General features: G+C 38.0%; 3 protein-coding genes across 3 annotated transcripts; all 3 read right to left on the bottom strand.

Annotated features, from left to right (window-relative positions):
- Positions 1–23,764: 23,764 nt before the first annotated feature.
- Positions 23,765–24,316, bottom strand: LOC141618312 (uncharacterized). Its single transcript, XM_074435412.1, has one exon. The coding sequence runs from the start codon at positions 24,314–24,316 to the stop codon at positions 23,765–23,767; it is 552 nt and encodes a 183-aa protein (XP_074291513.1).
- A 6-nt stretch (positions 24,317–24,322) lies between these two features.
- LOC141618311 (uncharacterized) lies at positions 24,323–25,463 on the bottom strand. Its single transcript, XM_074435411.1, has 3 exons — positions 25,034–25,463; positions 24,721–24,905; positions 24,323–24,562 (listed from the first exon to the last, which is right to left on the bottom strand). The coding sequence occupies exons 1-3, from the start codon at positions 25,461–25,463 to the stop codon at positions 24,323–24,325; spliced, it is 855 nt and encodes a 284-aa protein (XP_074291512.1).
- Positions 25,464–33,304: 7,841 nt separating this feature from the next.
- Positions 33,305–40,238, bottom strand: LOC141623594 (putative pre-mRNA-splicing factor ATP-dependent RNA helicase DEAH4). The gene is given in 2 exon segments (XM_074439702.1): positions 33,305–34,927; positions 39,554–40,238. Coding segments are annotated over 2 exon segments (2,121 nt in total). The 5' UTR covers positions 40,224–40,238; the 3' UTR covers positions 33,305–33,476.
- Between the last annotated feature and the right edge of the window lie 25,118 nt (positions 40,239–65,356).

Raw genomic sequence — 65,356 nt, 5'->3', positions numbered from 1 at the left:
AGGAGCTCCTAACCAACTGTGAAAGAGTACCAATGCTCCTCTCAAAATTAAGCACCTTCAAAGAAAGAGCCTTTGTAGCCTCCAACGTGAGAGCTTGATCACCGGCCATCGCTTTCCCGTGCATCACCAAAGCACCACCCTGACTCGTAAGGAAAGTGAGACGATCACCGCGTGGGAACACTTCCCCACGTATAGCCTTCAGCTCCCTCTCAAAACCCGCTAATCTCTTGTCCACATCCTCCATCCACGAGTACACCCGACTAGCATCCAAACCCGAGTCTAAAGACCGAGATGGTCCAACCCGTGACAATGCCGTAGCTAAACTAGTCGAATGCTCCTCGAATTTCTCCATTAAACCACTCATAAATCCCTCCAACTTCGACTCAATAGCTCCTAAACCCGAATCCACCGGGACTTTCTCAACATCCCTTGCAAGTTGCAATTCGGGTCCATCAACAACAAGACCCATTAGCTTGATTAACTTGTCACACATACAATCTCTAGCACTAACACCGTAACTGTCAGGCCCGATCACTTGTTTAATTTCCAACATACGAGATATCCACATACCATACGACAAATCGATTGTGGTGCTCAACTTGTCCTTAGTAACCGCAAGACTAGTTTGAATGATACGGTGCAAGACAACACTACCCAAATTTACCTTTTGACCCTCCAACCAAGAATAAACTATTATCGCCTCATAACTCGACACCTTATCATGGCCCCCTCTTCTCGGCACCACTGTGTTCCACAAAAAATTTAAGAGGAACTTAATTTTAGCCGAGAGAGGTCGAACCACGATATTGACACCCTCCGTCATCTCCTCAAAATACTGCTTCACTAACAACTCCTTTTCACTTCCAACATTAGACCATTCAAGACTCGGATTTAATTCAATCCCTTCATTAGGAACCGAAAAAGCAGAGCAAAAATCCGAAACAGAGACGGTAACATCGACACCATTAACAACCGCATGCAACACACCTTTCTTGATTGACACACTAGCAAAGAACTGTACCACCTCAACCGGGTATATAGGACCCGAAAACTGACTTATGTGACTCCACTCTTGAAAATCAAGAAAATTAACAAAGAAAGCAAGAGCGGGTACACTAACCAACCAAGATTTCGGATAATACCGACCACCATGAATGGAATACCTCAAAACTCGATTAACTAAGATGCTTTCATCATGAGTAAGCCGAACACGATTCAACCCTTCCTTTGTCGCGGCTTTCGAAGTATCCCTAAGCAGAGTACGAGCAACACCATTCCGAACTATCACCTCGGGTTCCTCTACAATCGCTTCACCATCATCAACAACAACTTTATTTTTACCCTTGAAAAGACGGCGTCTTTTGCCTTCAGAAACCGATTCGTCTCGGCTACGAAACAGGGGCGAGTTTGGGTTTGGTTGTGGTGAAGGACAATTCATGGAATGAGGAGTATGTGGTGGCAAAGGTGATGTTTGGTGAGGAAAGGGACGGTTTTGGTGGTGACGGGTTGAGGATCGGGTATTTTTTGCATGAGATGTGTTCATGATGATGGTGATTGTTTGAAAAAGGGGATGATGGTGATTGTTGGAGTAAAAGAGAAGATGTGTAATGATGGTAAATATTTGGAAGAAGAAAAAGTGAGCAAGTGGGGATGGGTGGACGGGTCAAGCAAGGGTAGATATAGGTGTAGGTTTTAGGGTTAACAAGTGTAGGTGTAATATGGTAAGTATTGATTATCTGATGTATTAGCTTGGAAAATGTTATGTAGGTGGTGATAGTGTAAACTTAATTATCCTTTATTAATATATTTTCACATTTTCACCAAAAAAAAAAAAAAAAATATGGTAAGTGTTATTAATTAGGAATAGGAAAGTGATAAGTATGGAAATTTATGATGATAAGACATGAATTAGGAAGTTGATTTGATATAGGAAAGATATGAGCCGTGTACTTGTGAGCTTATTTGTGAGATTTTTTTTAATTTTTTTTTAATTTGGAAAGATAAAAGATATGGTGTGTTTGTTTATTGTGATAAGAATAAGTTTGTACATCAATTAAATTCTAAATAGCAAATAGAATCTTATGAAAAAATATTTCTATAAACGAAATTATTCATGCAACGCAATATACGGACACAGTCATACAATATTAACTTAACTAGTCAGTCATAAAAAGATTAAACACATATAGAAGCTTAGGTACCACTGATTAAACCAATTTCCAACCGTAAAGTCTCAAATCGTTCTCTAGCTAATGATTTTGTCAAAATGTCTGCCCATTGTTTTTCAGTACTACAAAATTCAAGTTTTATATTCCCCTTCTCAACATGGTCTCTAATAAAATGGTGTCTAATTTCAATATGTTTGGTACGTGAATGTTGTGCGGGATTTTTAGAGATTATTATCGCACTAGTATTATCACATAGAATAGGAATACATCCTACATCAATACCATAATCACGTAATTGTTGTTTAAGCCATAAAAGTTGAGTACATACCAGTCCTGCGGCAATATATTCGGCTTCAACGGTTGAGAGAGCAACTGAATTTTGTTTCTTCGAACCCCACGTAATGATACATGGTCCGATAAAGGTGGCGACACCCGACGTGCTTTTCCTGTCTAGAGAACATCCTGCGTAGTCGGCATCGGAATAACCGACTAGATCAAAATTGCACTCCATTGGATACCATAGGAATAAGTTGGCCGTTCCAATCAAGTAACGTAAAATTCGTTTTACGGCCATCATATGCGATTCTTTGGGAGACGATTGATATCTCGCACAAACGCATACGCTAAACATAATATCAGGTCTACTTGCGGTCAAATATAACAGTGACCCAATCATCCCACGGTAAGTAGTTTCATCAACTGATTTACCGTTTTCGTCCAATGTCAACTTCTTGTTCTCGACCATTGGAGTAGGCATAGCGTGTGAATTTTCCATCCCGAATTTCCGAATCAACTCTTTGATGTATTTCTGTTAATGGATCTTAATGCCTTCATCTGTCCTGCATTCTCATCTGCACCTAGGAAGAATTTCAATTCTCCCATCATACTCATCTCGAACTCGGAAGTCATCAACTCAGAAAAGTATTTACATAGGCGTCGGTTGGTCGATCCAAAGATAATATCATCGACGTATATTTGAACAACCAAAAGGTCAGAACCCTCAGTTTTTAGAAATAGGGTTTTGTCGACGGATCCTCTACTAAATCCACCGCATGTATGAAAACTTAGATAATCTGTCGTACCAAGCCCTAGGAGCTTGCTTCAATCCGTATAGGGCTTTATCCAATTTGAACACGTGATCCTCAAATTTGATATTCTTAAAACCAGGAGGCTGTTTAACGAAGACTTCCTCTTGTAGATAACCGTTCAAGAATGCCGTCTTGACATCCATCTGGAAGAGCTTCATTCCCTTGTGTGCGGCGAATGCTATCAGAAGTCTAATAGCTTCAAGACGAGCAACAACAAAGCGAAAGTCTCGTCATAATCTATTCCTTCTTGCTGATTATATCCTTGAACCACCAATCTAGCTTTGTTTCGACAATGACTCGGCATCATCTAATTTGTTCCCGAAGACCCACCGAGTTCCAATGACTGTTCGATCTTTTGGTCTAGGAACTAAATGCCAAACCTTGTTTCTTTCAAATGTTGTAGCTCTTCTTGCATAGCTACAATCCAATCGATTCAAAGAAGAGCTTCATTGATGTTCTTTGGTTCGATTATGGACAGAAAAGAGTAGAAGGAACAGAAGTTGTTTAAGGAACGTCTTGTTTGAACACCCTTCTTAATATTTCCAAGAATATTATCCATGGGGTGTGAATTCTTGTATTTCCACTTCGTTGAAGTGCTTGGTTCTCCATCGTTATTTGAGCTTGTCCCGACTTCATTTTGTTCGGAATTAGAGGAAGTTCCCCCTGAATCCAATTCGGGTGTTGTGTTTGAGTCGATTATAACCTCGGACTCTACACCTTGATTTGGATTCAATGTTACAGTAACATCATCTATAACATTGGTTTGGGAGTTCTTATTTTGAGTCGATGTTATAGTATCATCAACTATAACTTTGTCCTTCTCCTTTTTGTCTTTTGAGGAACGATCAAGTTCATCGTTTATTCCCTCAATCTCATTATCCTCTAATTCCAAATCCGGGGGATCGTCTCTTGAAAGACGAAAGTCGGGTTCATCCAAGTCTTCTTCCTCATCCTGTAAAGGCTTATCGAACACGTTATCTTCATCAAAGATAACGTGGACACTTTCTTCAATACAGAGAGTTCTCTTATTGAACACTTTGTAAGCCTTGCTATGATCTGAGTATCCTATAAAAATCGCCTCATCACTCCTAGGGTCGAATTTACTTAAACGGTTTTTACCGTTATTATGTACAAAACATTTACTCCCAAAACAAAGAAGATGGGAGATATTAGGTTTTCGACCTCTAAGGAGTTCATAGGGGTTTTCTTAAGGATAGGTCGGATCATAGCACGATTATGGATGTAGCAAGTAGTACTAATGGCTTCAGCCCAAAAGTTACGAGGTAAACCGCTACACAAGAGCATTGTACGTGCCATATCTTCTAAGGTTCTATTCATACGTTCAACAACACCGTTTTGTTGCGGAGTTCTTGGTGCGAAAAAGTTATGCCCTACACCATTAACTCTACAATATTCTATAAAGGTTTGATTATCAAATTCGGTGCCATGATCCGTACTAATAGATACTAGATTAGTCTTATATTTATTTTGAACACGTTTCATAAGACAATCAAATTCATCAAAAGTTTCGTCTTTTGAATGAAGAAAGATAGGCCATACATACCTTGAGTAGTCATCTACAAGAACAAAGACGTACCTGGATCCTCCTCTGCTCCTTACCTTCATAGGTCCACATAAATCCATGTGTACCAGTTCCAAGGCTTGATTTGTGCTTACTACTCTTTTAGGTTTGAACGATGATCTTACTTGTTTGCACCTTGCACACGTGTCACACATCTTTTCTTGGTCGAACTTGATTTTAGGCAACCCTTCAACCAAGTCCCACTTCTTGAGTTTGTTCAAGGTCAGTGAGCTAATGTGACCAAAACGTTTATGCCATAAACAAGGATCATCAAGTGTAACTTTCATGCACGAAAAAGAGTTAGTAGGCACAGCATTTAAGTCTACCATATAAACATTCCTTTTTCGGTGGCCTTCAAGAATAACGTTGCTAGTACCTTCAATAATAATGCGACAACTGTCAGTATGAAAAACTACTTTGTTACCTTTGTCGCATAGTTGAGATATGCTTAGCAAATTGTGTTTAAGGCCATCTACGAGATAAACGTCACTTATTGCGTGAGACTTAGAGATTCCGATTTTGCCAACGCCGATTACTTTTCCCTTTTTGTTGTCCCCGAACGTCACTTTTCCTCCGTTGAAAGGCTTGAGTGAAAGAAACAATTTCTTATCTCCGGTCATGTGTCTTGAGCATCCACCGTCAAGATACCATTGATTGTTTTTCTTTCACTTCTTCCCCGCATAAGGGATTAGATACGATTTTAGGTACCCAAGCTAAGTTGGGTCCCTTATGATTAGTTACTCTAAACACTAAATCCTTTCGAACCTAAACACGTCTAATGATCGTTTTTCTAACTTTAGGTTTGTTTGGCTTGGAAGGAGTTCTAGGGTTAGGATTTTCTCTAGGTCTCGGAACTTCTCTAGGTCTCTCTTGACTAGTTGCCTTGTGAATAGGTTTACTGGGTTGAGATCTACAAGGGCTTTGTGAGGTGCTAGGTTTCTTAGAGTAGTCAAAGGCCATGTCATAGAACCAACGAAATTTATTGTTCCTTTCTTCGTTAGGTTCGTTAGTGGGGTTTCCTTATCCTCGACAACCGTGTCGGCGGCTTTTAGCATGTTCGGCATTCTTTCGTAAATCTTGAGCCTTTTTGACACAATTGATTTGGATATGACCCGTATGACCACAGTAATTGCAAATCAAGTACTCAGGAAGATCAATATACTTCCTTTTTCTAAAGTCAAAATCCGAAGGTGTTGATTTGCATTTAGAGTGATCTCTACGGCTATAGCACTCATGTCCTAACCCCATCTTCATATTATTGTCAGATTGTTCGGTTAGGAAGTTTAGGACTTTTGTGCTACCTTCCCACTTGTCATGGACTTTTCTAGCGTGTAGAAGTAGGTCTTTTAGGGTTTTGATTTCCTCTTGACATTTCGTGTGATCTACATCATTGTCCTTTTTAAAGTTGTCACGAAAGTCTTGGAATCGTTTGTTAAGAATGAACACAACATCAGTGTGGTGTTTCTTAACGTTGATCATATCGGTCTTAGATTCTTTCAATTGCTTTGAAAGAGAGTCTATCTCTTTCTTTTGATCTAAGATCACTTCTTCATTAGATGTGACCTTAGTTTCCAAAAGTTCTTTGACTTTTCTAAGTTCTAAAGTTATAGCTTCATTAGCTATAACTTTGGCTTGAAGATGCTTGATATTAAGCTTTAGGTCCGAAGTTATAGCTTCATTAGCTATAACCTTGGACTCTAATTCCTTCTTTTCACCTTAGTAGAATCTAATGTTGTAGCTTTCTCAAATTTTGTAACCTTTGATTTCAACTTCTTAGCTTTAGTCTTGAGAGTGTGATTCTCTTCCGCAATTTTGAGAATCTGTTCCTTTAGATCTTTCAATTCCAGATCCTGTTCGTGACACTTATCAAGAGATTGTTCAAAGAATTCAATTAAAGCACTTTTAGACAATTTCCTAACACGTTTCTTAAGGTCAAGGTAACTTACCTCTTCATCATCGTCTTCGTCTGATTCTCCAAGAAAGCAATAGTTTGAGTGAGAATTTGTGCTTTCATCGTCACTGTCGGAGATTAGGTCAAGACTAACACTGCTGAGACAAAGGTTTGCTACTTCGTCGTCTTCAGATTCCTCGTCATCTTCTGAGTCAAGGTCTCCCCAACACGAAGCCATCATAACTTGCTTGAATTCTCTCTTTGTCTTCTCACGTTTCGTCTTGTCCTTTATCTTCTCCCATGTTGGACAATCTTTGATCATATGACCAGATTCTCCACACTTGAAGCAGCCTCTATTTGCGAAGGACGCCTTTGAGTCATTAACCTTTTTGTTGAATGACTTGTTGTTATTGTTGTTATAGGATGATTTTGCTTGTTTATTTCGAAAAATCTTATTTTTAAAACGTCGTGCAAACAAGACAGTTTCATCCTCTAGGTCAGAGTCTACTTCTTCGCTCTTTAAAGCCATACTCTTATTGCGACTTGGTTCAGCGTCGTCTTTGTTAAGAGTAATTTCATGGGCCATGAGAGCACCAATGAGTTCTTGATAGGAGAGGGTTTCAAGATCTCGTGATTCCTCCATTGCAGTGACCTTAGCACGCCACTTCTTAGTAAAGCTCCTAAGAACCTTTCTAGCAATGTCCTCAGTACTGAATTTCCTACCTAGATTTTTCAGTTCGTTTATGATGCTTGAAAACCTTACAGACATGCTATCTAAGGACTCATTGGGCTCCATAATGAATAGCTCATACTTTTGCATAAGCAAGTCAATTCGGTGCTTCCTAACAATGGAAGTACCTTCATAAGCTAATTCGAGCCCGTCCCATATCTCCTTGGCCGTGGAACATGAAGAGAATCGATCAAACTCAGTAGAGGTCATTCCGTTTTGCAGAAGACTTATTGCTTTGGAGTTTTTCTCGGCCTTCTTGTAGTCGGCCTCGACATAGTCCTCTTCTTTCTTTTCATAGGTAGTGCCTTCCTCGGATGCCACAAGAATTTTGTGTGGACCGTTTTGAATAATCCTCCAGCACTCCCAATCGTGTCCTTTCACATAGTGAGTCATCATGTTTTTCCACAATCCGTAATTCTTCCCATCAAAGACGGGACACTTGAGATATTTGGAATCCATTTATCACGTGATAGGCAGCGGAATATAAAACAGTAAGATAAATGAAAAATAAGATAGATCAGCCTCTTTGCGGTTAGGCAATCAAGAGCACGAGGCTCTGATACCAATTGAAGAGTCTATTGATTCAAAATACTCAAGAGGGGGGGGGGTGAATTGAGGATTTAAAACTTTTTAAAGCTTTTTCGATTGTGCGTATGTAATTGTTTATTTAAAGTTTATTGATTAAACTTTAACTAATCAACTAACGATTGTAAGCAAAGTAAACGAAAGAACGAAACAAGAAGAGACACACGGATTTTTGAAGTGGTTCAGTTTCACAAGTCGAAACCTACGTCCACTATTCTCGATTAATAAATTTAGTACCTTTCTACGGATTACAAATTTACTAACCCAACTCGTACAACTAACTCTAGCTGTAACTCAAAGAGTACCGTTAAATACTCGAGTGACTAACTTACGCTAATAAGAAAGCACTAATGATTCTAATAAAGGTTCATGTTAATGAACAAGTTAAGAAATCAACTAAGCACTATTATCTTATAACGATAACTGAAGAACAAGTATGCGAGTTTTGTAATACACGACCTTCCAAAATTGCAAATCGGTTTTCGTTAAAAACACACGGTTTGCTCTTTAAAATATGAAAACAATTTTTATGCTTAAGGTCTCTATTTTAGATGTTGTAAATAGCAAAGTATTTATAGGCAAAGAAGATGTAGGCTACACGGTTTCTACAAGAACCCTAATAGCCGAAATAATAAAATATAATTACAAATTATATCTTCTTATTATCTCTTTCCAAAAAGCCATAAAAGATAATAAAGAATATTCTAAAAGATAGAATATAATCTTTCCAAATATTATCTTTACTATAAATTCTAAGATTTATGATAAGATTTCCTAAAACAAGAATATCTTTTACCATAAACAAATATATTAAGTAAGATATAAGATATGTAAAGATTTTATAAAGGAATAAAATCTTTACCTAATATCTCTTAGGCAACACGCATAACACGGCTCATAAGCTCGTGAATCATGCAAACCCTAATCTTAATATATAATTAGAATTTAGGTTTTAGGAGAGACTATATGGAAACCCTAACTGATAGTAAAGTCCAACTCATAAGTTGATCCAATAACCATCAATTAACGCCAACCATAAAATCGGACTCCTCACTAAACCGGGCTTTATAAAATAAATACTTCCATTAAAACACTTAAAGTAAACTTTAAACAATGATAAAACAATTTTCGAAACATTTATAAGTCGTGTATAGAAACTCAGCATTTCAATGTTATAGTAGAAGAGCTATAACATTGAGCTCTTTTACTAGTAATGTTATAGCTGCAAAGCTATAACTTTACTAATTAAGAAACTCATTCTTTGATTACCATTACGGGATAATCACCTATACTATTCTAATCTTCAAGGAGATCTTCGAGTATAGGCTACATCATCATCCAAGCTTGATTATTCTTTAGACAAACTTCGTCTTCACATAATACTTGAATGAATCTTTGAATTGTTTGATCTTGAACAAAGGCTTGAACTTCTCATGTAATCGTCACAATCCTCTTTGTTGCTCGTAATAGGTTAATGCTAAAACACTTAACAAACGTTTATACGCAACAAGTATATAAAATGTAAAACACCTTGACATCATCAAAACACAAACATATAAGCTATATGGTCCAACAGGGGCAAAGAGTCCAAACTTGCACACACAAAAGATCATACACACCCTAGCATATGAAAGGCTACGCAAGAGCATATTCAGCTGACAATCCAACAATATCTCCAATATTAATAATAATCCAATTTCCAGCTAACCAACAGTAGCATAATCCACGAGAACAGGCTAAAATGGCAAAGAGGCAACAAGACTCAAGCATAAGGCATCCAAAGCATCCAACAACCAACATGTGAAATGATAATTACAAATATCAAGGCATAACATAAAACATCCAATAACAACCAATCTCACCTCAAAGACAAACCCTCGACCCGAGTCCCGCGATGGGTCATTGGTCAAATCGAGGCTGACCGGTTTAAACTTAGTTTGACCAAACTCATTCGGTCAAACTGGCCCAGCTCAGAGTCTTGGCCCATTTTGGCCCAAATCACAACATTCATTACAATATCATTCTCATGCAATATTCCAATTTCTATCATGTGAACACTATCAACATAAAGAAAACATTCCAACTTACAAAATAACTAATTCCACAAAATTCTCGCATAATAAAATAGCATAAATAACCGTCTCACACAAGGGTAAACTTTTCTATAAATTTTTAATCGATAAAACGACGCCATTTACTCATACGGACTCCGAATTGAGTGATTCAAGTGGCTAAACCACCTAATTTTTCGATGCCGTTCAATCTGTCATATTTTTGGAAACATTGGAAACCGTCTCGGTCCGGTACTGACGCGTTCCAGCCAAAACACGGACTTGTCACAACACATAATTTCTCATCCAAATTTGTTCCAAACAATAATATACAAATGGCTAAGATAAATTAAACATAAGCATACTCATCTTACTCCATTCATTCATTTATCAACAAGATCGTCTCAAACAACAACAAACAACAACAAACGACAACAAACAATAACAAACAACAAATACAACTACTAATGTGACATTAATTCGTCGAGTGACTCGGAATAGTTACCTTAAGCTAGAAAAAGAGAACAATAACACTTGAGAAAGAGCCCTAGAAACCGAAATCACTCATCGTCTTTTACAATATATGAGTCCCCTAACTCATCTTCAAAATCTTCACCTATACAAACAATAAAAACATGTTAATTAGCCTTAACTCGAAACCCTAGAAAAATGTGTCTTAAACAAAATTGGGGGAAATGAAAATAGAGTTTACTATTAGATGGGGAATGAAGAGAGGATTCCGAATATATGATTTTTATGCGATTTGGTGGAGAAATGAAGAAGTTATGGTGGATTTAGGGTTTGGTAAGGATGATTTTTGAGATGAATTTGGTGTTTGGAAGAAGGAAGTGATAGAATGAGAATTGAGGAAATGAAAGATGAAGAGGAGACAAGAGAAGGGGAGGTGGCTGGTCCAACAAATGGCATGGGGAGGTTGGGTCAATTGTTTATGTTTTGGGGTTTGATTCGACGGTAATTAGGAATATTCGTCGAACGCGATTTCCGAGAATATTGAAGTTCTTAAACACGATTTTACTAAAATATTAAGTACTCATATGCCCAATATCCAAACTCGTTTACCCAACGACCGTAAGAAATGGGAAAATCCCAATATTACGACTTTTATCAGAAATCTATTTTATCAAAGTAAAAGGTTTAAATATAGTTTAAATTACTTTTAAACATTTCTAAACTATCAAAAGTGATTATATTATTTCAAACTAAAATAAAATTATATTTTATCAAATTATTATTATTTCAAATAAATTAATATTAAATTAAAATGGATTAAAATATTACTTTTAAAATATAATAAAGGTCTTCAAATTTACGGGGTGTTACAATCATCCCTCCTTTTAAGAAGTTTCGTCCCCGAAACTTAGAAGAAGGAACATTGTATATATGTAGGTCTATCTCTTTAAAATCAAGTAAACAAAATCTTCAAAATATGAACGTATGAAATATAAGTGTCTTTTCAATGGAACGAAATATCCTCATCGGCCGTTCAAGAACATCAACATTCCAAATCAAAGACATAAAAATATATATTTTTACACCAACAAATGAGAAAACCAATTATCGGACGTCTCCAATAACGAGCTTTACCACTCATTGACGTTAAAACCAGTGGAAAACATTAAAACATTTTCGAAAATCTTTAGTTCGAAACTCTTCAATAAGGATAATGACTCCACTAATCATGACTAAACTCTAACTACGGCTCTTATACAACTAAGCAATGACTACTAACGCGAAGAATATTCCAGGGAAGGAGAGGAACACTTGAAAGGATAGCTAAAACTCACAAGGATTAGATAAAGGAACGGAAAGTACCTCACGAGAAGAGCTCGGGATATTTAGCTAACATAGAAGATTCAGGCTCCCAAGTTTCTTCTTCGACATTTCCACAATGCCAAAGGATACGAACTAGGGGCACCACTTTGTTTCTAAGTTGCTTGTTTGCCTTTTCGAGGATTCGGATCGGCCTTTCTTCCAAAGCCAAGTTAGGTTCCAAATCTGGGATTTCTTCTTGAATAACATGGCTCGGATCACTAATGTACTTCCTCAACTGAGATACATGGAAGACATTATGAACCTTGCTCAAATTCGGGGGCAACTCTAAACGGTAAGCAACGGGACCAATCTTCTCAAGCACACGGAAAGGTCCAATGTATTTGGGACTCAGTTTTCCTTTCACACCAAAACGTTTCACCCCGTTCATAGGTGACACCTTAAGGAATACTCGATCATCAACCTCAAAGGCAAGTGGTCGACGACGGGCATCGGCATACGATTTCTGTCAGTCTTGAGTGGCTTTCATACGCTCTCGAATGATCTGAACCTGATTGATGGTCTCAGTCACCAAATCGGGTCCCAACACATGAGCATCTTGGACTTGATCCCAACAGACAAGACTACGGCACTTCCTACCGTACAAAGCTTCATAAGGTGACATCTTGATAGAGGTATGATAGCTATTGTTGTAGGAGAATTTAACAAGAGGTAAGCACTTCTCCCAAGAAGTGTGGAAGTCTAAAGCACAAGCACGGAGGAGGTCCTCTAAAGTCTGGATAGTCCTCTCAGTCTGTCCATCTGTAGCGGCATGGAAAGCGGTACTCATCAGTAGCTTACTACCCATGGCTTCTTGCAAAGCAGTCCAGAAACGGGAATATAATCTCGGGTCACGATCTGAAACTATATCATTAGGCACTCCATGGTAGCGTACTATCTCCTTCACGTAGGCACCAGCTAGGACATCTAATCTCCATGTCTCCTTGATAGGTATAAACCTAGCACATTTGGTCAATCGATCTACAACCACCCAAACCGCATCTTTTCCGCTAGCAGTCTTAGGTAAAGCCATCACAAAGTCCATGGAGATGGACTCCCATTTCCAAAGGGGAACATCCAAAGGTTGTAGCAAACCCCCGGGTTTCTGATGCTCAATCTTTACTTTCTGACAGGTAAGACACTTGCTAACATATTCTAGGACATCAATCTTCATCCTAGGCCACCAAAACTGTAATCTCAAGTCTTTATACATCTTGTCACCACCAGGATGAATAGAATAAGGAGAAAGGTGAGCTTCATCAAGGATCTTCTTCTCAACTCTGCTACCCTCGGAACATACATTCTACCACGGTAACGAAGGTATCCATCATTATCCACCACACAATCCTTAGCTTGCCCAAGTTGGATTTTTGCTTGAATGGACTTGAAAGTAGCATCCTCAGGTAGGCACGTGCGGATCTCACGGTAAAAGTCGGGTTCTGCACTCAAGGCACTAAGATAGTCAAAGCCCTTCCCTACAAGGCTTATCCCTAACTTTTGAAATTCCGTGGTGAGTTCATCAGGTAACACACGGATACTGCTCAAACAGTGACTAGTCTTCCTACTCAAAGCATCGGCCACCACATTTGCTTTCCCTTCATGATAAATCAACTCGGCATCATAATCATTCACCAACTCTAGCCATCTTCTTTGCCTCATATTCAATTCTTTCTGGGTAAAGATACACCTCAAACTCTTATGATCGGTATAAATGCGGCAATGAACTCCAATAAGGTAATGCCTCCATATCTTCAAGGCATGTACCACGTCGGCTAATTCAAGATCATGAGCAAGATGAAGCGAGGAAAGGAGGTATGAACGGTAACGCTTATGGTCAAAGAAGAAAGGAAATTAGACAACAAGGAAACGCCAGGTACTCAAATATCAAACAACAACATCAACCTAAGCGGTTCCGAAAACTTCTTAGCAACAAAACTTATAACCACATCACTCCCAAGGATTTCCTCAAAACGCTCATGTTACTTCATCCTAATCTATTCCCCAAAACAGGTACTCCACTATAAGTGTGATTTCACCACTCCAAATCCTCAAACATCCACAAACAACTTCCACAAGATCAAGGTCAAAGTTCCAACAAAGCTATACTCATATCCAACTAGTGTCAACCATGGGTTTCTCAAATAGTAAAATCCTCAATCAAAGATCCGAATACCAAGCTATAAATTCCCAGAAAGGGTTCCTCAAATATTCCACCATTTAATTCCATCCATTTAAAGTCAAGTACCAAGCACTAGTATTCCAAGACATGTCTCAGTACACTTCCCAAGGCTCTCAAATCCCAAACCTAAACAACAAAGCCAAGTTCTATAGCCTTAGTAACAAACGCAAATCACACTTGACAGCACAAAACTCACCAATCAAGAATACTCACTTTATCAAGGATCTAGGTCTAAGAATCATTAAGTATGTCTCATCACACTACCTAGGTCTTTCTAACATTACAACCTCTCAAAACCAGGGTTATGGGTTAACCACAAACAATCTCCTCAAAAGTCAAATTCTCCAACCAAGGCCAACATTCCTCAAAAGAAAGAGTACTATAAAAAGGCGTTAAGGGAAGATAAGCAAGGAACAAAACACAAGTTGGGAGGGTACAAGAGTCACTCCTAAGGAAAGAAAAGAGAGTTTAGAAGAAGAAGCAAGCATTAAGAAGTAAAGAGTAAGGCAAGGTACACAAAGATGGAGGGATAACTTCGAGGAAGAAGGAGCATTCTTCACAAGTTGAACAAATCTCCAATGTCCGACGATATGCACCAAATCTTGATCACGACACGGGTAAGCTCACAGTCATTGATCCAAGGGTACAAAAATGATTGACAATCAACAAACATGTTAGAACTTAACAAAGAGCAAACACACTACAAACTACCACCTTAGGTCCTTAAGTCTACCCATCATACCCATCTCTCAAGTTTATTATTTTAAGGTCAAGTTATTTATATTGGGGTGCACAAACTTGCGTCGGGAGCAAATATGCTCTGATACCAAATGTGACACCCTCTTTCATTGCGGAAAAGTGAACACGTAATTCTAGAATAAAACTGCATGGATATGTTTGTAATAGGTTCATTTGGGTAAAAACCTGTAATTTTTAAAACCTGAACCTGTTATAAAGATATCCAAATTGAAAGGTGTCAAAACATACAAGGTCTAAATAAAAGTTTCAAAACATAACCATCGCTAAAGTCGCGAATAGCAAAGTTATACAACCAAATGTAAAGAGGGAGACATATGTCCCTAAAATGTATGTGACATAAAAACTCGTATAAGAGTCTCTATAAATAAAACAAAATCTAAGTAAGTCCCAAGGTTACTTTGCTCGCTAGCTCATCCATGAACCTCATATAAGCATCACCATACCTGTCGATCACATTTTATACAAATACGAAAGCCACAGTCAGTGGGGAGTAACTCCGAGTTCTCCCAGCCACGAAATGTCATAATTAATATAACATGTAAACATAAAAATATGAATATGAATAACATATAGCCTTAGCATATAGAGGCTAGACAATCGTGCTTATCATGTGAACAACAATATAACAACACATAGTCCTAGGATGTGAATACTACACCGACTCATACTACACTATCATGTGAATCACATAACATCCGGGAATCCAAACTCTATCAACCATAACCGGCTTGCATCTCACCTTCTATAATTCATAAAATCATCAAACAAGAAAGGACAATATATCTAGAGACATGCATAAGTTCTTAGTACAGTCAATAGTCACTCTGTAACTCGATTCTATACCACGAGCTAAGGTAAACACCCTAGTCCTAAACCTGCGCAGACCTAGCGACATGCGGAAAACTACCGCATCCAAGACCCATGATAACACCACATGAGTACCCCTAAGGAGTCCACCAAAGGGTTGGCTAGTACTTAAGCTGACCACATACTTTTAAGAGTACGTCAGGAAGTCATGCCCTAATTTGGATATAAACCCACCAAGCTAAGACACAAAGGCTATTAAGCGGTGAACATACACTCGTCAAAGACTATAATGACCTATCTATGATGAAGGCCGAAATACTTACCTAGGACCTAGTCCCAGCTTGAATACTTTAGCCCACACCACACAAGACAAATAGGACACCCAATTAACCATAAGAGGGGCAAAGAGTCCAAACTTGCACACACAAAAGATTATACACACCCTAGCATATGAAAGGCTACACAAGAGCATATTCAGCTGACAATCCAACAATATCTCCAATATCAATAATCCAAATTCCAGCTAACCAACAGTACCATAATCCATGAGAACAAGCTAAAATGGCAAAGAGGCAACAAGACTCAAGCATAAGGCATCCAAAGCATCCAACAACTAACATGTGAAATGATAATTACAAATATCAAGGCATAACATAAAACATCCAATAACAACCAATCTCACCTCAAAAACAAACCGTCGACCCGAGTCCCACGACGGGTCATTGGTCAAATCGAGGCTGACCAGTTTAAACCTAGTTTGACCAAACTTATTCGGTCAAACTGGCCCAGCTCAGAGTCTTGGCCCATTTTGGCCCAAATCACAACATTCATTACAATATCATTCTCATGCAATATTCCAATTTCTATCATGTGAACACTATCAACATAAAGAAAACATTCCAACTTACAAAATAACTAATTCCACAAAATTCTCGCATAATAAAATAGCATAAATAACCGTCTCACACAAGGGTAAACTTTTCTATAAATTTTTAATCGATAAAACGACGCCATTTACTCATACGGACTCCGAATTGAGTGAATCAAGTGGCTAAACCACCTAATTTTTCGATGCCGTTCAATCTGTCATATTTTTGGAAACATTGGAAACCGTCTCGGTCCGGTACTGACGCGTTCCAACCAAAACACGGACTTGTCACAACACATAATTTCTCATCCAAATTTGTTCCAAACAATAATATACAAATGGGTAACATAAATTAAACATAAGCATACTCATCTTACTCCATTCATTCATTTATCAACAAGATCATCTCAAACAACAACAAACAACAACAAACGACAACAAACAACAACAAACAACAAATACAACTACTAATGTGACATTAATTCGTCGAGTGACTCGGAATAGTTACCTTAAGCTAGAAAAAGAGAACAATAACACTTGAGAAAGAGCCCTAGAAACCGAAATCACTCATCATCTTCTACAATATATGAGTCCCTTAACTCATCTTCAAAATCTTCACCTATACAAACAATAAAAACATGTTAATTAGCCTTAACTCGAAACCCTAGAAAAATGTGTCTTAAACAAAATTGGGGGAAATGAAAATAGAGTTTACTATTAGATGGGGAATGAAGAGAGGATTCCGAATATATGATTTTTATGCGATTTGGTGGAGAAATGAAGAAGTTATGGTGGATTTAGGGTTTGGTAAGGATGATTTTTGAGATGAATTTGGTGTTTGGAAGAAGGAAGTGATAGATTGAGAATTGAGGAAATGAAAGATGAAGGGGAGACAAGAGAAGGGGAGGTGGCTGGTCCAACAAATGGCATGGGGAGGTTGGGTCAATTGTTTACGTTTTGGGGTTTGCTTCGACGGTAATTAGGAATATTCGTCGAACGCGATTTCCGAGAATATTCAAGTTCTTAAACACGATTTTACTAAAAGATTAAGTACTCATATGCCCAATATCCAAACTCGTTTACCCAACGACCGTAAGAAATGGGAAAATCCCAATATTACGACTTTTATCAGAAATCTATTTTATCAAAGTAAAAGGTTTAAATATAGTTTAAATTACTTTTAAACATTTTTAAACTATCAAAAGTGATTATATTATTTCAAACTAAAATAAAATTATATTTTATCAAATTATTATTATTTCAAATAAATTAATATTAAATTAAAATGGATTAAAATATTACTTTTAAAATATAATAAAGGTCTTCAAATTTTCGGGGTGTTATAAAATCTCCTCAGTTCAGCTTCACGAACAAGAAGCGACCTCATAATACGCTACATTTATCATCTCAAGATTATGATTGTTTGTTACATGGCACAAGTTTGAGATTTTACCACCCAAGGTCCATGTCTTTTCTGAGGGTTCGTACCCTCATCTCTAAAACCATCCAGACGGGAACTCCCCATGACGAACTTCATGGGACAGCAGAAGTTCCCACCTCTTCTCCTACACCGGAGAACTCTTTACACATTGGTAATATTGCATCTGAAAGTGTTGTGTTAGTTAAGGAGGAGGCTGACATAAAGGTTGATAAGAAGACGCGGCTTAATTCAGACTACCCCTATCCTACTAAGATCTCATCGGACCAGTTTGAGTTTGCTGCGGTTAGACATCTTTCACTTGCCAGAGCGAGACCTTTTGTACATCGATACCACACTAAAGACTCCAAGGATTGTGCTTCGGCCACGTCAAAGAAAAGAACTATGTTTTCAGCTTATTTTTGCAGGTACACCCGCACTTCTGTTGCTGTTATGAGGAGAAAGCGGAATTATGTCCACCTTATTGAGTTTGACGATCATTACCATCCACCGTTCAAGAAAATTCGCCTAGACTCTTCGATTAGAATTACTTGTACTTTTTCTTTGGTTACTTGGTTGTCAAGTAGTCTTGGGGCTGCTTATACCCCTTCGTTTGTATTCTGAAGTAAACTATGTAGCCTCTACTAGTTTTTATTTATAAAGTTTATCGTTGTCAAAAAAAAAAAAAACAGATTAGTTATGTGTAGAGCTGGCCATCAACACAGGCTGACTTGGCCTGATCCAATCCGCCCAAGGCCCAGCTCGATCCGCCCATGACCCGAGGGAGTATTTGGGTGAGACACCCGAAAATGAATTAGATAAATAAATAACCAGGACCGAGGGAGTCTTTTTTTTTGGTAGAAATTTAAGTAATATTAATATCAACCAACAAATACAACATAACCTCGCATATTGCTATAAGCACAAAAGACTCCTAATTAACTCAATGTGCTTATCCAACATTTCCTTACTAATTGTATTTCTCACACGAGTACTAGAGGTAGCAATCGGGTCACTCGGGTCGGTTACGGGGCAGGTCAAAGTGGGTCTGGTCATATCGGGTTCGGGTTGTGTCGGGTCAATTTGTTCTTCACTACGGTTCGGTTCGAGTCAGGTCGCTATCGGGTCGGGTCAACAGTAAACTTGGTTCGGGTCGGGTAGAGTTATGTCGGGTCATTATATGGGTCAGGTCATGTCGGGTCATAGTATTTAATCGGGTCGAGATCGGTTCGGTTCGGGTTTTTATGGGTCGGGTCGTGTCGGGTCAAAGTATTTAATTGGGTTAAGTTCAGTTCATTTCGGGTTTTTTGTGAGTTAGGTTAAAAAAACTTTAATCGGGTCGAGTTCGGCTTAATTCGGTTTGGTCGTCTGTCGCCGTGTCGGGTCAATTATTAAGTGGAGTCGGCACGCCTGATTAGTTGTGAGTCTGATCGGTATGACTTTTGATTTTGAGAGCTAGGCCGGTGTGTTAGTCTTTGTAAGACTTAAATTTATACAAATAGCTTATTTGACTTAAGGTGAACGATTTTGACAAATCCTGTATAGTGATAATATAACGTCACTAGCCTAGTAGCATTTAAGAAAGGTTTAACTAAAATGAAACAATGAGTGATTTATAGGATCGAGATTTTCGAGACTAGTCATGATTTAGCTAATCCTAGAGTATTAATATGATGAAATATAACTACAATAATAATTGTTCAAGTTATAATATTAGATTATTAGATAAATCTTATGATTTTTCTATACTTATTACATTTGATATTAACATTTAACAGTATTAATATACCAAGTCACTGACAAGTAAACATTACTATGGATAACACAATCCCAATCAAACGTAATGAGCCACTGACGAGTAAACATTACTATGGATATGTTAACTCCATTAACGCGGCCATGTTTAATTTATTTCATATATACACACATTTATAAAAAGTAAATTAAAAATTTCATTACTGATTCTTTAGATGGTCTCCAGTAGGGTAGCTTTACACTAATATAGTGTAAAACAGATCCAAATATAACACTTCATTACTTCATTACTTTTTCCGAGTACTTGTAATATTGACAAATCTCATACACTTTAAATCATACACTTTAAATTATACCACTGCGATTTCAATTTTGGCGTCCTGTATAGCTTAAGGTGACAATATGACTAAGCGTCCTCAGTATAATGATAGTGTTACGTTAAAAAGCTTTAACTAAAATGAAATTAATAGCGAATCAATAGGATTGAGATAACACAAATGAGTTAGATTCACTAACGGTTAAAAATGTTAATACTGATCCGATTTTAAATAATTTTTTGTGTAAGAACGTCTTACACAATTGAACGTTGAAAACGAAAAATGAAATAAAAACGAAAATTGAAAACGAAAAGTTTGAAGTATATATATTTCAATATTTCAAAAAACGAAAAATGAATATTTGAAAAATTGAAAAATTGAAAAATTGAAAAATTGAAAAATTGAAAAATTGAAAATGAAAATTGGAAAAGGGAAGGGAAATGTGAAAGCCTAATCCTAAGACCTAATTCATCAAAACAAACATGAAACATCCCACATTCTCAACTGCCGCACCTCTCTTCTTCTCTTCCTTCCTGCAAACTTCATCACACAACAGGTCATGATGTAAATTGTAACCCCACCTCTTTTCAATTTTTTTCCTTCTTTAATTTCTCCATCGTCCACCTCCTTCATTCTTCCTAGTACATCAACAACAGTTAGTTTTTTTTCATTTTACTGCAATTATCTTTCCTTTCTTCAACCTAATGAACAAGGGTTTCCCAAAAAAGACAGAAATCAATGTATTGAAGCAACAATTTACAAGACAAATGCAAATTAAAAGTTCCAGAAACACAAATTAATTGAAAATCATTTTGGTCCTTTACTCGGGATCCAAAAATATTGGTTTGAGCTATGAGATTTTATCGTCAATTAAAAGCAACAAGAAGATCGTCTGATTTGTGTTTTTTAATTGAAACACAAATTAATTGAAAATCATTTTGCTCCTTCACTCGGGTGGATTTGTGGGATAAGAAAGAAACAGCAAGAAGATCGTCTAATTTGTGTTTTTTTTAATGTTTTATATAAATGGTTGTCGATTGTGAGTTGTGATGTCGATGTTAGAGAATGGTGCGTGAAGCTAGGAGCAGGTGGTCGTCTTTGGTGACGAAATTGGTGGATGCAGATGGTGAACATGAGGGTAGCGAGCTACCCCAGAGAGGAGGAGTCGGTGCTGCTTGCTTTGTGGCCGAAGTTGGTGTTGACGGAGTCCAGGATATTGGTGATAGTTGGACGAGAGCAGAGGTGAGATCCGCTCCGCTGTCGGGTTTTCGGTTCAGAGGTGGTGTCGGGTTGGCAGAGATGGTTGTAGTGCGTGGTGGACGAAGATGAGGTGTTGAAGGGTAGCTATGGTGATGTCGGCGGCAGTTGGATGGAGGTGGTTGTGGTGTTGTGATAGTAATGTTTTGTGTCGGTCTAAGAGGGTGATTTTATCACCCTCGTGTCTTTTAATATGGGTCTGTAAGTGTGCTTTTCCTAGTATTTAATAATCGGTTACGATGTGGTAACTTGTGCATTCTACCTCGGTTTTACAATTGATTTTGATACACAGAACCCGAGGGTCAAGGAGAACCTTTCAATAGTCAAGACAAGGCACAAGCGGCTCACATGTGGCCTAATATCCAGCTGGGAGAAGTGAGGAGTGAAGATTAGAAGAAATGAGAACAAGTGAAGAGGTCAAAGTTCTTGGAAATTAGAAGTCCAAAAGTGCGAGGCCAGGCGCAGGCTGCGCAAACTTGGGGCGCAGCTGTGCACGATTGTGCAGGCAAGAAGGTTTTTAGCGCAGGCTGCGCAGCTCTGTTTTACGGGGCCTTCTAATCTTCTTTTGGGCTTTTTAAGTGGAAATCTTTTTAGGTTTTCGTGAAGCCCTATATATACCCAAGAGTTTGAAGACCTAAAGATCATACAACATCATATCATCTCATCTAATCTTATCATTTAGGGTTTTAATCTTGTAATAATTTAGAAGACTTTCTCATTCAAGTTGTAATCTTTCCTTGTTATTTTGGGTTTTTGAAGACTATGGAAGGCTAAATCCTTCCTTGCTTGGTGTAATCCGTTTCAAATCTTCAACTTTATCATTGTATTGACTCTCTACTCTCTACTCTCTAATCTTTCATTTATTTCAATTTCTAAGTTTGAATGCCATGATGAATGTTTTGTTGTGAGAAGTGATCACTCTTGTCTCTTTAATGTTCATCTATTGCTTGTATGTTGCAAAGTTCCTTGCTTTTGTGATAACTTGTTGAAGCATCTCATGATTATTGTTATCTTGGCTTAGAGTATCAATATTTGTGAGTAGAAATTGTTTGTATCATTGGGTTTGTTGGCTTAGACACGCTCTTTTGATATCCCATTTACTTCCCTCTTGGTTGTGTTCTTCATTCTCTTGGCTACAATTCTTACATGGCTTAGTGTTGGAAATTGTAGTTTACGTAGGATTATCATTGTTGGCTTAGATAATGGTGATCAATTTCTTGAGGATTGTTGTTGGGTAAATGAAATTGGAGAGAAAAGAGTCTTGCTTTGAGAAAAGTTGAAGCTTGTAGGATTATACCAAGTTTTCATCTCATATTATTGTTGTTTGCATACCAAGTGTTTGTTACCTTGTTTCATAGGAAAAATCACATCTCTTTCATTTTGTCACTTGTTTTCTCCATGCCAATTCTCCTCTTATGTGTCTCTATTGTTGTTCATTGTTAATATCCATAGTTTGTGCATAGTCTTGTGCTTTGCCCATTTTCATTAGTCTAATACAAGCTTTTAGTCTTAACTCCCTTCTCTTGGGTTCGACCCTTACTTCCCTTTACTACTATTCTTAGTGCATAGTGTAGAGTCAAGTTTGGTTTATAAATATCTAATTTGGTAGCTTAATTCTAGCATTTACGACACCTAGTATTGTGCTAATCATGTTGGCAACAGTTGGATGGTAAGAAGCTAAGGGACAAAATAAGCTAATTAACAGGTTTAGCACAAAGGTTAACCTGTTTAACAGGTTGCCTTTCTAAAGTATCAAAATAAGTTAAATGATACGAAAGATCAGATTAATATGGGATAATTAATAGGTTGGATTAAATAGAGAAGGGGAGACTTAGGTTGGATTATTGTCACTAAATAATCCTATTTATTATACAAAAAGGAGCAAACATCATTTCCCTAAAGAATTTTACTGTGACTCGTGTACAACGGGCTTTATTAGTTATTACTTACGACTTTACGAGTACAACATACAACGTAAAGTTATGACAAATTGACAATGCCAATTTTTTTTCTCTTTATAACTTATAATCATATAGCATAAAGTTGTTTAATTAAGAGAAAACATAATAATTCACTTATTTGATTAGTCATTTTGGAGTTTGTAAATTTAGATTTTTTTTTAAATCAAATCTGATTACATTTTTTTTAATCAAATTGGGCTAGGTTTAGAATGGGTCAAGTCGGGTCGGGTTGTAAATCGGGTTACGGGTCGGGTCGGGTCATGTCGGGTTATGGGAGAAATCGGGTTACGGGTCGGGTCGGTTCGAATCGGGTCATGTCGGGTTATAGGATGAATCGGGTTGCGGGTCGGGTCAGGTCACAGTTCGGTTCGATTCATACAATTTCGGATTGTATCGGGTTTCAGTTTAACCTCGGGTCGGGTCGAGTCGATTTCGGTTCACCCAACTTTCGGGTTCTATCAGGCCAGGTTTCGGGCGGTTCGGGTCGAGTTCCTCGGGTCGGGTCAGCTTTTTCCAGCTCTAACGAGTACACAAGCAGCTTTTAATACTAAGTACAAGCCTGCTAGGCCTAATCACAGAATGGTCATGTAAGCATCTGTTCCTAGCTTGCCAAACATGATAGACTAAAGCACACACAGTAGCTCCCACTATATGCTTCCTTAACAATGGCTTGATCCTCTTCTGATTCCACCAATCCAGTGTATTCTGCCATGGTATTGTCACCTTCAGCCAATCTGAAACCAGCTGCACGCATTTCTGACTATAGATACACTCAAAAAACAGATGAAAATGTGTCTTTGTCGCTTCTCCACATAGCAAACATCTAATATCACAGCAAATCCCCATGCTGCTCAGCCTATCTCTGGTTAACAATCTACTCTGAACAGCAAGCCAAGTGATAAAATTATGCTTACTCACAACCAATCTTAACCAAACCAGGGGAGCCCATACAACTTTCTCCAGTGCAGGAGCCAACCAATTATACCCAGCCTGTATGGTGTACTCCTTATCCTCCATCCCCCATTTATCACCAGCATAACCACCCCTAAGAGTATCTCTTACCAAACACATCCTCTTCTAAGCCCAACTAGCAGTAGAAGAAGGTTGATATGACCACCACTCATGATGCTTGATATATACTGAGTCAACCCACTTTACCCCCAAGTGATCTTTTTTACTTGCGATCCACCATATGTATTTTCCAAGTGTGGTTATATTCCGATGTTCAGAGTTCAAAATCCCTAGCCCACCCTGCATTTTAGGAGAGCAAACTCTCTCCTGAGACACTAGGGGGGCCTTGCTATAATGAACACCACCCTGCCACAGGAAATTCCTACATACAGAATCAATACTCTTCATAACAGCCTTGGGGAGAATGAAGATTCTAGCCCAGTAATTATGCATCTGGCTCAAAACAGACTGAACCAGTACTAACCTTCCACCATAAGACAACTTTCTTCTCCCAATGCCCTTACTCTAGCCACCACCCTCTCCACCAGCACATCACAGTCCAATACAGCCAAATTCTTTGCAGCAATTGGTACACCAAGATACTTAAAACGCAACCTAGCCAAAGTCATACCAGTTAATGAAACAATTTCTTCCTTCACACTAGGAGAAAAAAACCATTCATATACACATTTGACTTGCCCAAGTTCATCTGCAATCCAGAAGCTTTGAAGAACTCACCAAAAGTATTGAGCAAAGTAGACACAAAATCTTTACTCCCATGACAAAATAACAATAAGTCATCAGCAAAACATAGATGGGTTAACCTCCTCTTCTTACAAAGAGAATGATACTTAAAACCAGGCAGAGACTCAACAACTTTCAACAACCTGCTCAGGTAGTCCATACAAATGGTAAACAAAAGTGGTGACATGAGGTCACCTTGTCTTATCCCCCTCCTACCCTTAAAGAACCCAAACACCTCCCCATTAAAAGCAATAGAGTAAGATGGAGTGCACACACATTTCATAACCCTATCAATGAAGCTACTAAGGAACTCAAGAGCTAGCAACATATCCTTTATAAAACTCCACACAATAGAATCATATGCTTTTTGAAGATCAATTTTCATCAACACTCTAGGAGAACAGGACTTCCTATTATACAATTTAACAAGATCCTGATAAATTAAAATATTCTCCACAATATCCCTCCCCTTGACAAAGGCACTTTGAGTCCTATTAATTAAGCCAGGTAAAACATCACTCATTTTATCACAAATCAGCTTAGTGATACATTTGTTAACCACGTTACAATATGCAATGGGCCTAAACTAAGAGACTAAAGTAGGAATTTCAACTTTAAGAACCAGGGTGAGAATAGTATGGTTTACCTGCTTTAACAACCTACCATGTTCAAAGAAATCAATTACAGCATCAACACAGACTCCCCCACAATCTCCCATGTATCCTTGAAGAATTGACTAGAGAATCCATCTGGGCCAGCAGCTTTAGTCCCAAGAATGGAGAAAATAGCATCCTTTATTTCCTTGGAGTCACAGGTCTCATCAGAATACTCCTATGCTTATCTTGAATCACTCTGCCATTCTGCACAATGGCCACTTTCACTTCCTCCATTGCTTTGACAGACCCCAACAACTCCTCATAAAATCTTTCAAAAGCAGCATTAACCTTATCAGGCTCATCAAAGAGATTCACATTGCCATCCTTAATTTGGAAAACTTTATTCATAGCTCTCTTCTTAATGGCAGCATGGAAATAGTCAATATTATCATCCTTATCCATAGTCCACTGCAAATTAGCCTTCTGAGAAAGAAAAGCATGTTTAGCTTTTAACAACTTAGACACTTCCAAGGAGACAATTCTTTCATTCTCATTAACCATCACATCTTTAGGGCTAAGTTAAAGCTCCTCTTAAATATAATGTAATGCTGCCATAACAACCCCACATGTATGCTCAATATTCTGAAAACCCTTCTTGTTCAAATTCTTCAAAGGATTCATCAAAGCCTTTATTTTAATCACCGGCTGGAACATGGAAATACCTTGCACCTTCACCTCCCAGCCATGATTAATCACAGAAATAAAGTGTTCATCGAATGACCACATATTAAAGTACATGAACATCCTCTTCCTCCTAATGGACTCCTCCCTCAAGGAAATAATATATGGAGCATGATCATAAACCCCTTTAGGAAGAAATCTAGCACTACATTCAGGATACTCCAACAACCATTCATCATTGATAAGCACCCTATCAATTCTACTAAACACCATAGTGCCCACCTCATGTTTATTGTTCCAGGTAAAGAATGCACCAATTGTTTTCATAGTTTGCAGTCCACAGTCATTGCAAGCTTCTTAAAATCTCTTGATCTCTGCCCAACTAATGTCAAGACCCAATTCTTTCATCTGGGAACATGACATTATTGAAGTTTCCACACAAAATCCATGGACCACTGCCCCAGCTAGCATATTCAGTCATAGACTTCCATAATGGCAATCCTGAGCCAATTTATTAAAACCATACACTACTGTTAATCTGAATGTTACACCCTTCACATTATCAGAAACCACAGCAAAAATAAATTGAGGAGTCACATCCAGCACATTCACAGTATATAAACTAGGAATCCAAATCAACCATATACAACCACTTTTATGACTAGAATTATTAGTGCAAATGACCCAATCATTACATATATTATTATGGACCTTATTCCAATTACTACACCTAACCCTAGTTTCAAGAAGACCAAATAACCCAACATTATTTTGATAAAGAAACCATTTAATGTCTCTTTGCTTTGTTAGGCTATTTAATCCTCTAATAGTCCAGAAACTCATGTTAACCATTATCTAGGGAAGAAAAAGTACCCCCCCTACCTTCCATTTTTCTCATGGATCTTTGCAGAGTAGAGTTGAGAGCATCCATGAAAGTTAGACCTTGCCTAGGCCTAGAAGTGCCAGATTCATCGGGGCCTTGACTAGAAAACTTAGACAAGATCCTAGCCGGAGTTGGGATATGAATGGTCCTCCTAATGACAGGAACTGCATGGGTTATAATAGGAGATCTAACCACAGGAGTCACAGAAAGTTCCACCACCTTTTCTTTCACCACAGTTGTCTCCTTCACCATAGACACAGTCTGCTTAGTCCTTGGTTTAGACCTTGGTTTCCAAATCTTTTGAGGAGCAACCTTAGGCTTAGTATCCCTACAAATCTCACTGGAGTGCCCAATACCCTTACAAGAATTACAGACCACAGGAAGTCATTCATACTCCACTGCCACCTTGACATCCTTCCCACATTCATCCACAAACTCAATATCAGAGAGAAAATTTTGCTTCATATCCACCTCAATAAGTGTCCTGGGAAAACTCAAGAAGTTCCTATTGAGGGTATTGTTATCACATTTCAACAATTGACCCACATGACTAATAATTTTCCCCAAACAGTCCATTCCCCAGAACTTAATATCAAGGTCCTTTAATTTAACCCAAATTGAAATTCTCTTGACATCATGTTTCACCAGACTCGCATCAGGCCTTCATTCTTTGATAATCACAGGTTTACTATCAAACATAAGAGGACCAAAATCTAGAGCCTGTTGTTGATGCTCTTTAGAGGTAAACCGATAAAAAAAATACCATTCGTCATAAAGGATATCTTATCAATAGAAAATCCTTCCACACTCGCTTGATAAAACCATTAACAATCGTCCATGGAGGACGAGCACCCAAAATGTAACAAAATACGGCAATAGACCAGAAATCAATCTCACATGACACATCTTCAATTGTGATCTTAGGTTTTTGAGCATCGGATTTCGTCTTACTTGCAGCTTCCATAGCCGATTTCAACAATTGGATTTTCTTCCATTTGTTATACACCTCTGTCCAAACACTTTCCACCGCATCCGGAATAACCTCCTCCAAAACCCTCTTCTTCTATTGAATCAATCAAGCTCATCCGTAGAAACTAAATCATCTAGTTCATTATTAATCTACGTATTTTTGTTTTTTTGTGATAAATCATTTGAGGGAGTACTTTATTTCATCAAATAATTACAAGTATTTGGTTGTTTGAAACAAAAAATAGGATCATTGAGATAAAATTGAAGGAAATGGATTAGAGTTTATTTTCAAGTGCATTAATGTTTGGTTCTACAAATAACAGCCGAGTCTATATGACCCCCATTCAAATTTCAATCTAATCTAATGATTCTAATCTATTACAGTCGTAATAAGAATCGCTATAAAAGATTTTAAAATAATTTACCGCCAAATAACTCATGCACATGCCCAATACACGATCAAACTTATTAGCTAAACTAATTTGATAATAATTAGTATGCAAGAATTTGTATGAAAATGATATGAAGTCCATGAACATGATTCTGTCTGTAAAACCATTCGATTCAACTGCAAACGTAATCGCGCCGCGCACTAAAATTACATGAAACATCAACAACACAGAGAAAATCATAAGGCGTTATACACTTATTCCACTTCAGCCACCACGGAACGTGGGGAAATATAGGAAACCTTAATTTTGTGGTTTAGCTTATAAAATATTATGCTACCAAATGAAGAGACGTACATTATATTGTTGATTGCTATACATAGAGCATATTTTCACAATTCTTATCGTATGTCAATTGTATTGTCACATATGATATTCTGCAGTACACAGGTTTTTAATCTCTAGTGAGATATTAGCCTCTTTATATAAACCTTATGGGTTGGTTAACACAACTTTCTTAAATGAGGAACCATTGCTTCAATGCAGCTGTTAGGAAGCATTGATGTTTGTCTTCACCTCTTCAATTTCGTCCTCACAAGGTCCTCCACATGAGTACAACATCATCAATACCCCCCTCGATATATTCTTGCGATCTTTGCTTTAAATTCGTTGAATCAGGTTTAAGAAAATCCTTTTAAAGCGTAAAACTGCGACATTACTGTCCCTCGTGAGTATCGTTTTAATGCGTCTTCAAGTTCAGAAGCATGAAGATTTTCTGCGAACCAAATATAAGAATGATTTAATGCTATACAACTTCGGTATCTGGCTTATTTGATTCTTTGTGAGCAACCCAAAGCTGAAAGATGAAATGGTTCCATATGGACATGGCTGAGTCTAAAAACATAGAATACAACTTTTGAACGGCACAGAGACTGTCTAAGATGACCCATGATGAAAATTGCATCAAAAATAGCAAGGCAGACTGTGTTTCACAACATCAGAAACCGTCTACTTATGGCATTTTGCCTTATTCCATCACTTTTACTACTCAACAACAACAACATCAGAGCCTTAATCCCAAAATTATTTGGGGTCGGCTCACATGAACAATCCTTTAGAACCGTCCATGGGTGAACGCACACCTCAAAATGCGAAAAAAAATAGAAAAGGGAAAAACGAAAAACGAAAAACAAAAGGGAGAGCGAAACATAATACAAAGTCAAGGTAAACTTATAGGTTTTAAAATCGAAGTCCGGATTTCTTTTATAAAAACTTAAAATTTAAATCGAGAATAAAGATTAAAACGATTTTGAAAACCGAAGTAGAATTTAGGAATCCGGAATACCTTAAAAGTAAACCAAGTAAAATACTTTCACTACTCAAGAAAAAGAAAAATATATTATATGTATTACCTCCTGAATATGCTCAATACTTCCCCAATGTTCAAGCAGGCATGCAGCCACTCCGTGAAGCACACTCTTGTTATTTTTGCAGAGACTTATGTCCACTAGACTCCAAGTCTCTTGGCATTGTCTCACAATTATGGTATCAATGGTTGAGCCTTTTTCCTTGTTAAAGCAACTACACAATTCAAACCATTAGCGATGTTACAAAATGCAAAGTCATGTTACTGACCATATACACATTCATTGACAATTGCAGACAGAAACTTCATTCATAACCTAGCTAATGTTGAACTAATACACAATAACCACCACCACCACCACCACCACCAGAACCTAATAAGCTCATCCTCGTACTTAGCAGATCAACAATTATCAGACCCGCCCCTCTACTCTACATGAAAGGATCTTCCAACAAAAGTATATGACATACCACAACTTCAAAACTCCTAAAATATCAGTAAGGTTGATACAAACTTCAAGTAAGCTGTCAAATTGAATTACTATTCTTCATATATGACTATAATTAGCAATACCTATACAAATTTCAAAGGAAACGAATACAAAGTAAGCATAAATATTCTAATACATGACCTACATCCATGCCCAACTTACCAAATAAAAATAAAAGAACTAAAAATGGATAAAAGTACCTAAAGTTAGTGTTTACAAGAGAAGCAGTATTTAAAAGAATAAACATGCAATGATATATCATACTCAGTATATAGGTTGTCCCATAAGTGAAAGAACGTAAGGAGGAATGAAAGAAGATAAAGTACCCCTTCTCCCCGCTGATATCTTCTTATCGAAAGATGTCACCATAAACTACAACATACTTGCCCATCTTTATTATACAGAGACTTAGATGCATAACAAAATATAGTAGATTAAAAAAAGAGAGGATTGCTTTAATATTACATACAATAATTCTTCTTACATAACCATAGAGATATATACACTCACATACAGTAAACTAATTAAAAAATTACGATCAACTACAAAGACATGGAAAAAAAATTACAACCACCCTAAGGGGAGGAGGGTTCAAGAGTACACCTTTACCGTATTTGAAACACAATAAGGTTGTTCCAAGATGACCACTTGAAAAAAATAACACAATAGTGTTATTACATATGAGCAACATATGATAAAAATCAATAGTTTCAAACAGGTGAACACAGCTTCATTTTGACCAAGTTGTGACTAAGTGACACAAGAAAGCGAACACTTTCAACAAATGACAGTCACACACACTCAAAGCTATGTTACTCCGACTTGTCTGAGAAGTGTCGTATCAGATACGTATCGGACTTTTCAACACACTAAAGTGAATTTTTGATGACACGGGGATACAGTCAACTAGGTGTCTTGACCAATTTTGTCCACACGGACACGATATGTCTAATGTAATATTTTGAAGTAGAGTTTGAAATATATGCAAAAATATAAAGAAAAAATATAGGGAAATTTAAAAGTTTTTGTCTTATGTGGTGTGAAACAAGAACTTAGAGGGCATTTGATTAAGACAAGTGTAAGGGAATGGAATGACGAAAGGGTAACAAGGGGAAAGGAAAGAGATACACTTTGATTACATTAAGGGTGCGTTTGGTACGGGAAAGGGAAAGAGAATGAAATCAAGAAAGGGTAAGAGAGGGAAATGAATGGGATCACCGATATTATACTTGGGTGATTGGTTGACAATTAGAGGAAAAGGGAATTAAAAGCGTGGACAGGCGGCGTCGCAGGTGGTGGTTGTGTCAGCGTCCCTGGTGGGTGTAGGGTGTAGGTGGCAGTGGTCGACGGTGTGAGAGGGTGTGGTGGCAGTGGTGGAAATAGGGAGTAGGAGGAAGAAGGGATTATGCGGTTATGGGCTTACCCAAGGGGGGGAGGGGTAAGGATGAGAATGGTTTTGGGGGTAGGGGGGGGGGGGGGGTATGGGTTACCCTTTCTTCGTGTCAAACAAACAACAACAAAAGGAATCAACCATTTTTATTCCCTTTCCCTTTCCTTATTCCCAACAACCAAACGCCCTCTAATTGTTTGGTAAACATGTAAGGGAATCCTTTAAACACCCTCCAAACCCCAACCACCACCATCTCCCCCTAACAACCCACTCCCACCATCACACCACTACTCCCCTCTAGCCACCATGTCATGTGCTTCTACCCCCAGCCCCGCCACTACCAGTGACTCCCCAGCCCCCTCATCGAGCCTCCATCACCGAGGTTGAAACTTCTTCATATTCCCAAAACTGCCACCAGTCCACCACTAAGCCTAAAAAATCACGTTTCCATCCCCAAAATCCCCATCAACACCCCAAAAACACCAAATCTAGTGTTTTTGGGAGTGGAGGGGATGAGAATGTGATTATTTATGGTTAGTGGTGGTGGTTATACGGATTGCAATTGGTGGGGAGGGTGTCGACAAGGTTGTGGGCTAGGTGGGGCTAAGGAGGATCGTCGGCGGGCAAAATGGTGCCAGTGGGGGTGGCTTTGGCGATTGTTGGTTGATGGTTTAGGGTGGAGTAGGTGGTAAGTATAAGTAATCATGAAAGGGTTTGTGGAAGTCTTGAGGGTTTAGGGAATGAGAAGTAAACCAATTCTAAAAAATGGGTAAAGGGAATGACAAAAGGTAGCAAACAAACATCAATTAAGGGAATGGACTAATTTCATTCTCTTTCCCGATGCCCCCTAAGCAAACACCCCCTTAGAAAGTTCCATTTATTAATGAATTTGTAAAGTAAAAAATCAAAGAAAAGGTAAACTCATGGCCCTTTTAAATGTCTAGGAATACGTATGCGTCCTAGTAATTAATCTACTAGTTAAATAGTTAAATACTTAAATGTCGAAGAAGCCCCTTTAAATGAATGAAACCCTACCATCTTCCCCCTCTCTTATATTCTATACTCCCGTTAGACATCTTTTCTAGGAGTTCTCAAGCTGGCAAACATGTAAAGGAATAAGAGATAGGAAGAATGAGAAAAGGAAAGGGAACTATTAAAAAAAAAAGATATGAAAAGTGCATAATAGTGAGTCTTGTTAAGTGAGCCTTGTCAAAAGGCGCACCTAGAATGCACCTAGGCGTTCTAGCTAGTGCCTCATCTAAGGCGCACTCGAGGCACACTTTTTTAAAGTAAGGTCCCGTGTCGTGACGACGCATGACACATGTCCAATCAAACATATCAAAGTAACATAGACTCAAAGTATAGTGCATAATCCCATAAATTAAGTAAAAAACAGAATATATAAATAAATGGTGTTAAAGGTGGCAAGAAGACCAAATGCAAATGCGCCAGGTCCTTGCTCAATTCCTGCTATATGCTCGACATCCGTTGAGAATAACTTGCACTTAAACATAATTGAATTTTTTTATGATTTAAATGCATGTTAAATTGATGAATAACAAACTCTTCATAAAATATTAAAAAAAAAATCCAAACACACTCAAAAACTAACACTGCATCCACGATAAAGATTGGTAACAAGAAACAGCCAAAGTACAGCACTCGTACAATGTGCAAAGGAAAAGTTACAAGAGTCAACTTGATTCAGTGAAAGACCACCATATCCACAAAATTGCAAAATTAAATGATAGGAGATATTGCTCACCATTATCCTACTTCTTCACTTTACGAGCAAGGAAACGGTCACATGCTGCCTGAATTTTACTTTCACGGTCAACACTAGAATCAGCATCATCATTTACCTTTGTGATTACATCTTCAGGTTTCTCTTGCAGACGGTCATCTGGATGACTAGTCTTGCCACTCAGCCTGTTGACATTTAGATTCTCAAGCTTCTTAAAAACAGGCATAATCCATTCCCTCTGTACAGCACATACGTTTCGCATAAAAGCTTTAGAAGTCGTAATTAGCTCATGATAAACCACGTAATATGGAAACATTGCATCTTTATCTGGTTGCAAGACAGAGGACGGATGTAGCTGAACAAGCTGAGACTTCATGCCAAGTGTCTTGTATCCATTATGCCGAATCATCCTTTCTGCAAGCTGATTAGCATAAACCACAGCTAATGCCTTTCTCAAGTTCTGGTAATTGAGTTTTCTTTCTCTACGGCTATGACTTCCTCGAACTTCCATTGAACACTTGGCCACCTTCAGCATTATTTGACATAATTGTCCCTTGACATCCTTCACAAATGTCATTCCTCGCAATTGTAGCGCATGCTCTTTGCACCATTCAACATCATAACCGGTTTCATCCCACAATTCATAAATCTGCAGTAACTGTGTGTGATCACCCAAACCACCTCCATCAGGCAGATTCATTGGGTTATGGTTCCTTTTCTTGTCTGCCCCCTTGTCATAACTAGGAAGCAATGAAGTTTCAGCCGATAACATTGCAGCAACTGTTAAAGCTTGAGACAAGCTCCCATTATCGTTTGCCTCCATCAAGGTCCTAGACAAAGATGGCTCCAGTGGGAGCTCAGCCATAGTTCGACCAGCACTAGTTATATTCCCATCATCATCAATCCCATCAATCAAATACAACTGCCTCAAAGCATCGCATAACGACTCGTTAGAGGGAGGGTCCAGAAAATCAAACTTAAGAATATCAATATCAGGAAGATTTAATGACCTCAAATAAAGAACACTCCCAGCAAGAGACGTCCGCTGTATCTCAGGAACCGCAGCTTCCATAAACTCCTCACTATAAACCTTAAAAGGGTACAAACGATAGCATTTCCCAGGACGAGTTCTCCCAGCACGCTGATTAGCCTACACCCTACTAATTTGCATAACATCTAACGAATACATTCCAGTCGAGGGATTATACTGTCTTTGCTTAACATAGCCCGTATCAATAATATAAACCACACCATCAACTGTCAAAGAGGTCTCAACAATATTAGTCGCAACTATAAACCGCCTACAGTTTGGAGAGGGAGGACTAAACACACGTACCTGAAATTCAGGTGGCAACGAACCATGAAGCGGATAAATCACAGCATCCATAACAGATCCCTCCTCGAGACCTCGAACCTTATCCTCCAATTTCTTCACCATCTTTTCAATATCCTCCTGACCAGTCATGAATATCAGCATATCTGTTAAAGTATGTATTTGTGTAAATCATTTGTGTTATGTTCTCATTAATCGATAAATGTATTTATACATAAGATGGGCCGGGAACACATAACTTAATTAGCCGGCCCTAATACGCCCCTCAAATGGGAGCATGAAGATCAAGAATGCCCAGTTTGCGAAGGAGAAACATAAATTGAGACGAAGCTAAAGCTTTAGTGAAAAATATCAGCTAATTGATGTTGAGTCGAAACATGAATAGGCGTAATAATGCCGGCATTAATAGCGTCACGAATGAAAGGGCAGTCGATCTCGATATGCTTTGTCCGTTCATGGAAGACCGGATTCTGAGCTAGCTGGATCGCAGATTTACTGTTAGAGTAAACCGAAATGGGACAAGGAAGATCAATACCGAGACTTGTGAATAATCCTCGTATCCACTTTAATTCACACAAAATAGTGGCCATGACACGATACTCGGCTTCGGCGGAGGAAAGGGAAACCGTGTGTTGCTGCTTTGTCTTCCAAGAAATGGGAGAGTGGCCAAGAAAAATGACACAGCCGGACACGGATTTCCGTGTAGTCAAGCATCCACCCCAATCCGAGTCGCACCATCCCGTTACTTCAAGCTTGCTATCGGCCCGCAATAAAATTCCTTGGCCCGGATAACCTTTTAGATATCGAACCACGCGGAGAGCGGCATCTAAATTCTCTTGCGAGGCTTACTCAAAAAACGAGACAAAACATGGACAGAATATGAAAGACCCGGACGGGTAACGACGAGATACACCAATCGCCCAACGAGTCGTCGATAGGATTCGACATCAACCAAGAACTCCCCTCTATCTAAGAGAATGATTTTGCTCAAGAGGAGTAGGAGCGGGTTTAGCTCCTAATAAGCCAGTCTTGGAAATAATATCAAGGGCGTATTTTCGTTGATTTAAGAAAATACCTTCCATACTTCGCGCTACCTCAATGCCGAGAAAGTACTTCAATACACCCAAGTCTTTCATGTGAAAGCACTTCCCAAGATAAGTTTTAAAATTCGAGATAGCAAGCGAGTTATTACCCGTAATAACAAGGTCATCCACATAGACCAAAACATGAATACATACTTCATCACGAGAGTAGCTAAACAAAGAGTAATCGGAATAAGATTGGGTGAAACCATATTTGCGCAAAGCGGCGGCCAACTTGGCGAACCAATATCGAGGGGCCTGTTTGAGCCCATAAAGAGATTTGTTAAGACGACACACCTTACCCTCACGGCCCTGCCCAAAACCCGGGGGTAGCTTCATGTACACTTCCTCATCAAGTTCACCGTGTAAGAAAGCGTTGTGGACGTCCATTTGATGGAGTTCCCATTTTTTAATAGCTGCAACTGCTAAAAGAGCACGAACCATAACCATTTTAATAACAGGAGCGAAAGTCTCACCATAATCTATAACCTTCGACCTGATGATTACCAAAAATTACCAAACGAGCTTTAAATCTTTCAATGCTACCGCCAGAGTTATATTTAATTTTGTAAACCCAACGACAACCAAGGGCTTTTTTGCCAGATGGAAGTTCAGAAATTTCCCAACTAGCACTATTCTCCAGAGCGGTAATCTCGTCTTTCATAGCTTTACACCAATCCGGGCTAGCAAGAGCGGCTCGAAAATTAGGCGGCTCAACACCCGAAGAAATAGCTGCAATAAAAGCTCGGTGGCGCAAAGAAAATTTCTGACAATATTAGTAATTAGCTAGAGCATAAGGCGTACCTGAGGAACGAGCGGAGTCGGGAGGAGCGTCGGAGTCAGAGGACGTATCGGCGGCGGTACCAACAACATAACCTTGAAGGCGAGAAGAGGGAAACTTGGTTCGTTGGCCATGGCCCATATTAGTTCCAGACGGAGAAGACGGACCAGAAACAGAGGCAGTAGCAGACGCGGCTGACGGGTCACCCAAGACAGAACCAGACTGATCACCCAGAGCCAAATCAGGTCCGGTAGCAATAGAGGCCGAAATAGGCCCAATAACTGTATCAGAGGTCGAACTCGAATCATCAGCCATAGTACCCGTGTCAGTGTCAGGTGAGGACGAAGGAACAGAGCTGATGGGTTCAGTTTCAGGGCAATTAATGGTAGGAGAAGACTTATCACCCGAAAAATAAGGAAAACTTTGCTCGTAAAAATACATATCACGACTCACAAAGATTTCCCGTGTAGCTAAATCAAGAACCTTCCAACCCTTTTTATTGTGAGGGTACCCAATAAATAAACACTTCCGGCTTCTCTTAGCGAATTTATCACCCTTAGTATGCAAATTATGAGCGAAACACAAACAGCCAAAAGTCCGAATATGTGTATAATTCGGAGCGGAACCAAATAAATGTTCGTAAGGAGTTTTATTTTGTAACAAGGGAGAAGGGTTACGATTAATTAAATAGGCCGCAGTTAAAATACATTCTCCCCAAAAAGAAATCGGTAAATAAGCTTGAAACATTAAAGCTCTAGCAACATTCAAAATATGTCGATGCTTCCTTTCAACCCGCCCATTCTGTTGAGGGGTACCAACACACGAAGTACGAAATAAAATCCCATTCTTTTTGAAAAAAAGGAGCCATGCTAAAAAAATTCCGTCCCATTATCCGATTGCACAAGCTTTACTACGGCCGAGAACTGAGTTTTAACCATTGCAAAGAACTGTAAAAACATATCCGTGACCTCTGTTTTATCGATGACCAAATAAACCCAAACAGTTCTAGAATAATCATCCACAATGGATAAAAAATACTTTGCACCACATGAAGACGGAGATCGATAGGGACCCCATAAATCACAATGTATTAATTTAAAAATTGTTGAGGCTTTATTATCATTCGAATCAAAACTGCTACGACTATGCTTTGCTTCATGGCAAATGTCACAAATAGTATCAGAATTGGAACGCAAATTACTAACACAAGGCAAAAATTTAACTACTTTATTGGATGGGTGGCCAAGCCATCGATGCCATAAATCAAAAGAATCAGCGCTAACCCGATGTATTGTTGGTTTAACCGCCACGCACAGTAGATACAGTCCTTCCCGTTGCTCACCGACTCCAATCCTCGTCCTCAAAAAACGGTCCTGAATATGACCAGAGGTGTTAGTAAAACTAATAACACAATCCGTCGCAGCTACAAATTGAGAGACAGACAAGAGATTACAAGTAAGACTAGGCACATATAAAACATCGCGTAAACAAGGAATTCATTTAAGCGAACCGTTCCGACTAAATTAGCCGATACACTTTGTCCATTGGGAAGCGTAACCGGAAATGGTGGAATAGGATGTGGGTCACCTAACCACGTTTCATCCCCGGTTACATGATGTGAGGCTCCCGTGTCAATAATCCAATGAGGAGACATAACACTAAGACGATCCTGAGAGGAAGACGGAACCGAACCCGAGCTACCAAGAAAATTAACCCGGCCAGAAGAAGCACGAGAGGCAAAACGCTCACGTCGAGCTTTAACTTCTTCAACAGTTCGGGGACGATCTCCCCACCACTCCGGAAATTTTTGCGATTTAATGAAGCAATTGTTCACTTCATGACCCGGTGCAGTACAAAAAGAGCATTTCAGTTTCAGTTTTTCTTGTCGCTCGGCGTCACGCAATGCACGCCAATCAACTGCACCAGTCGAAGCAGCCGTGGCAGTAGGGCCCCTGACATCGAAGGCCATAACATCCGTGGCTTCTGCTGTTACGGTGGGACCAACGAGAAGTCGTTCTTCTTACAATACCGCACGATATACGCGGCTAAGGGTCGGAAGTGGATCAAGAGCAAGTTGATGATTACGAATAGGGCCATAAAGAGATTTATCTAAACCCATAAGGAATTGATAGAGCCGCTCCGTATTTTGTCTAGCAAGAGCGGTTTTAGTAACCCCACAAGTACACCCGACTGTATTAGACGAGAAGGGCGGCTCCTGTGCAGCGAGGGCATCCCACAATGTTTTTAAATTGCCATAATACGTAGTGACGGACATACCTTTAGTTTGACGACACTCATGTAATTGTGTCTTCAAATTATGAATCTTTGCCCCATCAACAACGGCATATTGATTTGCTAATTCCGACCACAATACGCGAGCATCTTCGGTGTCGGACATGCTATCCAGGATCGACGGATCAATTGAATTGAGGATCCATTGAACCACAGTACAATGGACAACTTCCCATTGCCCTAGCATAAATTCATTAGTTGGTTTTGTAATTGACCCATCGCAAAAACCGAACTTGCGCCTTGATTTCAAAGATCGACGCATTGAACGACTCCATTCATCATAATTGTCGCTTCGGAGTTTGACATGGGTGATTGATTGTCCCGGTCCTTCTTGATTAACAAGAGAGAACGGGGATAGAGAATCGATTTTTTGTTTGGTAGTATTGGAGTCATCCCCACCGCCTGTCATTGTCATTGTCGAACAGAGAGGAAGAAATGAGATGACGAAGAAGGAGACGAATTGTCGAAGTCAGATGGCAGAGAAAACGAGAAAGCGAAGGTAGGATTTTCCTGATCCTGATACCATGTTAAAGTATGTATTTGTGTAAATCATTTGTGTTATGTTCTCATTAATCGATCAACGTATTTATACATAAGATGGGTCGGGAATACATAACTTAATTAGCCGGCCCTAATAATATCACCCTCCGGCTCATTGACGTGAATATCAACCGCTTTTTTAAGAGCTGCCTCGACATAACTCTTCGGCCTCTCATCACTATAAAAGACCTCCACCGGAAACAAATTCCCAGGCACATTAAGCACCGGACATCCATCAAAAAACGCCGAAACCTTCTCCCCTTCTAAAGTCGACGACGTAATTAGAACCCGAAACTTCAATTTATCCCTCATAGTCACCAATCTTTTTACTAAACCCATCAAAATATCCATATTCAAGCTCCGCTTATGCGCCTCATCTAGAATTACAACAAAATAAGCGTTCAATTCAGGGTTAGATAAGCTTTCACGAAGTAAAACGCCAACAGTTAAGTACTTAATCTTAGTTTTTTCGGAAGTTCGATCTTCAAATCGAATTGCGTACCCTACTTCGTCTCCAAGATGGACGTTCATTTCTTGCGCGACGTGGCGGGCGACAGAGACGGCGGCGACACGACGAGGTTGAGTGACCGCGATGATGCCTGAATTTGCGAAAACTCGCCGGAAAAGCATTTGAGAAAGTTGTGTGCTTTTACCGGAACTTGTCTCGCAGATTACTACTGTGACTGGATTATTTTCGACTGTTTTGATGATTGTGTCTTCAAACTGAAGGATAGGGAGGTTCGCCATTGATGTTTAAGTTTTGATTTAAGCGTTCGTGGTTAGAATTTGTTGATTTGGGGGATTTTTTTTTTCTTTTTTCAATTTGGGGATTCGGGCATACTGAAGCGGGAAGGTTATTAATTATTATACGTAGTGATATGTGAAACGCAGAAACAACAACGTAATAGATACTTTCGTTTCATATGTTTCTTTACTTATTCTTTTCCATTCGTTTCATTTAATTCTTTACATTATTAAAAATGTAGTTGCTCATTTATGGACCGAGTTAAAGCAAGTGCAATGGAAGAACTCTATATAAAGCTCTTCATTTATCATGTTATATTTTGACAATCTCAACAAACTCGGATTTTTTGTCACAATGGAAAAAACTTTAAATAAAGTTCTTTAATCCATAACTAATTGGTTAATTTTTTTTTTACTAGTATAGACTCGTGCAATATATGAACGGTATCTATAGAGTTTTACTTTTTAGAAAAAAAATTATGAAATTTTAATTGACAATTCATTTATTTTTCATATTTCTACTCATTGTATTTTGATTAGAGAAATAAAAATATAATCGTAAGAAGTAATGAAATGAGTATTTTTTTGAAAGCTTTTTTTTTTTGTTTTTTTTCTTACCGAGAAATTAATGATGTTAATTTTTAATAAATATTAACTAATATCATATTTTTAGCTGCAACTTTTTTATCATAAAAAGTCAATAAATTTTATCATAAAATTCTTTATAAAAAAAAATTTCTTTATCATAAAAAGACCGGAGATTAATTTGTGCAGAATGTGAAATATTGAATGTTATAAATATTGAAATATAAAAGATATGTCCATTTATAACCTATCATATCAATACATATAATATATGCTAAAAATACCAAACACTATTTTAGGCGGGAAAAGTTGGTGTTTTGCCTATTCTTTTAGCAGATAGGGGATTGGGACCCATAATTTTTTCTTGTTTTTTGAAAGAACTTAATTTTTGTTTTCAAACCAAGTTTGTTCATTTAAGAACAAACTTTTGTTTACAATGAGACAAACTTTATTTTAGAGGTTTGTTTTGACAACCCCAATAAAAAACCCTCCATTGCTATTGCTCTTACTCTTTTATGGGCTTTTTCATTTTTTCCCCCATAGTATGCCCTTTGCCTAATTCTCTTATTCTTTCTAATAAGTCTCTTTCTAATTCTCCCCATCACAAAATTAAGCAATTCTATAAAATTAATTAAATCCGTCAAATTATATAATTATGGATGCTAATTCTCATATCGATCAAGTAATAATTATAATTCTTAATTTTATTAATTATATTATATAAACTTAAGGAGTTGATTTACACTAATTAAATCGTCTTTGAGAAATCCGAGGATAACCCAACTGATCCCTTTCGATTTTTACATCGACAATTTGAAACCTCAAAAAGCGCATTAGACCCCTTTTCTCTCTTAGTTTCTACCCTTGTACTTCTCCAGAAGAAAGGTTTGTTAGATGGCATCCGCCTGCATATGGATGGTTTATGCTAAATACGGACGTAGCCTTAAGAGGAAATCCCGGTCCAGCTGATTGCGAAGGGATTTTCCGTGACGACTTGGGTAACTTTATTGATGCTTTCTTATTTTCATATGGTGAGTGCAATTCGATGAGGGCTGAGATGAGAGCTCTGGTTGTTGGTCTCGAGCGAGCTAGGCAGCTAGGCTCAAGAAACTGATTGTAAACATGGACAACTCCTCATATGTGAATTTTGTGCTAGAGAACCAGCTTCTTAGTACTTAGTAATAGCGTTCGTCCGCTACTACAACGATGCAAACAACTAATTAATTTGGAAGGCTGGGTCGTAAAGATTAATCACGTCTTTAGAGAAGCAAATCGAGCTGCAGACTAGCTAGCTAACATGGGCGTCAATTCATCATCCTCCACTACATTCTTCGATATTCCTCTGGACGGTCTTCGGTCTATTCTCCGTGAAGATATTCTAGGGGTTTCATTCCCCTGTCTAGTTTCGATTTAATTACTGTATGTTCGGGGCTTCGACCCTCTTGCGCACCCCAAAAAAATTAGGGTTTTTTCAAAAGATACATGATGAAAACTGTGTATCTTCAAACAACCTTGAATCAATCTGTAAAGAACTCAACAAATACTGTATGACAATGCTCATTAGTAACAACCATATGTATACATGATAATTCATCCATGTTTTATCTGATTGATAAGGAACATCTCATCTGATTGATAAATTAATGTTCTTTTGGGCGATTACAATTTCTAAAGTTACAATATCAAACATATATCTTTCCCTCAAAACAAACCATCAAACAATTATGAAGTACATCAATCAGTGTCGAAGTACAAATCTAACAACCATTTTTAAAACAACAAAACAAGAGTTTCTGGAAAATAAAAGGGGTGTATGACATAAAGGGCTTGCTTGGAATCCATGGAATAATCAGGGGGTAAATATTAATTGGGTGATAATTACTGGGGAATTTAATTACTTTGGTAATGAGTTCCTTGAAGATAGGTTTGACATATAAGAGTAATGATTACTGAGGAGATGTTTTGCTCCCTTAATCATACCCATGAGGGAGGGTGGGTAATGTATTACCCTTTTATGAGGGTAATAGATTCGGGATGTGAATAAATACTCTCATACCAAACATGGAAAACACACCTTACATATCACTCCCATATTTATCCCCCCCCAAATCCAAGCAAGCCCAAAGAAATAAAAAGGGTAAAATGGTCATTTTTGTCCATGGAAGAGCAAAACACTTCCATGAATGAGTAGCACCCTTCTAAAAATTACCAAATCAACTAATTTTAAACCCGTGCAAAAAAATGCACGGGATATTTTTAAAACTTTTAGGTTGAACATATGTTCAATTAATGCGAATATAAATAGACGTAATATTCTCAAAAAATAATGAATTAATATGATGCATAATAATAATAATAATAATAATAATAATAATAATAATAATAATAATAATAATAATAATAATAATAATAATAATAATAATAATAATAATAATAATAATAATAATAATAATAATAATAATAATAATAATAATAATAATAAAATGTTATTATCAACCCATTACTATGTTACTCCATAATATGTAGATCACAAATTCTCTTTTAATATGATGGTATCTGTCTTAATTTTAAAAAGGGTCAAATATTACACATAAAAATAAATAATATTGAAATTAGTAAAATGTTTGTCTCATCTATACACATGGGATATTATTTGATATTCTTAAGACGGAAATATCTGTGTTTTAAGAAAGACCTATTTATGTTATTATATATTTATATCGGTTTAGATAAAGGTTTGTATGAAAATATCATGACAAATTGAAATATGTTCTCATATCTACCACTTAGAGAATTATGCATATAAATCTTTCTCTAATTACTACCATTTACTTATTTTTAAAATGTTGTGTCAATTTTGGTTCATAGGAGCTTCGTAAATTGTGGCATTTTGTTTGTAAATATACAAAAAAAATTTGATTTCAACATTTCTGTTTAATGAATTGTGGCATCGTTCATATAATTTACAACACAAATACACAAACATAAGTTACGCATAAGGCAATGTTCATAAAAGTTAGTAGTTACCCGTTTTGTTTGTATATTTATAAACTTTCAATTAAATCGTGTCATTGTAGAAATAGGACTTCAGAAATAGAAATGAAAGAAGGAAAGTTGAAATGAAAGATCCTCAAATTAAGGAACCCCACTAAAATAAAAGTGTTTTTTTCCCCTTATTTTAAGGAGTCAATGAGAAGGCTCTAAAATACTTCTCTTTTATATATAGTAGATTAAATAACTATCATATCTTTCTATAATTTACGAGATACACACTGTGACACCCCCATAAGTCGGGAAGTCTTCCCCTAGGCCATCCTAACCTATGGAGATGTCACAGGACTTGGTTTCCCAAGTTTGTTGTGCGAACAAACGAAGTAACACTAGTAGAAAAACATTTAATTGCGGGGCACTATTTGAGGCGCTTTGTCTAAATGGTAGCAAAAGCAATCTATAATTTCTTTTTTTTTTAGATAAAAAAAATTATTTGCAGGGTTTTTTTAAAAATGCCGCAAATAAGGCATTTGAGGCATTTTTGGAAGAAAGACGCAGCAAATCCAAGTTGCACTTAATACTTTAGGAGTTCGCTCGTGTCTCCAACTCTCCACCCCTTTTCCGTTCATCCTGTCAACCACCATCTCCTTTTTAACCTAAATCTAAATAAACTTTCTCATTCATCCTCCATCTCTCTCACCACCGAGCACGACCCATCGGGCCATCACATGGAGATTCATCCCACCAGCAGTACGATGTCGGAGACTATAATGTCTCTCTGTCTTCAGCCCTCAGGAAGTCTCCATCTCGCACCGAGCCCAAACAATAGCACAACATCGATCGGTTTAGCATAGATAAGTTGTAGTTAAATAATTAGGTTACAAGTTAAGGGGTTCAAAAGCAATCCCAATTAATACAACCAAATTGAAATAAAAGGTGGAGTCTAATAGTGTCAAAAACTAGACAACAACAAATGGCGACAACTACGGCGAAGACTGCTTCCAAGCCTCCAAGGCATATATGCAAATGCCAAACTGGCAAGCCACTGCTCCCCTATGAGCGAAAATCATCATATTGTTCATCACAGATATTTGAAAACACTTTGGTTAGCTCCAATAATACAAATGTTCATTACTAACATATGAATGCAAAGACAAATGATTATGGAACGGAATGATGATGCGATAATGCAAATTATCAAGTTACACAATTCCTCCACAACAAACCCGGTGACGGCATCACAACACCGCCACCCAACCGCCGGACAGCAGTCCGTAACAAAGGTACGCGGGACGCACCCATGGTACCGGACCCGGCGCTAACCGGAATCCCTACCAGACGGCGTGCCTCAACCACACGAACCCCTCCAAAGTCGAATCTTTAACGTGCATGCTCCTCTTGGAGTGGGAAGCTCCAAGAAGCGACCCAAGCGTAAGACGATCTCCTCAACAACCACATATCACAATCCAACCTCCTCCAATCACAACCTCTGATATCCACAATAAACCAATTATGCATAACCAAGCAAGACTTACTACATAAGAATAAGCCATCTTAAGACAAAAACTCACATGTTTACCAACAAACCAAATAATTAATTAACAAGCTTCCCAATTCATGTTATAATCCAATAAGACGATATCATCATACTATTTCCATTTACCCAACCACAATACATGAATAAACATCCCACATTAGTATGCCATTAACCATAATTACCAACTACTTATGTTATCATGCAATTACCACATGGATTATGTAATTCATGATAACTAATGCACAAACAAATACCCATATTATCAAAGCTAAGTAGGGAAACCCTACCTCTTGCTAATCTCCAAGCACTTCAAGCAAGCAAACTTGAAGGGCTCCTCAATGAAGTCTCTTCCTAACACATATTATATCTAACTATCACAACAACATACTACAACAATAATAATACTAATTAACCCTTTTATTAACCCACTTAATTAGTGAAAACCCTAATTAAAATCCATAAAACAATACACTAATTAAACAAGGGCTCACTAATGTAACACCCCCTTCTTACCCGGCCAAGGTAATTGGGAGATGTTACCTTCTCGGTTTCCCGAGGCGGTGAATCGGAGATACAATAAAGAAACACTTATTATAAATGACAAGTTTAGTGATTACAAACCATTAACTAATGAATAAATACAACTCATCACTACTATACTCATATAACTAACTACACTCGTCTCGTGACTCATCAAGCTCGTCCCGTCTCCCGCCTACTATCTAAACAACCTGTACTTAACCTGCTCCCCATATGACCAAAGAATATCATATGGATCGACACAGGCCATCCCAAAAGAGATCGGTGACAATTACACAGACATATAAACGTCAGTTTCAATAAACAAATAAAGTGCAACACGACTCAAGTGTGTGAATATGCAACATGACTACTAATATGAATAAACCACTATCAACAACCACCACCACGATATCGGGACACGCCCAGACATACCGACAACCACACTGGTACCGGGACACACCCAGACATACCGATAATCACAAACAGGTACCAGGACACGCCCAGATGTACCAGGTCCGACATCCAACCGGATCCCCTGCCAGATGTCGTGTCTCAATCACACGAGTCCCTCCGTAACTCAAGCCATTAATGTGCACATCTCTCTTAGAGTGGGAAGCTCCAAGAGGCGACTTAAGCGTAAGACGGTGTCCCAACCGTCTTACAACTCCAAAACAACAACAACAACAACAATAACAACATCAACAAATCCTCCAACATATATGATAATAACTGATAAGGTTATTTTCAGTCGTTGGCCTATCAAAATAAATCTTAAATTACTACTAACTGGTAGCTAGTGGCAAGAAAGGGTCGAATCCACAGGGAGGCGAGTTAACTGTTCTAGTTTGATAATATTTAAGTTTGTCTTAAAGGTAACAATTTTATGGGGGTTTGATTGTTTGATTTCTAACAACTAATAACAATGTAAATAAATAAGAGGAATTCAATAATATTAAAAGGCTAGGGATTAGGTCCACTAGGTAGTTGTTCGAGGGTGAGATTTAACTTATTGATAGAAAAATTTATATTGTTTAAGGTCTTAAGATTGGTCGATTCTAATATGTCCTTTAGATATAATCTAACATGCAATCACTATCATTAAATTAGTTCTATTCAGTTATCGTAGCCTTTACTAGTCTTAACCCGATCGGTGAAAATCCTAGTTTATGCAATACTAATTAATTAACCCTGCAGAAGCTAATCAACTAGATTCAAACCAACAAACTGAACAACAATAAAGAGCAATTTAACTATCAATTCATCAATATAATCCCCCTTCTAACAACCTAGATCCCCATTCATCCTAGATAAGAGAATTAGCTACTCATATTAAAGGGAAAAACAACAACAATAATTGATGAAGACATAATTAAAGACAATAAATAAGAACAAAGAAATAATAACATGAACTAAATTAATAATTAATGAGGAAAGATTAAGTACCTTAACAAATAATGAAGAACGGAATTTAGATCGAAAGTAAGAACAATAAACTAAAAGTATTTGAGAGTTTTCTAGAGTAATTCTATTGTAGCTATGGAAAATAAAGCATAAAATTAAACTTAGGGTACGATTTAAGTATTTATATTAAACATAATCGACTTAAGGAAATTTACGGAAAATACTAGAAACATTGGTTCCTCGATCGAGCCTCTACGTACTCGATCGAGTACATGCTTCCTCGATCGGGCCTGCCCGTAGTTGATCGAGGCACCACTCTGTTTCGGCTCTTTTCTTCGTGTTTTCTTCTTTACTTCTCTTCTTCTATTCTTATGTATTCCCGTGCTATACTTCGTGTATTCCTTCATGCCTACTCCGCGATGCCCATTTCATTCCTTTGCTCCTCAAATGCGTCATTCCTGCATTAAGCATCAAATAGCGGAAATATCAACGTTCTAACATAAAAGGCATGTAAATAATATAAAGTAGCACAAAAACCGTATCAAAAGCAACTAAGGGGAGGCATAAATATGTATATAATTATGACTCATCAAACTCCCCCAAACCATCTCTTTGCTTGTCCTCAAGCAAAGCATCACACAATACAAAGGCAATCATACAAATGGCGAATAAACAACTCAGAGCTAATGTAGATGCACATACAAATCCAGAGCTATCAATAACTGTAACAAAGCAATGACCAAAGTGTACCAATAAAACAAATCCAAGGGTACGGGAAATAGATAACGTAGCTCAAGTCTCAAGTCACCGTACTATAGACAAATGCCAAATACCTTTCGATCTTGCAAGACAAATTAGTCGGATTCTCGCGGATTCACTCATGCACTCATAAGTATGTAAGGGTGAGTTATATGTGAAGATAGAAAGAAGTAGAAACACTCACTCAACTTATGAAACATGCGTGCAATCTAATGTGATAGAGATTTCCACAACTAATATGCAATCACAATGTAGACAAAAGTATACATGTATTTAGGAAAATAAGGGTGGGAAATGGGTTAAAGGGATAGAAATGGTTTGTGCCAAAGCACGTTATGGATATGTGGAGCTAAGACGGTAGTCGCAACGCTAAACCAAAACCAAATCTAGACAAAAGTAAGCATGAATACAACCCAATCTAGAGAAATCATATCAACTTAACAACACATGAGAGTTTATAAGATACTCTCCAAATATGCATTAGACTCTAGTAACATCCTTTTGATCCTTGACAAAACCAAATGAAGCAATCATTTTTTTTTCTCTTCTTCATATATTTTTTTTTCTTTTTCCAACACAAGGATACAACACAATTGCTAAAAAGTAATTTGCTATACCCACATGACAACAATAGGTCCCAACCCAACCATAATATCAAAATAAACATGATAAACAAGCAACTGCGACTGTCCCGAAAAGGTAGGCAAATTCTTGGATTGTAGCTCATAGGCTGTAATTTAAAGCTGGCAAGGGTTCAAACGGGCTAACAAAAAGGATATGTAAGGCTTATTTGAACGGTAAGAACCGCCTATCCACATGTACTTAGTCAAATGAAAGCAATAAAAGTATCAAGAAAATCAATGTCACACTTATGCAGTTTTATATTACATATTCCACAAGGAAAAACCACACTCAAGCCTAATTGATACTGAGACCAGTTTATTGATGTTCCTGGCCTAGGAAGCTCTATAGACCTCATAATTTAAATAGTTTACCAACATAATTATGTTAAATCTAATTAGTATAAGGCATGTCAATACGGTTAAGACTTGAATTATGAGCTTTGTTTCCATGAATAACGGGTCAAAACAATGTACATGGACAACTATATGGGATTGAAATGCAAAAATAATGCAATTTAACATCATTGTTATTTAATTCACCAAGACTCGACCTAAAAACAAAGTAAAAACATGTCTTTGTATTTTGAAATTTTTAAATTTTTATGGATTTTTGATATAAATGCACACAACATAAAATAAATTACACAACATAAATAAACTCCTCCCCCAAACCTAAACGTCACACTATCCACATTGTGACGCCTACAACATAACAATCACACAAAAATTTCCAGCAACCTAAAGGACACATCTAACAAAAGGAATGGGAAATAAATGGATATAATACAATAAAAGTAGATACAAGGGAAGAGAATACCGGGTAAGAGCGTAGGAGCTCCCCCAAACCAGCTGCAAAAATAGGGAAAAAAGATCAACCGCGCAATTCCTATCCATCTGGCCACGTTTCTGACCCAAAAAGCTTGGGTACTCGATCGAGCCTGGAAGCACTCGATCGAGTACTCTTCCTGTCGAGCAAATTTCTACATTGAAAACAAATGCACATACAAGGCACAATCAATACAACTTAAAGCACGTAACAGTAAATCAAAAAGTAGCGCATGTGCTATACAAAGGCTGATTGGAACAAGAGTTGGTCATCACACATCCAATCAAACACATTTATAATACTCAACAAACAACTAGTTAGTGGTAAGTCGAGGTCGATCCATGGGACGGTGTGCTTTGGGTTCTAAGTCTATCTATCTCAATTTATGCTAGTGTCACGATTGATTTGGGTTTGTAGTTGTGTCTAGACTAATGCAAGCAATAAAGTAAAGCAAATAATAAAAGGAAGGATGTAAACAATTGATTAAAAGCACTAGGATGTCATGGGGTCATAAGGGATTCATGGTATTGATCATACAAACATGTTCACAAAGTTGCAAGCAATTTATGTTATGGAGGAACCGAGTTGGTTTATGTCTTACGGTTCATAGGAAGAGTTGGGTCCCGGAGCCGAATCGATTAGATTGTACAACACCTACAAGTCGAGTTACTTTCCTCCTATTCAACTTCTATGCATGGTCGAACAAGACTCGAGTTGGTTTATATCTTACAAGTCTTGTTGAGTAGATAAGAGATGGGTAAAAATGCAAGGATTCATAGGCTTAGCATTTCATCAAACATAACATGTGCATAAAGTTGACATCACAACAAGCAAGCAAACTAATTATGAAAACATATTAAATTAAGCATGATTAATCCCATGTTGATTTCCCCTAATTACCCACTAATCCTAGTTAAGAGACTACTCACTTATTATCATGATAAACATGTCATTAATGGTGTCAATAATCACAACAAGTGTAAACATGATAAGAGAATGAGGAAATAAACAATAAAGGGTAAAGGGTAAAAGAATTATACCAACTTAAGATGATCCAAATAATAAAGCAAAGAATAATAGAAGAAACTTGATTGATTGATAAAGAGTTGTCAATTCTCCAATAATAACCCAATAATCTTCAATTACCCAATAATAAACTTGAATAATAAACTTGAACAATAATTAAGGAAAGATTAATGTGTAATTTGTGGAAAGATTAAAGAGTAATCTATTCTAATCTACTCCTAATCTAATCTAAGGAAGGATTGATTTAACCTAATGAAAACTTGATGGTTTGATTATTACAAATGGGGTATATATAATAGAGCATCATTAGGTTAAGCAAGGGTAAAATAGTAATTTAACAATGCTAATTGTTGGGTAAGGAATCGCCGGTCTCAAGAGAGACTCCGGTCTCCTTTTCGCCGGTCTTGAAGAATATGCGCATCCTTCATAGAACAAGAAGAACACGAAAGTTGCTGTAAGGGAATCCGAGCGGATTGGTCTCGGGACGCTCGGATTCTGGGCTGTGTATTTATTTTTTTTCTTTCTGTCTAACAATCCGAGCGTCTTGTGGGGAAGACGAGCGAATTGGGTCTCAGGAATCCGAGCGTCTTGAGGGGAAGACGAGCGGATTGGGTCTCAGGAATCCGAGCGTCTTGGGGGGAAGACGAGCGGATTAGGAGCAAGACGAGCGGATTGTCTCAGGGGACGAGCGGATTGGCGGACAGCTTCTTTGTTTGAGCTCGGATTGTAAAACGGACGTCATTTTCTCATCCGGACTCCTATTGGAGTGATTCAAAAGCCTAGATCACTTGATTTTTCGATGCCGTTCTATTCTATCTAGCATATTTTCAGAGCCAAAAGAGCATCCCTTGGTTCGGTTTTCGAGTGATTTCTTCATGCAATGCCTTCCTTCTCGTCATCCTTGCTTTTAACCTTATGAGCCTTCTATATACTCTTTATTCCTACATACTTGGCCATCATTCTTGCCTCCTCTTCATACTAGTCCATCCAATTTCATCAAAAAGCTTCCAAATATGCACGAAAGACGGGAATTTCCGCCTTATTATCTTCTTTACTACAAAACATACGAAATGCACTAGGAAAGCAAAATAGAAAGCATTTGACGGAAAAAATGGCTATGGAATGTTATAATAGTATGCAAAATGGGTTCAATTAAGGGACTAAATGTGCGCAAATAATGTTCACATCAAAGGCATAAGTAGCACCAATAAATAGTCCAAGCAAAGAATAAAAACATTGAAAAATGTTCTGGCTCATCAAACTCAAAGTCTAAAATAAAGTATGAGCAATGTTCATCGTTCTTCAAGTCATCTTCTTAAGGAAGGAGATAGGGCACTTCATCCATCATAGGAGCTTCATCAAAAACTTGGCCGGGCTCCTCTTTGAATATCTCTGCTTCCAATGCGTTCAACTCGGCTTCTATGTCAACACTCTCATCACAACTGTAAACCATCTCGAGAGGAGGCTCATCTCCATAAATCAGCTTCTCTATCTCATCCACTTTCTTGCTCCATGGATATGACGCAGTAGCAAGGGCGTCAGATTGATTCCTGTCAAAACAATAAGCAAGACAATCGTCAAAAGTAGGATCAAGAACATTAATCATATGACAAGAAGCTTTTGAATCAGGAGGACGTGATGATTTGTCAAGACCACAAGTGATAGTATGATCTCCAATATTGAATGTAAGACTCACATGCCTAACATCTATAACCGCTCCTGCTGTATGCAAAAATGACCGTCCTAGAATAATAGGAACACGAGAATCCTCAGCTATATCTATCACTACAAAGTCGAATGGAATGAAAAATTTCCCTATCCTAACTGGCACATCTTCTAAGACACCCATATGACGCCCGTAATCGACCTGTCAGCCATTTGTAAAGTCATGTTGGTACATTTAAGCTTAGTCATGTTTAATTGATTGCAAATTTTATACGGCATGACACTGACGCTTTCTCCTAAGTCACATAAATCATTGTCAATAGTTAAAGGGCCTATAGTACAAGGAATAGAAAAACTCCCTGGTTCCTTAAGCTTAGGTGGAGAATTGGCTTGCAATGCAGCGTTGCATTCATGAGTGAACGCGATAGTCTCCACTTCATCAAAAGACCACTTCTTTGACAAGATCTCTTTCAAAAACTTAGCATATGTCGAAACTTGAGTCACCAATTCAGTAAATGGCACTGTCACTTGAAAACTCTTTACTACCTCCATGAACCTCCCAAATTGTTGTTCAAGCTTAGATTTCTGCAATCTTTGAGGAAAAGGTAGTTGAATTTTGATCAGCTCAGCTTCTTTTACTTTAGAAGTACGTTTGGAAGCATCATCATCAGGTACAGGGGTGCCTCGATCGAGTCCAGTTGACACTCGATCGAAGAACCTATTTTCTTCCAATGTCGTAGTTGAAACATGTGAAATTTTGTCATCTAAGGGGGTGCCTCGATCGAGCCCATGTAGTACTCGATCGAGTACGCTGGATCCTCGATCAATCCTGGACTGGTTCGATCAAGTACTCACGTCAGTGCTCATTTTTTCGTCTTTTCGCTTATCCCGTGTTTGATCTTTGCAAATTTCTTTCTCGTCATCGCTCAACTCTAGATTGCCCAATCCCTTAGGATGCATATAGGGAACTTCATCTTCATTAATGGGCACGTCCGGACTTTGATAGGTAGTTCCGCTCCTCAAAGAAATAGCATTAATTTGCTCATGTGCTTGTTTACCTTGAGGAGGAAGGCCGAACTGTTTTGAAGGATTTTGAGCCGCCATTTGAGCAACTTAAGTATCTAACATCTTGTTGTGAGCCATTAGTTCGGAAATCTGAGCCGTTTGCTTTTGTTGAATCATCAAAGTTTGTTGCAATAGAGCTTTCAACTCCGACATCTCATTACTCGGAGCTTGACGAGGAGGTTGCATCTGTTGAAAACCTCCATGATTTTGCCGAACAAAGTTACCTTATGGTTGTTTACCACGATTTGCAGGAATAATATAAGCATTCTACGCCGGAGCTTGAGAAAAAGTATTCGGACTCCTTTCAGGGAAGAAGTTAGAATATGGAGTACCTTGCTTGAAAGACTGTAAGGCATGAACTTGCTCAATGGTACTCATACACTTGGCCGCAGTATGGCCAGCTATCCCACATCTCTCGCAGGACATTTCTTGTTGAACCATATGAACCATTTCATGCTTATTACCCAAAGACTGGGTAGTCTTCAACTCGGCTATTTGAGCCGTTAAGGCCTACAACTGTGCCGCAATAACATTGTCTGAACCATTTCCTCTCTTACTTCCTCTGGGTTACCATACTCAACTGTGTGAGTAGCTATCTGATCAATTAACTTCCATACATTACCGTCATTAGTATTATCCTGGAATCTCCCATTAGCAGCTGAATCAAGCAAAGCCCTATGATCGTCATACAACTCGTTGTAAAACTGGTTGCAAAGGAACCAAATCTCGAAGCCATGGTGGGGGACGGATCAAACTAGCCGTTTGAAGCGAACCCAAGCTTCATTAAAATCTTCGGTTGGACCTTGCTTAAGACTTGTAATTCCGCTTCTAAGAGCATTAGTCTTCTGCGGTGGAAAATACCTCTTGTAGAATGCAAAAGCTAATGAAGTCCAGTTAGTAATTGTGTCGGTCTCCATATCTAAGTCACATAGCCACTCAGCTGCACCGTCTCTCAAAGAGAAAGGAAATAAAGTCTGTTTCACTTGGTCTTGAGTCACCCCAGCTGTCAAAGGAATAGAACAACAATACGTAACAAATTCTTCTTATGCTTGGCGGGGTCCTCTCCAGCTTTTCCTCCAAATAGATTTCTCTCAACTAGGCTTATGTATGAAGGCTTGATCTCAAAAGTCCCTTTATCAGTGGTAGGGATCTTGAAGCCTTTAGGAATAGAATCAACCGTGGGTTCGGAGTGACTAGCTAATGTCGGCATCTTTGATGTTGTAGGAGTAACTGGTGCAGAAATAAGTGCGTCCTCTTCAAAGGACGAATTTCCTGTGAAAGTAAACCGCTCGTAGTCAAGTGTACTCTAGTCTTCCACCTGACTCACTTCCCTTTGAAATTTTCGTCTATACCGAAAAGTCTTTTCTGGCTCGGGATCAAAAAGTATAATCTCTAACCTGTTAGACCTGGGCATACACGAAAACAATAAGAAACAATCAAACTGTCTCAAAGAACTGATGCTCCCTGAGACAAAAGACAAAAAAAAAAAAAAAAGAAAAATTGTTGCCACCCCGGCAACGGCTCCAAATTTGATAAGGTTATTTTCAGTCGTTGGCCTAATAAAATAAATCCTAAATTACTAGTAACTGGTAGCTAGTGGCAAGAAAGGGTCGAATCCACAGGGAGGCGAGTTAATTGTTCTAGTTTGCTAATATTTAAGTTTGTCTTAAAGGTAACAATTTTATGGGAGTTTGATTGTTTGATTTCTAATAACTAATAACAATGTAAATAAATAAGACGAATTCAATAATATTAAAAGGTCTAGGGATTAGGTTCACTAGGTAGTTATTCGGGGGTGAGATTTAACTTATTGATAGAGCAATTGTTAGTATTTTAGACCATATAATACTCATCTTATGATAATAAAATTACTAGCTAATTTTATGTGATCATCTAAACTCTACATGCATGCAAAAGTATATAACATAAAAGATGGTATAAACCATATAAGAAGAATTTCCTTACATTGCTATTGGAAATATTTGGGCACAACTCAAGGACTCCTTCCTTGATGATGTTCTTGAGCTTATATTATGTGGATGATCCTCAAATACCCAAATAACCAACCTAGGTGATCTCCTTTGGATGCACCCAAGATTAAACCCAAAAAACTACTAAAATTACTAACTAGGTAATAGTAGTAATTAACCTTGTATACTATGTAATATTATTACACTAATAATATTAGTTTATATGTATTATAGTTTTGTGAATTATTTTTGATGATGATCAACAATTTGATCAAGTTTTTGATGAGAAAATATGAAGAAAATAAGTTTTTCTTTTTCTTTTTCTTTTTCTCTTCAATAGGCACGACCAAGAGAGTAATTTTGAGGATTTTTTGGTCTAAAAATCATCACATGCAAATGTTTAAGGTGGAGTATATATAGGCAACCCAAATGTAAACAAATGAATGAAACATTTGTTAGTGGGTATAAGCCTAATCACATGATGATCTAACACCATCACATGTTGCGACACACATAAATATTGGGTCCATTTCGACTTCCGACATTTGTCCCACAAATGCTTATAAGTCTTATATTTAATTATCTTACATAATTAAATATTAATTTAATTATTTAACAATTAAATAATACAAATTAACTAATAACTACTTAACCATTAAGTAATTATTGGACCATTTTATTAACATAAAATGTATCTTGTGAACCTTTATTAGCTAATTTTACAACCTCTTGTAAATTTAAATAGCTAATTACCTCCGCCTCAATACATATACACATGCCGTATAAATTTAATTAATTAACTATTAATTAATAAATTATAATAAATATTTATTAATTAATTATCACATAATTAAATAATAAATCCTCTTGGTCCGAGTTCGTAACCCGTCATCAAATAATAAACTTACACGACTTATAAAAAGTCAATAAATACAAGGATTTAATTAATTTGTATCTCATACAAATAATTAATTTTTCCATTTGGGCATCATCCTATAGGTGTGACCTAAAGGGATCAGCTGATCACCGCCGTCACACGACAGTAATGTCAAACTCTAGTCAGCCAATCATTACCGATTAAAAATGACCAGCTGACAAATAAATAATAAGTCTCTTATATTCCTTGTACGAGATTTAATATGTAAATGCACTTATTGTGGAGGACACTACTCCAACAATATCCCACTTGTCCGACACAAGTGTGCGTTACCAATTCTCTTGTCCAATAATATCTCCCACTCAATGCAAGATGTCTTTCAGGTCGTTCTTGCACGTGATCATATCATAAAGTGGTTTTCTCGATCCGGAGAATGACTGTATGACCGGATAATCTACTATAGATCTCATCGAGCGTGGCCACACATTTCCAGTCACCTCTCCTCGAGTGTCCTTGAGATAAAATATGACATAAATGGACAATCCTGTTGACCTATTTTCTTCGTTCGATACAGATCACAATTACCCAGTAAATGCTCATCAGCCTCTTTTTACGGCGCGACCTAGAACAAAAACCTCAGCCACCGGAAAACCGCACCAACTCAGACAAATAGTCACCAGTCTAAAGAATTGACTCGAAGGAATAAATAGAAATCCTCGCCATGACCTAGCAACTAAGGACTCTATAAATAGTCACTGTCCGACAAATCGTCTCAGAATCTGCCTATGTAATTGACCAGCCATCTCAATGGCCATATGGCAGTCGAACTTGTCATCTATCGCCTTACAATCTAGTCACTCCGAGACGTCACCTCATTAAGTAACTAGGGACAAAAATACAATGTTAATCCAGTTCACTTTAATAGGGTTCGACGTTGTCACTACAACCTATTTTGACAAAACAAAGTATTTAAATTCAGATATAAAGACTGAATACAACGATAAATGTAATTATCATATATGAAATAATAAATACAATATCTTATTATTATTATTACGTATCGTATAATTTACATCAGTTCTGGCATTCGTCTCAATCCCATAGAAACTACATGACTATCATGTTTAGCTTGAGACAATGACTTGGTTAAAGGATCGGCGATGTTGTCAGCTGTCCCAACCTTACAGACTGTAATTTCCTTCCTTTCAATTAAATCTCTAATTACATGAAATTTTCTAAGTACGTGTCTAGACTTGTTACTAGACTTGGGCTCTTTTGCTTGAAAAATTGCCCCACTGTTATCACAATATAAAGTGATAGGATGTTCGGCGGTCGGAACTACTTTCAGTCCCTCTAAAAATTGCCTAATCCAAACAACTTCCTTCGCAGCTTCAGAGGCTGCAATGTACATACTCAGCTTCCGTTGTAGAATCAACAGTCACAGACTCCTTAAAACTATTCCAGCAAACCGCCCCTCCGTTCATTAAAAAGACAAAACCAGCCTGAGATTTCAAATCATCCCTATCGGTTTGGAAACTGGCATCCGTATAACGTCTTATACGTAATTCAGATTCTCCTCCAAACACTAAGAATGAATCCTTAGTCCTTCTCAAGTACTTCAGAATATTCTTGACGGCTATCCAGTGACTCTCACCTGGATTTTTCTGAAAACGACTCGTCATACTCAAAGCATACGAGACGTCGGGACGAGAACACATCATAGCATACATGATCGATCCAACAACGGAAGCATAAGGAATCAATTTCATGCGTTCAATATCCTTAGGCTCAGTAGGACACTGTGACTTACTCAAAGTAATCCCACTGCCTATAGGTAGAAAACCTCTCTTGGAGTTTTTCATATTGAATCGGTCAAGAATCTTATCAATATAGGCTTATTGACTCAAATCTAATATCTTTTTAGATCTATCCCTATAGATCCGGATACCCAAGATGCACTGAGCTTCTCCCAAATCTTTCATTTGGAAGTGATTTCCTAACCACTGTTTGACAGAAGCAAGCATATCTACATCATTCCCAATGAGTAATATGTCGTCCACATATAAAAGTAGGAAAACAACTTTACTCCCACTAAACTTCATGTATAAACATGGGTCCTCAACACTTCGAGAAAAACTATTCTGTTTAATAACATGATCAAAACGATGATTCCAACTCCTTGACGCTTGCTTAAGACCATAAATGGATCTCTTAAGTTTGCATACTTTTTTAGGATTTTTAGGATCCACAAAACCTTCAGGTTGTGTCATAAACACTTCCTCTTTCACAAACGCGTTCAGGAAGGCGGTCTTGACATCCATTTGGCATATCTCATAATGATGAAATGCAGCAATCGCTAACATTATCAGAACAGATCTAAGCATAACAACTGGTGCAAAAGTTTCATCATATTATAAACCATGAACTTGGGTGAAACCTTTTGCCACCAATCTAGCTTTGTAGACATCCTTATGTCCATCCATGCCGATTTTGATCTTAAATATCCACTTACACTGAAGAGGTCGAACATCTTTAGGTAAGCCAACCAGGTCCCATACCTGATTATCATACATGGAATCCATTTTGGATTGCATGGCCTCGAGCCATAGCTTAGAGTCAGAACTAGTAATAGCTGCTTTGTAGGTCTTAGGTTCACCACTTTCCAAAAGTAAAACCTCATAGTCACTATCTTCCTCGATAACACCAAGATATCTATCAGGCTAAAGACTAACCCTCTCCGACCTCTGAGGTTCAGAAGGAACAATAACCGAATCAGACGTAGAAGGACCTGTAATACTACGGTTTTATGAGTCTATGGGTACTCTATCGAGTGGGGCTTACTCTGTCTGTAGGGTGCTCGATCGAGTAGCCTTGGCACTCGATCGAGTACGAGACTTACTCGATCGAGTAGCTCGGTTTACGGGTAATGTTTTGTCGGGTTTTGTTAATAATGCGAATTAGTATATATAACTTTCCGTCATCTTTCCTAAACATTTTTATAAACCTAATACACTCAAAAAGGAGATTGCAAATTACGCTCTTCACATTGTTCGCATTATTGGCAAATCCCGGGGATAGAGAGGTCGGATTTCGTTGTTCTTTGCATCCTTGTGATCCTTGCGTCAAGGGTAAGTCTTAGGTACCATTTTTATAGCGTTTGGGTAGTTTTGGTTAAACCCTACTTTTGGGAATTGGGGATTTTATGCTTGTATTGTTGTGATAGTGATTGTATGATTATATGTATAGGAGGAGGGTTCGTAGAAGAAAGGTTTTGAGACAGCTGCTAGATCGTCTGAGTTGTGATTGCTTTTCAGGTAGTGTTTCCCTACTCAGTATTAGTTACATGATGTGTGTGGTGATTGTGCTGTAGATAGTAATCGTTGATTGTTTCAGACGGTTGTGATATTGTATTGTTGATTATTTCAGACGGTTGTGATATTGTATTGTTGGAAGCTTCAGACAGTTGTAGAGGTTGTGTTGTGATTACAGTTTAACTGTCTGTGATCTTTGGGGTGCGTCCCTGGCTAAGTGGAGTCACTTACGGGAGTGGCTTCACGCCCTTGATTCGCCTTCTGTGGAACCCGCTACAGAAGGGATGTGCACATTAAGGAACATGGGTTTATCGCTCGGATGAGATGAGCGGGGTTTAGGTGGGAACGGTTGCGGTCCCCCACTGGCGGTGTGGAGTATCTGTTGCGATGGGTACTCTGGCAGGGCTACACACTTTAGTGTGTAGTCAGTTATATGGAGATTGATTATGGAGACTGGGGTTTGATGTGGCAATTGAACTGTTTGGCATTTGTTTTATCGTGATTTGTATTGTATAATTAGTATTGACCCCGTTTAAATGTTTTAAAAACTATGGTGATCCATTCGGGGATGGTGAGCAGTTATTGAGCAGGTATGATATGACGCATATGGGATAGCTAGGATGAGTCATCACTTGCAGTTAGAAGAGTCTTCCTCTGTGTCAGACGATGTCCTTTAGTTGTTCAGTTTTATTAGTTGACAGTTTTGGTTTGAGACATTTAATCACTTAAATTATATTTACTTTTTATTATCATTGCCTCGGATAACCGAGATGGTAGCACTTCCATGCCTTAAGTGGTCCTGGTAAGGCACTTGGAGTATGGGGGTGTTACAAAGTGGTATCAGAGCGACGATCCTGAAACCTGTAACCAATAAATCTAATGAACCTAGGGAGTCTAATTAAAATGAACCCGGGGTAGAAGTTGTACGAGCTAATGCAAAGACTTGGGAGACGTCCTAAAGTCGCGAACTCGCCTACAATTTTGAACCGGTCACCATGGGATATGAGTCGGGATCGCTATGTGTTTATCTTGTGAATTCTGTACCTATATGGTGATGTGTTGCATGAATCAGTGGATGTATGTATGTGGAGAATGAGGAATGTGTAGAAAAGATGGTGATGATGTGATTTCGTAAGTTATTGATTGAAAGCATGATAGTTGTCTTACGAGATGGCATTATAGAAATACGGAAAAAAAATTTGTTTGATTTGAGTTATACATAGAGTTATGTATACATATATGTTGTTGGTAGTGTTGTACGAGTTTATATTGCTGAAAGTTTGAGTAAGAGCATGAATAATTGGTGGAAAAAGATGATAATTGTTGCATGATAATATGATTTTTGATAAAGCATTTTGTATGATGGAAGAGATTTTATAATGTTGTTATGCTAGTAACATGTGAATAGGAGACTTGATGTTATATATTTGTAATTTTGTTTACGTAAAGTTATAGAATAAAAATATGTAGGTAATACATGCTTGGTAAATTGAATGATGCATGTGCATAATGGATGTTGTTGTTTGGCTTTTGAAGATAGTAACATGTGGTTAGGGATACTGGTTTTATGAGCATCGAGTTGTTTTTGTTTACCTTGTTGTCGTTTAAGTTGTTTGGAAGTAAAATCAAGTAGTTGTGTTTTCGATTATAGAGAGGTTGTCTTTAAACTGTTATAACTTGATATTCATAAATGATTTTAATGTGATTCCAATTGGAGGTGATAGCTTGTTCTTTTACGATTCTAACGATAGGTCACACGCCCAAAACGACCAAGAAACAAGTGAGTTATGACCGTTTTACGAAAACTGGACAGTGCTGAGAAATGCGTAGGGTACTCGATCGAGTGGTCCTCACTCGATCGAGTGCACCTTGGTACTCGATCGAGTAACCCTTACTCGATCGAGTAGACCTAGTAGTTTGTTATACGTGTATCTGACTTTCACTACTCGATCGAGTAAGTCATTTACTCGATCGAGTGGCCTGTACTCGATCTAGTGACCCCTATTTCGGGTCATATGCTTATCTTTTGAATTCGTTGCTTATTATGTTTAATTCAAAGGTGTTATTTTAGTTCTTTATGCATTGTTTTACATGTATGTTGGTCCTGATGCGTAAGTTACTCAATCTTATGATGTAAGGAGTGGCTCTTGTGGTGAGTATGAGTTTGGTGGGGAGGACATGAGTTATATGTGGTTGTGATAGATAGTGGAAAAAGAAAAGAAAGATTGTTAAGGCTTATTGAGGCATGGAGCATGTTTGAGATGAGATGAGTGATATGATTTTGTGTTGAGTAATGTAAAAGTAAGTAAATATGGGCAAGGGATGGTGTGAGTCTAAGGAACGTGAGAATGAAAAGATCGAAAGGAAGGATGTGGATGGTGGTAACTTGAGATGTGTAAGGAATTATGGAGGGAGATGGGTAGGAATCGTGTGGGTTAATATATGTAGTGAAAGGTCGTTTTAGAGGAATTGAGAAGAGTGGTATATAGTGAACTTAATGGAGTCATGTCGCGACGTGGATTTGCAGATAGGGAGTGGGTTCGGGAATTTGTGTTATCAAGAGGTGAAATTAATGTTTGATTTCCTTGGGCAAGTAAAGTTATGAAATGAGTTTTGGGATTAAAAAAAAAGTGATTGGAGATCAGTGTGACTGATAGCATGAGACGGTCTAGACTGGTTGGTGATAAGTGTGAGTGACGGCATGATAAGAGAGGATTCGTGGTAAGAAAGAGGGAGATGATACTGATATGAAATAATGAGAGGGGAGTTTTGGAGCAATGAGAAGGTAACCGGGGCACTAAAGAGTTAGGTAGAAGTAATAAGGAGTTGAATGGTTAATTGATTTTGTCGAGTGTAAAAGAAAATAATGAGGGGAGTAAAACTAGGAAAATGTTAACCGAGTTTATGTGATATAAAAGTAAGGAATCGTCGAGATGTATGATACTATCGTGAGGATTTGAGTTAACGGTTACATAGGAGTTCCAGGACGACATGATAATCATGAGTTTCGAGGAATTAAGTAAAGAAAAAGTTGGGTAAAGAAGTTGCACGATATGAGATCTTGGTGGTGAGTCGAGTGACGATACAATTATGGATGGAATTGGAAATAGTGTTGAGGTGATTTTTCCTGATGTATTTGGTGTTCGATATTTGGGATGATAACCAAAGATAGGAAAGAAACTGTGATGTTTAGAGATGAGTGTAAGAAGTTTGATGTACGAACGGTGGTAGTGTGGAGGTATTGTCACTAGTGGTTAAGGGTGATGATAAATAGGAAGAATGACAATTCTAAAGAGGTTGATTTTGTAGAGACCGAATTGATATGTATGGTTGTAAGGAAGTATAAGATGTGGTTAGATGGGGCGGGTGCTAATAGTTGAATAGTAATGGTATGGTTATATTTGGCATGAGGTGATGGTTATGCGAATGGGAGAATGTTATGAGGGGCATACGAGTTAAGCTCGGGTGAAAGGTAACCTTTATCAGGTGGTAACTTACGTGATCAGGATTGACTAGTTAGATGTCATTATGGGTCTAAGATGTATATAAATGTTGGTGTGAGGTTCTGACCTTACGAGAAGCGGTATTGTGTGATAGTTATAAAGTTGTTATCTGAATGCTTTGTAATATATATGTGGGATACAGTAAACTTAATGGAAGGATGATCAAAAGTGATAGTTTGGGTGGTCTAACATGACTGGTTATACTTGCATGTGTATTCATGATATATGTTTATTCCGTGAAAAGGTATGGATGGTATGCATGAGATTCTTGTCTGTTTATTCCGTATAATATATGGTGTTGTGATCTAGTAAAGCAGTCTTGAGTAAGTTTTATTGTCCGGAAAGTTATTCTGAGTCAGTGTTTATGGGATTGTGTATGTTGCGATGTCTATCGGTGTGGTTGTGGTGCCTTGGGTAGTGATCCGGGCACGGTACTTAGTGTTGTGATGCGGGTATTTTCGCACTGCGGTGTGGCTGTTGGTGGCGGTGTTGCAATGCCGTCACTGGTTGTGGTGGAGTAGGCGGGATGATTATGATTCGAGTTTCGAAAGTACATACCAGTTATACATAAATTGTTGTTTTGTTTGATGTTGCTTCCTGTGAGTTTCGGTTGTACAGATAGACATTTGTTTTGTTTATTGATGTTTCTTACCAGTTTAAGTTCGGGAATGAGGGTAGAGTATGATATAAAAGAAGTTGTCATGGTTTATAATATTCTGTTGATGGGACACAGTTGTCAGAAGTTATTACAGTACATTTGATCTTGTTGTAGATGTGGCATCGGTGCACATAGTCATGGCAAGTGATTCGTAGAACATGTGTGGTAATGATCAGAAAGCTGCAGGTGGTTCATAATCTTTCGTTGAGACAGTGAGTGTAGGGTGCTGGGAATTAGTGTCATGTTAAGTTATGTATGAGTTTTGCGGTGAAGAAAGAAAAGAACTTGAGGATCTAGTGTGAGTGTATGTAATAATTGTGGATCGTGAGTTATGAGTATGGAGATAGGTGCAGATATAGAGGATTATGTCGTTTTGTCAGTTATAGGGAACAATTGAAGTTTTGGTTAAGCTAAAGATTTTGAGGTATAGGTTAGGGGGTATGACGAATGAATTGAAGTATGAGAGTTGATTAAGTAAGAGAGCCTTAGATATATGCATGGCGAGTGTTTAGATTTTAGGTGGTTATTTTTGACATGCGGTGGTGATGAGGACAATGAGAAGATATAGCTAAGATTTAGTATTAGTGAGTTATGAGGACGTAACATTTATCTTAAGAGGAGTAGGATGCGATAAAAGAGGTTTTGATGGTTGTGCATATGGTAGTATATTTGGAAGTAGAGTGTTGGTGTAGCATAAAGGACGGATATTTATTTTGATTGATTTTATTAAAGGTCATGACCGTGCTTGTAGTAGTTCGATGTTTAGGAATGGGAGAATATTTCAATAGTGTTGACAGTTGGATGATGATGTTATGAGTGTGAGTAAACTTCGAGGACGAAGTTCCTTTTAAGGGTGGTATAATGTAACATTCCGTTTGATATTATGAGTATCTTGATATTGGATTATCTAGTGGATGATATGTTACGGAGCTAGCAGCGTTTGTGTTGGTAGTGTATGGAGTTAGTGTCGAGAGAGATATAATATAGTTGATACGATATCGTGAGACATGTTGTGGAGGTAGGCGTGGTTGGTGGAGTTGGTGTTAAGAGTTCATGTTTTATAGGATGAGGTTTTGTTTTGAGTTCTTAGTTGCGTTGTTGTGTCTTAATCGAGTTGGTAGGTTTGTTTTTATGTATGGGTTGAATTTCGGGGACGAAGTTCTTTTTAAGGAGGGAAGACTGTAATACTACGGTTTTATGAGTCTATGGGTACTCTATCGAGTGGGGCTTACTCTGTCGAGTAAGTATGTTTTGAGTTACGAAACAGGAGTCTGCCTGTAGGGTGCTCGATCGAGTAGCATTGGCACTCGATCGAGTAAGTGGCACTCGATCGAGTACGAGACTTACTCGATCGAGTAGCTCGGTTTACGAGTAATGTTTTGTCGGGTTTTGTTAATAATGCGAATTAGTATATATAACTTTCCGTCATCTTTCCTAAACATTTTTATAAACCTAATACACTCAAAAAGGAGATTGCAAATTACGTTCTTCACATTGTTCGCATTATTGGCAAATCCCGGGGATAGAGAGGTCGGATTTCGTTGTTCTTTTCATCCTTGTGATCCTCGCGTCAAGGGTAAGTCTTACGTACCATTTTTATAGCGTTTGGGTAGTTTTGGTTAAACCCTAATTTTGGGAATTAGGGATTTTATGGTTGTATTGTTGTGATAGTGATTGTATGATTATGTTTATAGGAGGAGGGTTCGTAGAAGAAAGGTTTTGAGACAGCTGCTAGATCGTCTGAGTTGTGATTGCTTTTCAGGTAGGGTTTCCCTACTCAATATTAGTTACATGATGTGTGTGGTGATTGTGCTGTA

The sequence above is a fragment of the Silene latifolia genome, chromosome X (assembly GCF_048544455.1).
Source record: "Silene latifolia isolate original U9 population chromosome X, ASM4854445v1, whole genome shotgun sequence".
Taxonomy (NCBI): domain Eukaryota; kingdom Viridiplantae; phylum Streptophyta; class Magnoliopsida; order Caryophyllales; family Caryophyllaceae; genus Silene; species Silene latifolia.
This window is presented reverse-complemented; position numbering and strand designations above follow the sequence as displayed.

Coding starts and splice junctions, on each gene's coding strand:
- LOC141618312 (XM_074435412.1), bottom strand. CDS start 24,316: ATGTGTTTGGTAAGAGATACTCTTAGGGGTGGTTATGCTGGTGATAAA.
- LOC141618311 (XM_074435411.1), bottom strand. CDS start 25,463: ATGAGTGATGTTTTACCTGGCTTAATTAATAGGACTCAAAGTGCCTTT. Junction 24,906..25,033: donor TTTTAAGTATCATTCTCTTT/GTAAGAAGAGGA, acceptor TCTGGATTGCAG/ATGAACTTGGGCAAGTCAAA. Junction 24,563..24,720: donor TGGAGAGGGTGGTGGCTAGA/GTAAGGGCATTG, acceptor TTCCTGTGGCAG/GGTGGTGTTCATTATAGCAA.